Source organism: Rhodamnia argentea, chromosome 11, assembly GCF_020921035.1.
Source record: "Rhodamnia argentea isolate NSW1041297 chromosome 11, ASM2092103v1, whole genome shotgun sequence".
NCBI classification, from domain to species: domain Eukaryota; kingdom Viridiplantae; phylum Streptophyta; class Magnoliopsida; order Myrtales; family Myrtaceae; genus Rhodamnia; species Rhodamnia argentea.
This window is the reverse complement of record NC_063160.1, coordinates 11956857-12028945: the sequence shown is the minus strand read 5'-3', so window position 1 is coordinate 12028945 and position 72089 is coordinate 11956857. Positions and strand designations below refer to the sequence as shown.

At 39.0% G+C, this 72089-nt stretch overlaps 3 protein-coding genes across 8 annotated transcripts in view; 2 read left to right on the top strand and 1 right to left on the bottom strand.

Annotated features, from left to right (window-relative positions):
• Nucleotides 1-17966: 17966 nt before the first annotated feature.
• Nucleotides 17967-25673, top strand: LOC115756281 (BEL1-like homeodomain protein 4). 2 transcript variants are annotated; one of them, XM_030695983.2, is made up of 5 exons: nt 17967-18186; nt 18451-20056; nt 21124-21509; nt 22637-22697; nt 24788-25673. In XM_030695983.2, the coding sequence occupies exons 2-5, from the start codon at nt 18635-18637 to the stop codon at nt 25379-25381; spliced, it is 2463 nt and encodes an 820-aa protein (XP_030551843.1). In that variant the 5' UTR covers nt 17967-18186; nt 18451-18634; the 3' UTR covers nt 25382-25673. The 2 variants fall into 2 exon arrangements, with proteins under 2 accessions (XP_030551843.1, XP_030551846.1); XM_030695986.2 differs by having other exon boundaries at nt 17967-18198.
• Nucleotides 25674-33032: 7359 nt separating this feature from the next.
• On the bottom strand, nt 33033-39473 carry LOC115756283 (BTB/POZ domain-containing protein At3g50780). Of its 2 annotated transcripts, XM_030695990.2 has the most exons (4): nt 38749-39473; nt 38439-38478; nt 37498-38364; nt 33033-34539 (listed from the first exon to the last, which is right to left on the bottom strand). In XM_030695990.2, the coding sequence occupies exons 3-4, from the start codon at nt 38128-38130 to the stop codon at nt 33592-33594; spliced, it is 1581 nt and encodes a 526-aa protein (XP_030551850.1). In that variant the 5' UTR covers nt 38131-38364; nt 38439-38478; nt 38749-39473; the 3' UTR covers nt 33033-33591. The 2 variants fall into 2 exon arrangements, with proteins under 2 accessions (XP_030551850.1, XP_030551849.1); XM_030695989.2 differs by lacking the exon at nt 38439-38478.
• A 31403-nt stretch (nt 39474-70876) lies between these two features.
• The window catches only part of LOC115756297, a 5921-nt gene continuing 4708 nt past the window's right edge, over nt 70877-72089 (top strand). The window contains exons 1-3 of one of the 4 annotated variants that reach the window (XM_048271980.1): nt 70877-71236; nt 71422-71499; nt 72012-72084. In XM_048271980.1, coding sequence (XP_048127937.1) covers nt 71426-71499; nt 72012-72084 — 147 coding nt within the window. In that variant the 5' untranslated portion in view covers nt 70877-71236; nt 71422-71425. Of the gene's footprint in view, nt 71292-71421; nt 71500-72011; nt 72085-72089 lie in introns of all 4 variants that reach the window. The other 3 variants (XM_030696003.2, XM_030696006.2, XM_030696004.2) reach the window with 3 other exon arrangements.

Here is a 72089-nt window from a genome sequence, read left to right as displayed (position 1 = left end):
ACTCTCGGAAAATTGGAGGACCACCTTTTGCGGATGGGCGACCCGGCTAGATTTTTGCTTCTTTGCGTCGAAAACTTGGTTTCTTCCCATCCTGTCAGATGAATACTACGTACCCATTTGAATTCTTTTTTTTTTTTTCAAATCGATCCCGATTTCAAAGAACCTTTTTTTTTTTTTAAAGAAAAGGCATAATACTCACAAAGCATAATTGAACCGAATAAATTGAAAGTCATAAGGAGTGCAAACTCGAAAAAGTCCTTTCTTTTTAATCTCTTTTCGAATTGCAGCCTCTTTCAATTATTTCATGGTCGCTATCTACGAAGAGCGGGCCACAGCTGAAAGTTGTCCCCAATAACTAAAGAATCACAACCACACTCACTCGTCTTTAAATTCCAATTCCTTCTCCCTTTCCTTTCTCAATTTATTTCTCCTCCTTTATTTATTTATTTATTTTGTGTGTTTGGACAGTGGGAAAGGTGAAATTGGGAAAGGAAAAGCAGGGCAATAAAAAGAAAAAGTAGGGAGGTGTAATTATGTTCGGTAAAGGAGTGGAGACATACCATGAGAATGTTTTTGGTCCTCTCTCGGTTAATATGCCAATCGGTCTGAACCCCACAGAAAGTGACCCCATTTGAGAAGGACATGCTCCCTCTTGTATGCCTTCCCAAGTCCCAAGAACCTTGTACAACAACCACCCTCCAATTCGTGTCTTCTTTTTTTAACACTAGTCTTAGCCAAAAAGTGCTGGGGAAAAACATCTTTCACTTTCATGTTAAAGCCAAATTGAATAGTTTGATCGTATGCCCGTTTGAGGTTTAATCGACATGATGCAGATGCATTAGTTTTGACATCACCCATAATGTTTTGATGGGGCAAAGAGAATGGAAAAGCAGCATCTCCGTAGTTTGCTCAAGATTGAATTGTGGGTTCACTCATTCTTCAAGGTGCGTTTTTCCAGGAATAACTCGGTGCTCTGGAAAACTACCAAAAACAAAGTTCTGAACCTATTGTATTGGATCCAATTCAATCCTAAACATTTTGCATTTGTATTAACTGAGTTTTTTGTTTTTTTTTGGTCGGTGTGCTAATTGAGTTCATATGGCAAATTTTGGCTAAAAATCACTATGTGGATACAAGCCGTCATATATGACGCGGTCAACGCCGACGTGGATATTATAAGTAATTTAAAAACAAAATTCTTTTCCTTTTTGATTTTTTTTTTTTGGGCTGCCTCGCCCAAAGCCGGCAAGGCCACAAAGGCCCTAGGCAAGGTGGCCCTCGACCAGATTTGGCGAGGGCCAATGACCCTCACCTACCATAATGAAATAAGAAAAAAAGAAAAAAAATTAAAATTTCAATTTTTCAAATAAAATTATTAAATATCCACGTCGGTTTCGGTCATATTGAGTAGGATGACCGGCGTACACATGAGCTTTTTTTGGCCAAAATTGATGAGTTGGCCCAATTCAAAGGTTTACGACTACATTGGCACAAATACAACAAGTTTATGACTTTTTTTTATACTTTTCCTCTTGGTACTTTATGGGTCTTTAAATATTATTCTAGGTAAGCATTGCTTCTAATCCAAGTCCTGTGGATTATTTTATCTGCTCCCTTGTTTGTCACTACAAAAATGTGAGACAAAAATGTTGAAGAATTCTTTACCATATATGCTGACAAGGAGAGAGAGAGAGAACCAAGCATGTCCTCATCACCAATATCTTAATCAAAACCAATATAAAGTAACATCTGTATCAATTGTTTTTACTCATCACTCATGCCACAGTAGAAGGTGACCACAGAAGATGAGATATAATAATGTTTAATATGTTTGAAATGAACTTAGTATTAGAGTAAACTTTTCCTGACCCACTGAGGAAAATGACCGATAAATCTTGATCTGGTCCCACTGGCCAGCATTTTCCTATGTTGTTTCCTTGTGTCTGCAGAAACTGCACCTTGTTTCTTTCTTAAAAATGAACCCACACCTCTGGATGACTGGTGCATGACATGAATGGCACCTTTGAATTGGACAGCCTTTTTTTTGTTTCCACGCTTAAGAATAATAATAATATATAAACCTATGATTGAATGGCATATGTCTTTGTATAGTGGGTTTAATCTTGTTGGACCAATGGATGAAGAAACTGATTCTTAAATGCAACCCAAAGGTTTGGTGGGTCAGAAGATTCAGGAGAGCCTTGGATTTTAAGTAAATAAAATATAAAGAGTCCTGTTTTTTGGCATCATAGACTGTATCCAGATATACCCTTTAGGGGAAAATGGTTGGTTAGGGCTTTGACATCATTAGGTGAGGTTACCCATTTTTCAAACAAGCAATTTGGGTATAATTACATTCTTTTAATCCAACATTTAATGGCAACTTTAGATTATATACAGTTGGTCGAATGATGTATTGCTTATATTTTACTGCCCGATCGGCAAAATTTGTGTTGCTTGAAGTTGAGAAATTATCCAAGATATCCCTAGATATATGTAGTACTCCTTATTCGCGCAAGCATCAATGAAATTGCCTATTTGGGTCAATCTATGCGGCATTCTATACGTGATTCAACTGGTTTTTTTTTTTTTTATATCTAGAAAAGTTGAATTGTACTCCATTGATAGGTTTAATCCAAAAAGAAAATAACAACCTATTTTTATAATTAGTGAGATATTATTCTGGTTAGAAAAACGAATGACATCATAGCCAACCTTTTTTGTTTCTGGTGATTACACTTTGTTTTTTTTTTTTTTTTTGCTAGAATTGGTGATTATACTTTTCTCTATGTATGAAGGCTGGTATACGAAAAATGCTCCTTACAGTTGAGAAGTCTTGATAATCCTTGTACGCTGAAACTTCAACGAGTGTCTAAACGTTTAAATAAAGAAATAGTCTTCTTTCGGATGCGCGGTCTCCGTCATGTTACGTTCAATTAGGATAGTGAAAATTAAAATGCTTGTTTTATTGAGTACGGGACACTCGTTAACAAAAATAAAATAAAGAATCATATGTTCTGAGTAAATCGAAATCTTCAACTTTATAACTAATCTTAAGAGGGAAAACAACCCAAAAATATATGGATAAGAAAACCCTAATTGCCTATGTTCTAGCAAAACCTCTTACGTAATTTTTTTATTAGATTACTAGAGAAAGATATTTCTCATGTAGTGCACTAAACTTTCTTCTTTTTCGCCATGGATGTACTAAATCCAAAAAAGTATTCTAATTGTTCAATGAACTGTTGATGTGGTGGTGACCAAGCACTTAGAGATTTTGCTAAATCACTCACACTTCATAGTGGAGGAAAAAATAATCCGGATTATTATTGTATGCACCGTCAGTGTAATTCTTTTTTAACCTAATCCTTCTTGATTTCAATTGCGAGCAAGCCGCTTTGATCAGAGCAGAAGGCACATACTTATCCAAAGCGTTGTGGGTTAAAACTCCTCGTGCTTTTTGGACATAGAGTTTCCATCAGAGTGTCTTTTCAATCTGTGATATTCTGGTGACATACTACGAGAGATTATAGGGAAAATTACAAAAAATCAATTGTACCAATTCAATCCTGAACTCTTTTTTGCTAATTTAATCTTAAACATTTTGCAATTATGTAAATTCAGTCCATCTAGCGAATTTTGACCGGTCGGCCCTGACGCTGACACCGGTTAGCCGATGGCATAATATTTTAATAGCTGCTGACACCTATAAGATAATAAATTAAAATTTTAAAGAAAAAGAAAACTAAAAAAAATTATCAAAATATTATGTTGTCGGTCGGCCAAAATTCTTTAGATGAACTGAACAATTGCAAAAGATTTAGGACTAAATCGGTAAATAAAAAGTGTAAGCCTAAATTGGCACAACTACAATAGATCTAGGACTTTTTTGATAATTTTTCCGAGATTGAGTAAACAAAATTCGTAATTTATTAGGCATACCATAGGGCTGGGAAATACTGTAGCAATTGAGCCATTATACGTTTTGAGATTGGAGAGGGAGCCGGCACTCGAACCGAATCACATTAAATCTCTGTTGTCCTTATCGTTGACTATTGATTTTTCTAGTTATTTGTCGTCTTTTCACGTAATTAAATTGCAAGATTCAACATTTTTCGTGTTATCTCACTATAGTAAGATTAAGATTGGCCTTTGCAATCCAAGAAAGTACGGCGCAGCATTTTCAATCTCCAACGCGGTTATAGTCGTACTCGCATATGCGAAGATCTTTGGAATAGAATAGCATATCAGAAAGAAGAAGCAAACGGTGCAATATTTAATACACATGTGACGTATAAAATAAGGGAATCAAACTTGTCCACGAGCATAAAGAACTCACAAGATCATCCTCTTCTCTTCTTTTTTTTTTTTTTTTTTCCGTTACACAATAAGGGATATCTAAATCTTATTGCCCGACTAATCTCCACGGATGCATGTAAACAGCCTCGTTAAAGTGCGTCGAGTAAGGCTTCACTTGCAAGATGACAAGCACATGCCAAGATTGTTCCATATAGAAAACGTTGTGATTCGGGCCGTAATTACACGCGTTTAAATTAGAGCGTTTAATCACATAATTAGCAAATTTGGCAAGGATTGCTTTAAGATCACTTGGAAAGGAAACTTGAGAGAGACTAAAAATAAAAGGAAGCCGCTAGATAGTCTTGTCGGTTATTTTTTACTACACGTTCTCCCAATCAATTAGTAGGGGTGAGCGGTTTGAAGTTCTTTACATATTCCACCTAGAACTTGGAACTTATCCGTCGGAACGTATTTCTCATTTTGAAACCGAGAACCTACTTGTTATACCCTAGAACTTGGAACCTACCTTGTCACGGGTTCTAGAGTTGATTTCAAAGATACTCGGGAATCGCCAATTTCTTTTATTTTATTTTCTTTTTTCATTTTTCGTTAAGCAAAATTAGAGTGAACGCTACAATTGCTAAGGAGAAGTAGAGGTGAGCGGTTTCGGGTTACGTACATGTTACATTTTGAACCCGAAACCAATCTGCTGGAATAGGTTCATCATTTTTTGGAATCTGAAACCTAAAAATTTGTTTGACACCAAATTATACACTCATCATTGAACGCCATAAAACATTATAGGATCATGCAAAGACATATATTAAGAAAAGCATAAAAAATTATTTCATGATCCAAAGTCCAATTTCTTGGTTCCAGTTTTTAGGTAATAGAACTTGGAACCTATCGGTTGGAATAGGTTCCTCAATTTTTGGAACTTGAAACCTACCCTACATACCTGGAAACCTGGAACCAGGCCGATTTCCACAGGTTCCGGTTCCAAGTTCCCGGTTCTACTCTAGAATCATACTCATCTCTATCAATGAGTGCTTTATACAAAAACGTGATGATGTGTAAATTTACGATCGAGATTATACTTGCCTTGATAGTACTATCAGGGAAGCATTTTTCAAAACAAAATATGTCTCAAAGCAAGAAGAGAAAAAAAAAAAAAAGGAGGGGGAGGCATTCGGAAAAGGAAAGGAAAGAATTACACACACACACACACACACACACATATATATATATATATATATATTATCTATTTAAATAAAATTCAAAAGGAGTCAAAAGTGAAATGAGGGACCATCCACATTCATGGGTGCTCTCGCGTACATGCGACCATGAAGGCACTATTAGTATTAGTGATAGATGTGCTGGTCAAATTCGCTTTTTTCTCAATGCTTGTACAGTTGTGCCTTTGCATCATTTTCCTTTTCCAATCCCACAATCCTTCGAAATTGGCGTTGACGCTTCCTCGTACCACAAGAATTGTCTCCACAACAATTTTAACTTTCTCCCTCCCTTTTCCTCTTCTCTTTTTCTTCATTTCTATTTTTTTTTTTTCCATCCACTCACCTTATTTTCTCCTGAGATTTTTAGACTTTTCAATTTGACAAATCTAGTCATAAACTTTTTGGTAATTTACTAATATAGTCCATCCGATCAATTTTGATCAAATAATACTGATGTGGACGTCGACGTCCCCTGTGGCAAGGCCAATACTAACGTGAATTTTTATTTTTGGAATTTTTCATTAATTTTTTCTTTCATTTTCAATTTCTTTTCTCCTTTAAATTTTTATTTTGGTATTGTTAATTGTTCAAGCTTGGCGGCACCCTGTTGACCCTTAACAACAAATAAATAAATAAATTTCATGTTAGCGTCAACCTGCATCCATATCATCAATTTCCCACAAAAATTGGCCGGATGGACTATAGTTACAAATTTTCAAAAGGTTTTAAGACTAACTCGGCCAAATTGAAAGGTCTAGAACTGAATTGATATATGTATAACGGGTTTAAGACTTTTTTGGTAATTTTCTCGATGTTCGAGGATTCTCAATTTTTTCTATCCTTTTGACCTTTCATAAAATTACCTAACCTTTCCAAATTTCATCGTGTCTCTTGTGTTCCACTCGCTTGTCATCCCCGCCATACTCCGACATTGTCACTCATCTCCCTTTGTGTGCTCGCGCTGGTGCGTGCATCTGTGCTTGTGTGTGGAGAAATCTAGTGGGGTCATGGCATAAACCGGTCGTGTCTTGGAGGTTGTCCAATTATGACCACTACTAATTGCCAAAGGGCAAACTGATAGAGGAAGGGAGGGGCAAGCACCCAAAATGGAAAATTACCAAAATAATTCTAAATTTATTGTAATTGTGTCAATTTAGTCCTTTTTTTTTTCCGTTTCAATCCTAAACCTTTTGTAATTGTGTCAATTCGGTTCATTCGACTAATTTTGGCTAGTCAATGTTGACATGGACCTCGGCTAGCACCGGTCGCCCGATGACATAATATTGTAATATTTTTTTTTTGAATATTTTATTTTTCTTTTTTCCCTCTCCGTCCTCCAATTGGTCGCCAAATCGCCGACCTTAGGCAAAGCTTGCCCCCGCCGGCACTAGCTAGGGCGAGCCTCACCGTCATTGGGCCGGCTTCGCTATCGGATCTAGCGAGGTCGGCCGTCGCTTATAACTTAGAATATCACAATTATCCATTTTATGGTACTACCGAATTGGAAGAACAAATCAAACAAAACATTTTCACAAAGGAAACCGCTAATCCGACAAGATTGTCGGTTATTTCTGACCACATGATCTCTCAATCAATAAATGTTTTATGTAAAACACGCGATTATAATGTATGGATCTATGGTTGAGATTGCACCGTCCTTGACAAGATTGTCATAAAAGCATTTTCCATTCACTAATTTGGAATTTTGCACTTACGATAGGGCGGGGCCGGTGGTGCACATTGGAGATGCTTAACAGAAGGAGTGTGTCCTAAAATCAAATGCGAGATTAGCAAGTCGGTAGTTGTTGGTTATTCGAAGCTTTGAAAACAGTTAAATGGAAGCCCCTTGCTTGAGCAGGATTATAACGAATGTGATGTGCAATTTTTCCATCTTAGTCAAACATTCATGCGCACATACGATGTTATCTATTGTAACCATACCGTAAAGTGCTAGAAAAATCCAATTCAAAAATTGAAATTGCTAGATGAAAGCGTAGTTCAATAATTGAACATTTTGACGAATTGTCAACTGTTTTAAAAGTTTAAGTTGATAGGTGGACAGAGACCGCGTGAATATAAAGAGCATATAAGACCCGTTGTCAAGCAATGTGGGACAATATTTCAACACCCTCTTACATGCAAGTCAAATTATGAGCAAGACGCGAATTTTTTTACCATAGCATGTAGAACTTGACGTGCATACGTGAAAGAGATAGTACTAACTCTAATATTGAGATAAGAAATAAGTGGAGGAGAGAAATTAAAATTTCTCTATATTTCAATATTGTTCAATGGAGAGTAAATGAGCCTAATTATAGGATTTATTAGATGATTATCTAAGATAATATATCAATCATGGATATGCACTATTAAAGAGAGACATATGAGCAATCCTTAATAATACGGAGAATTAATAGAAATATTCTAATTATCTTTGCCAGAAGAAAATACCCTAGAGAATAATTTCTATCATTCTCTCTTTGCCTTTCCAAATAAATATGAAATGATGCATTTATCGAATAGTTTCAATTATATATTTCCACGTATATATTTCCACGCTCTAGACTGAGATCAAAGTTTAGTACGGAGGAGTGGTTCGATTGCGTTTAGGGTTTTGGCCCGTGAAAATGATTACATTCAAAGCCATGCAAAGCGAGCCAAAAGCACGAAGAGGGACGACGAGAGGAGTAATTTCGAAAAGTTTGATCACACGTGCATAGCCGACTTTGGCACGTGAGTGGGGGAGAGATAAGGGTGAAGATTTATAATGACTAATAATTATTGTTGTTAGTGAGTGAAGGTGGTCCATCCATGGGATTGAGGGCGTGTGAGCTTAGAGAAGGTGGGATTCACGTGCGAATCCCGACGAAAGAGCAGACGATTTCTTCTTTTTTATTTTTTTCGTTTTTGGGGGGGAAAAGAAGGTTGGCCTGTCAATTATCAAAGCCGGTTTGTGGTTGGAAAGCGAGATTTTAACTTCCCTTTTGTGGAGAGTATTGGTGAGGGGGCAAAAGGGTCCAAATTGTTTATTCAGCAAATTTGAAAGATTATAATGTGTGTGTGAGAATTTCACCAATTCACCTTCCAATTCAAGCAAACGAGGAAGATCAATGGCCACATAGACACGGTCTTTGGTTCGGACCCGTGAAATGCTCCGCCCATCTCGGGAATCAGATAAGACGCAAGCTTATGCCCCAGTGTCTCGATGATAAGCTAGCCATGTGTGCTTTTCATGTGCCAACATTGTTTGTTGCTGCTAGCATTACACACCGAAACAAACCTCAAAACTTTTGTCACGTCAATTAATCCGTTATGCCAATAGATGTAGTGATCACGTGTATGCTGCGATCGATGAGCGTGTCGGCAAAACTCGTCGGAGCCATCGACCAATTTAGTCATGTCTAGCTCGAGATTAAGATCTAATGAATGTCATATCGCTTTCTAATTGATCTTGGAAACAAATTACACATGAAACCTCCAAACTTTGTCCATTCAAGCGCAACATTTTGTCCATGGTTTGCCAGATTCAGTTTCACAGTTCAACAATTTGACTTCTTCTCCAACCTTCAACGATAGTACCTACTTTATTGGTAACAGCCAACAATGGTCAAATTCTCGTTTTAAGCATAGCAAACTTTAAAATAAAATAAAAACCAATGGCCGGCAGTTATTGAGTAGTCAACTTATTGATTAGGCCTAGTGTTTCCCTTCACAATGAAGGAAATTACTCGTAAGTTGGCATCGTAGGTTGTTTACTAGGAAACTTTTCCCGTAGTCCCCAAAAAGCTGACTTTGCAAAGATTTTGGCCTGTGCACATCACCGATGATGATGCGAGTTTCAGTAATCGGCCGTTGATTATGCTATAATGTTACGACAAATCCATTCTCATGGAAGGAGGGAGTTGCTACAGCCAAGTTAATCTATTTTTTAGATTTGCACTGGATTGTGATGCTTTGTAGTTGGTTTTGTCTTGATGCCATGTGCCTTTCTTTTAAGTGAAATGAAAATTTTCTTCTGATCACAAAAAAAAGGGGCGGAAAGAGAGCCATGTGCATCTATTCAGTCTAATACGAGGATGCTCATGTCAACCCCCATCAAATTCGAGAATTATCACGTCACGTCTCATTTATACTAAGTCCGGTATGAAAATAAGAATAATAAAAATAAAAACCTGAAAATCGTCAAGTCAGACCAAAGTTCATGGAGATGAAAAATAATTGTTTCGATCAAAGTCGAACACGAGACTATCGTCAGTGCACTAGGGTTTTCGAGTAATTTCGTAGCAAGCCATTATTTACTACGTTATGTCTATTTCGATGAATAGAAGAAGAGTAGTGCTATGACGAGCCTCTAGTTCAAGAAATGTGTCAGCCCCTAGCTAGAAGAGGTTCATATTATTCACATGTCATTTTACGTAACTATGGAAAATTATCTGCCCACGACTTTTAACCTAAGTCAACGGTACCACATCAATTATCCCTCTCTACTGTCTATTATTGATTGATTTCCTCACCGCTACATTATGTCTTCGTCAACTTTCCTGAAATGGAAATGTGAATTAGCGGAGAAACCCGCGCCGTCGAGGCGAGAAGATAAATAATTAGTTCGGCAATATCTTAAATGGGAAGATAACCAAAAAAAAAATCCTAAACTTATTGCAATTGTGTCAATTTAGTCCAAAACATTTTTTTTTTACCAATTGAGTCCTAAACATTTTGCAATTTTATCAATTCAGTCTACTCTATCGGCCCTCGCCGACCACAATAGTAGTAGGCAAAAAAAAAAAGAAAAATATATAAAATATTATTGAGAATTGTCCATGTTAGCATTGGCCAAGAAAGTAGACCGAATTGATACAATTGCAAAAGATTCGGGACTCAAGCGGCCAAAAAAAAAAGTTTATGATTGAATTTGCACAATTATAATAGGTTTAGGACTGTTTGATAAGTATCCCCATCTTAAATTCACAACCCCCGTCACAGCTCATCAATTAATTGATAAACGGATGTCAGACAAATTTAGTAGAGAAAGTTGGTTCTAATTAGTAATTATTGGGTGAAATCACAAAAATTTTGCTATAAAAATCATGGCAATGGTTTTGTGGACATGGAACCGAGTTGTACGTTGATTCCGCTTTATAATAAAAACATAATGTGGTAAGTTTCAAAACTTAATCAAGAAATACAAACCCATATATATACATCCTATCCTTTTATTTTCCATGATGAATATCTGCCTCCACTCTTAATAGCCATTTATGTAAGGGAAGGTAGTGGTTCTAGTTATGTATTATATAGGGGTGAGCATGGGTTCAGGGTAGAACCGGAAACCGGAGAACCGAATCAGCGGTTCCAGTACAGTTCCCGGTTCCGATAAACTAGGATCCGGTTCTCGGTTCCACATTTTTAGGAACCGCAGGTTTCGGTTCTCGGTTCTTGATGGAATAGAACCGGAACCGGATCTGGAACCGGAACCTGAATGTCTAAAGTTCTAAACCATAGTTTCAACTTTCTAGTTTTTATTTTCGTATGTTGTCGTCTCTTCGTTCACTTTTTCCTCTCAACTCAATACACTTGGTTTTCGGATCTCAAACTCTCGCTTCCTTGGCTATTATCGTCTCCCAAGTCTCCTCTGTTTCTTAATTCCTTGCCGACTATCACTGCAGCCGACCATGTGAAGGCACAAGTGACGAGCTCTTTTGCAATAGTTTTGCTAAAGGACAGTTCAATAAAAAGAAAAAAGAACAAACCATCTCGATTTACTTCTGGAAATCGAAATGTGAGCTCAAGGAATCGGTATAAATCTGCGACCACGACCGATTTCAAGCCCTTGGGGAAGGAGAAAACTTGCTATCCCTCTCCTTAATTTCTCGAGGCATCGAAGATTTAACCTTCGAAGGTACTCTAGAAAGTAACAAAAATGATATTTGATGTAATCTAATTATATTAATTTGTTGTTTCGTTTAATTTCAGGTCGTTAAATTTCGAGTCTCGTGCGATCAGAAGGGAGGCTCGAGATAAGTTGTATGCATATGGTTTTTTAATTGGCAATTTGTATTTGTTTCATCACATCATGATTTGTGATTAGGATGATTGGCTTATTGTGAGAATGATGGAATTCGTGTTTATGGGTTAAAAAGATGTCAAGGTCGAGTTTGTCTCGAAGGAAATTGGCGGGTTTGCGGGTACCCTGGAACCGGACCATAGAACCTATGATAGGGTAGGTTACGGGTTCCAGAGTATGCGGGATATGTTCTAGGTTCCGAAAATTAAGGAACTCGTACTAGCGGGTAGGCTCCATGTTCCAGGTGGAACCTACCCGGAACTTGGAACCGCTAACCCTTAGTATTTTATGAATTTTTTCTTAGGTCAAATAAGATTTTTGTAAGATCTTCATATGAATTAACAACACAATCATTTGCTTCATGAGGTTAAGAGAATGATCGGTTTAGTGACTTTGCATCGTGAAAAAAAATAAATTGTATTTAAGCATTTATCATAGTGGCCCCCTAAGACCGTTCTGCCTATTTGCGGCGACTGTCATCGTGATGATCATATTTGTCACAACGATCAACTAAGATCATTGAGACACGAGATCTACACTTTGATCTTGATTAGATCTGGCTCTCGGCCTGCAACGAGTGACCACCACGGCGAAGGTGTGGTTGATTGGAGGATACCCCACTTATGGTGGTCTATTTTGTCGTTTGCGATATGCGACCACCAAATTTAGAGAGGAGAGAAAGGGAGAGGAGAAAGGGTAATCTCACGCAGCCATTGTGGCGACGGTCACCTAAGAGGTGCGGTCACGGCGATGAGGCTGCCAGAGCGGTGCGACCACCGCGCAGTGGTCTCCAGCGGCCCATCGATAGCAGTTATGTTGGGTCCTAAGGCAAAACATCTTGATTTTTCCTTCTATAATTTGCTTTTACCATCGAGATTTTATCCGGACCTATCTCAATCTGAGTATGACTTCAAACTCCGAATAAGATAATCCCTATCTAATCCGACCTTTCATCGGGCGGAACAAACACGCCTTCACACCAGTTTTGTAGCGACATTACAGAGATCGGTAAAGGTAACACGCACATATAGAAATAAAATATATGGCTGGGTTGACACGATAGAAGCCCCAATTCAAGCTAGTCAATATCTTCAATTGTACTCGCCTTCTCTCAAATGCTTAACTCAATTAATTATAATATACAATTGCACCACATGATAACATATTTTCTCGATGCGGGATTTTTTTCGTTTAACATCCTCATACGTGCACCTCAATATTTACAAGCTAGTGTGACCTGTTGTTATAGTGAATCTTGTGATCTACTAGAAAACAAAAGGAACGGGTAAAAAGACGTGAAAATTTGCGTAGAACAGATGTTGCAATGTACGTAAGACGGCAAAAATTTTAACTACAGAAATTGTTATGGACGATATTTCTCGATATGTGACCTCAAACACCAGCACTTGATTGGTTATCACTAATGGCATACGATAAAAACAGGCTATAAAGCATCATATAGAACAACCAAACAAATCTAGCCCGTAACGCAAGTGTTCTCGGTCTAAATTAACCTTCTCTAGCCAAAACTTTGATATACCACACGATTCCTCCTTAATAAGTACCGAACATTTGGCTATCTAAATTGACATGACCAGTCGAACCGCGTCACGGAAATTCGAAGCCACATGCGACCAATTGAGCAATGTCTTATCTAATTCGGCTCAAGTAGCACCATGCTCAAGGAAAATTGTATCGCACACAAATTCATGAATGTTATAATTTACATAATCCGTGAATCACGTAGTCATATTCCTCGATCGGCTAATATCCATGGAGCCCCTCACATGTGGAGAGTACATGTCACAACTCAAATCCACAGAGGAGAAGCGATTGCACGATGGGTTTTGCCGGTCCACAATTGCCCCTCTCACGGCCGCATCAAATCAAACATTAGGGTCACATGGCATGTATCTGCCTGCTTCGCTACCTTATGCTCTTGTCTATGGCCTATTTTGAGAAAACATGACGCGTGCTTCTAATTCGTACGACATAAATAACGACAATATACGACAAATATATATATATATATATATAGAGAGAGAGAGAGAGAGAGAGAGAGAGAGAGAGAGAGAGAGAGATGTGTACCAAGAAGTCTTAAACCTACTATGTTGATGACAATTCGGTTATAAACCTTTCAATTGGACTAATTTAGTCCGTCCAGTCAATTTTAGTAGAGAATCGCTGACTTTAACCCTCGTCGACCCATGTGCAAGGGCCAGCAAGCCCTCATCGGCCTTTGGTGAGGGCCGGCAAGCCCTCGTTGGCTGCCGGCGAGGGCCTACGAGGGTCAACATCGCCGATTTCCTATTAAAATTGGTTGGATGGACTCAATTGGCACAAATGCAAAAGGTTTATGACTAAGTTCATTTAATTGAAAGATTTGAAACTAAATTGACACCAATTCAATAGGTTTAGGACTTTTTTGTTACTATATATATTCATGGTATCATTATGATTATACAAATCAAAAATGGATTTTTTTACATTTCTGATTGGCTGTTTGTGTTTCTAATAAGTTGTTTAATAGTTGGCATGTTGAATCGTATGTATAAAGTGAGCTAGTTTAGATCAATCCTAACCGGCTTCTGGAGAAGAGAAGGGAAATATGCTCAATATCATATGATTGAATAGTTGACTCAGCTATGACCACAAAAAAAAAAAAAATAGTTGACTCAGCTCCTTGTTGTTTGAAGAAACCTTTTTATTCTTAATTAATTCTTTCTAATTCACCATATGTGTGTGTATGTTTGTGTGTGAATATGACAATTCGCACAAGCCAATTTGCCAACATTTCAAATGCACATCTTTGCATGGTGATACATTGTCACTAATGCTCGCATTGGTGTCGGACATATCTATTGCACACGTTGCCTGCATCCTTGGCGGCACCACACATGCTCGGAAGGAATATCGCTAGAGACATTTTCTCTGCAAAAGAAGCGGCTGAAAACCAAAATGAAGCTATGCCGCCACAGATAAGAGGCCGTGACTGCCGTCACTTGCATGCACGAATGTGGTGACTGAGCTTAGGAAACCTTTTGATCCGAGGTCGACTAAAGCGAGTGACCTCCAATCTGAACTCGATTAGAGAGAGTGAGAGAGACGAGGGAGAAGGGCTATAGAGAGAGGGGTGGCCTTGGTGGTGGTGGTGGTGGTGGTAGCAGTGGCTGAAGCATGATGGAGGCGAGTGATTAGGGGTAGTGTTGGTAGTTAGCCAGCTGTGGAGTTTATGTACAAAGGATATTTGAGAGGAGGAAGAAGAAAAACAGGGGCAAAAATAAAGAGGAAAAAGAAAAGAAAGAGAAAAAAGAAAAAGTGAACATCTTAACCATGAGTATTGAAATTATTATGAGCTTATGTCAATGAGAATTCTGTCTAAAGGGGATAAAATTTGCACTTATATTGACATTGAATCAGAAACAGAAGAATGGGGATGAAAATTGTTGAAAATTTTGAGACTAAGTGGGTGGATCTTATAGAAAATAGAAATGATAGGCTTTGAATTCGAATTGGGTTGGATTGGGTTAGTTAAACAAATTTACAAATTAAACAAAATAACATGTCTCGAAAAAGGGTTGTTGCGTGGAATAATTAATGCATCGTAGTTGACTTACATTATTAGCTTTATATATATAAAAATCAACTAAAACTTTTACGTGCAGGCAGATCCAACTAAATATATTAATAAGCTCATAGCTTGTGCGGTGTCAAGGGTCGACACTTTTGTGCTTGGCATGGCCTGTGACATTTCAAACCCTACTTTCAATAGGAGAAAACCTTTTGAAGTGTTACTCAAGTAAAATGACTCACTTACAAAGACAACCATCCGAGTTCTCCTTTTAGAGACTTTGCCATATCTTATCGGGTCAAGCTGTCGCACGTCACACGAGTGATTCTGCCATGTTTTTGCACTAACTCATCCATGTTTCACATCACCTCAAACCTAGTTCACTGTAAGAGAATGGTAGCAAAAGAATCGGTTCTGGTCTCATATCACGTCTCTGTTGTTAGAGTATCCAAATATTAAATCACGCGGCTGACAGCTTCTTCTCTTTCTTTATCCCTACTACCGTACTGACCGCTTCCATTGAGATCCCAAAATTCACACGACAAAGTCCGAGGATGAAAGTGCCCCGGTCATTAACGTAAGACTTTAATCTTGTACTTATCACTTTTAGCACGCAGTATGAACAACTGACTTCTTTTGCCCATTCTTCGTCCATGTTTTTTTTAAAGCAAAGGCACTTTTCGGTGCTACAATAAGAAAAACAAGAGGGAATAAACAACACAGAAAGATACAAAAGCATCTCCATTACAGAAATATTTGTGCTGCTTCTTTACAACTAGGTAAAATAAAGAATCAGTGGATACCCTTTTTCCACGAGACACAAGAACGCCCACTAGCTAAATGTAAAAGTTGCTTGCCATTGTCAAGGCACGCCATCTTTTTCCACATCCCTATGATTGGTTGATCAACCTAGGATTACTACATAAAGTAGCCATGCTAATTTCTTTCTTAGCAATCGAATTTGTAAATTCTTTCTCCTCTCGGCTCGAGACCATTGTCGAGAGGGTTGTGACCCAATTGATGCATGGTCATAACGTGGTCCGCTACGATACGTGTCTTAGGTTTGTCGAATAATCTTACGATGCGACGTTGGTCATGCATGGAGAACTTGGTAGAGAGTGGGCGGTTTTTTCGTTAATCTCCATGTCCTTTAACCGCAACATATGATGCACGATCGGCGACTTTGAGTACTCTGGCATCATCTAGCTAAATCTTGAATCTTCGGAATTTGAATGTTGATGGAAAGGCGAATGAGGGGTCCGATACCATATGGATCCTCGACACATTGCCATTAAGTTAAACCGATAAAATGCTTTTAAGTTTGTGGATCGAGACGTGATTTAATGTTGAAGAACTTTCATTGCTTGATACGCGTCACTCGCACATCGATAGATAAAGGAAAGAAAAAGGGAATTAATGGTTGGAGAAAAAAAGAGAAATGAGTGAAGGAGACGCTTATTATCTATCTAACTTTACAAATCAAAAGCAAGTGAAAAAGAGAAACACCAACATGCCTATCCCTTGACGTACCAACACCTTCGCCAAAGCGGTTAAGTGTGGCTTTCAAACCGCGTCTCACCTTCCCACCACAACACCACAAAACCTAACTTTGGCCTAAAAAGAGCCACAACCTACGGCACGTGCCGGTCCACACCCCTCACGTGTGGGTTCATTTTTTTTTTTTTTTTTCCCTCTCTTTTCCCTTGAATGATAAGCCGATGTTCTTGGCTTTCCCTAAGCGCCATCTACGACCCCTACCGTATTTTGCCATCTTCTCGTTAGCCATGGAAGTAGAGGCGCCTAGTCGATATGACCTAAATAGCCCCACCAACTTTGGTTATCTTTTAAATAAGATAATTATTTATTTTTGGGCAGGGACATTAGGGAATTTGAAGTGCGTATGGTGGCAGCTTTGGATCACTTGAGATGGACTCTCTACTGACCTTGTCTTTATTATATGTCATTCATCATATTTCCATAGTTTTTTCCGTAGGTTTCCAAAGGATGGAGAAATGCTTTTTTCGAGAATAGACACTTACTTTGAAAAAGGGGACGATCTCGTCATTTTCACGATAGAGGAATAACGAAAACCGGGCGCTTTCCCAAGCCGTAATCGTCGCCGACGATGAGAAGGAACACTACAGGGGCTTGTCTCGTGGATGGTATGAAGCACGGAGCCAATTGCAGCGCATCAATTTCGTTTGAAAACTCGAGTTTCAGTAAGATATGATGTACACTTCAAACAAATAACTGGCTCCATGCGATGAATGAAAGTCCGGCGAGTATTTTCCTCGATAATACAAGTGAAGAGGTCCGGTGTACATACTTGTTTCTCCTTGAAAAGTTCCCATGGGACTAAACTACCCAAAACCTATCGTTTTCTATGCAAAGGTTGTATTTGGTCATCCCAATAACCCAAGTCTTTCTCCTCTACGCTTGTGTTGAGTTTTCTTTTTTGTTTTCTACTACTTGGGTGTAATTTATTCGATCTAGATATCATTGTCACGATGAAGTACAAACAATATATCCATAGAAAAAAACCGTAAAATCATCATATAGGTGCATTGAAAAGGAGGGTGATGAAGGAAAGAAGAACAGCGACCTCTTCTCTGCTCTCTCTCTCCCTCTCTCTCTGGGTTGGGCTTGGTTCATATTGAGAGAGATATCAGTCCCCCACCAAAATAAAATAAACAAACAAACATATTTCCCTTCATATTAAATATTGTTCTCTACCCTCCTCTTTGCACAGCGCAATTTGTCCCAAGGAAATAAAAAGGAAAAGGAGAGGCAAGAGAGAGAGACAGAGAGAGAACACTCACTGCAAAGAGCAGCAAAGAGAGATAGAAAAGGAGAGAAAGAGAAAGATGGAGACGACAGAGGGACAAACGCAGAGGGAGAGAGATAGAGCGGGAGAGAAAAAGAGATAGTGGAGGAATTGAAGAAGCTTTCAATACCACAGAAGGGAAAACGATGTCTGAGAGATTTTACATCCTTTCATGCTCTGCAGCTCTTGAGAGGTATATACTCAGGTATACACACGTACATACACACCCACATATATATATGAGATTGAGGCGCAGTTTGAGAAAAAATGATGAAAGTGAAGTGAAAGAAGCAAGAGATTCCAAGATTTTTTGCCTCTTCACCCTCTTTCCTCTCTCGACTGAACAAGTTCTTTGTCTTCCCTTTTGTTCAGTCCTGCAAGTTCTTTGGGTTTTCTAATGGAATTCAGATTGATTGAATCATGGGTTCTTCTTGGTTTTGATTCTTGAGCTCTGTAGGTGCGTGTACGGTGTGATCCAAGGTTGAATTGGGGCAACAGATCAAGAACTGTCATCAAGGTATAGAAGAATTGTGAGAAGAGTGAAATAGAGATCACTTGGGTGTGGCTGGCTAAGTTGTTAAAAAGAAGGCAAAGATAGAGAGCGAGAGAGAGAGAGAGAGAGAGAGAGAGATGATACTGATATGGGCATAGCAACACCACCGCTCCTACCGATCTCCTCCCACACCAAGGCTCACCACCATCACTCAATCGCAATCTCCAACCCCGCCAAGTCTATGTCCCAAGACTATCACCACCCCAGCATCTTCGCCTTCCCGAATAACGGCTTCGAGCGACCCGATGTTGCCGCTGCCTCCGCTGCCACAGACCAAGAGCAGCAGCACCATGTAGCCCAGCAGATCTGCCGCGACAAGCTTCGAGTGCAAGGCTTCAACCCGCCTCCTCCACCACAACTGGTTGGCATGGAGGAGGAACCAGGTGGGCTGCCTGCGTACGAGACTGCCGGGATGCTATCCGAGATGTTCAATTTCCCTCCCGGCGGCGCAGCAGCAGCCGAATTGCTGGAGCAGCCGATGGCGTCAGGCTATCGGGGGGCCCGGCCATCGCTGCCGACCGGTGAGTGGTACGGCTCGAAAAACCCAGGCGTATATAGCCGAGGAGAGAGCAATATGTCACAGCAACATCACCATGCTCACCATCATCATCAGCAACAGCAGCAGAATCAGATTTCGAACATGAATGCGGAATCAGCAGCAGCCATGCAGCTTTTCCTCATGAACCCGCAAGCGAGGTCGCCATCGCCTCCCACTCCTCATCACCACCATCATCATCCACCACCAACCTCCTCTTCAACCCTCCAGATGCTCCTCCCAAACCCATCTCCCCCGCCTTCCCTCCAAGGGTTCCATGTGTCCGGCTCAGGCAGTGCCACCCCCAATTACGGGGCTGGCATGATCCCCCCGGCTCAATTCACTTGGGTCCCTGATGGCAGCAGCGCAACCGCAGCCCAGCTCAACAACCCTAGCGAGATCTCTGGGGCGGCGGTCGTGGAGGGCCAAGGCCTATCGCTGTCGCTATCGTCATCACTGCAGCACTTGGAGGCTGCCAAGGCCGAGGAGCTGCGGATTGGAGACAGTGGCTTGCTGTTCTTCAATCAAACCGGAGGAGGCGGGTCAGCTAATTCTTCAGCTTCAGCTTCTGCTGTCGCTGCCTCTGTTCAGTACCAAAATCAATTCAAGAACTTGGGAGTGCATAACTTGCAAAGCCACCACCACCAAGTCCATGTCGGCTATGGGTCATCTCCGTCTTCTTCGTCCCTCGGGGTTGTCAACGTGCTGAGGAATTCGAGGTACCTCAAGGCCGCTCAGGAGCTGCTGGAGGAGTTTTGCAGTGTGGGAAGAGGCCAGTTCAAGAAGGGCAAGTTTGGGAGGAACACAAGCTCATCAAACCCTAGCTCAAACCCAAGCAATAACAACACTGGTAGCGCCGGTGCCGTAGGTGGAGGCGCTTCTTCGTCGTCATCGAAAGACATCCCTCCTTTATCGGCTGCTGATAGAATGGAGCACCAGAGGAGGAAGGTCAAACTTCTATCGATGCTTGACGAGGCATGTCAATTAAACTCTCTCTCTCTCTCTGGTTCTCTCTCCTGTTCTTCTCTCTTAGAGTCATGCATGAGCATCAGCATTACACAACAATTGCGAATTATGATTTGTTTAAGTCGAATTATTGTTAATCTCCCGCGACAAACAGAAAACACCGACCTTTTGACATTAAGTGAATTTTTTAAGGCGCCAAACAGGGAGAAAGCCGGCTAATTCCGATATTATAGAGTTTGATTTCTCATGGTCTTCTTTGCTTCTACCGTATCTTCGTTCTTGCTTCAGATTGATCATTTTTGAGTTCACACACATGGATGGTGGTTGAAGAAAACCCTCTCAGACAGTGCTTGCTGCTGCTTTTTTTTTTTTTTTCATATAATTAGAGCCAAGATTACATGGAAAATCAAGTGAAAAGCCACCAATAATTGTTATGAGTCATCCTTCTTCTTATTATTACGCAATAAGGTGGTTAAGATAGTGCTCCTGCAGCAACCAGCAAGAGATCTACTGCGCACCTATCATTGGCCAAAAATAAAAAATAAAAAAAAGCATTCACAGACACTCGATTTATTTATACCATGGTTGAATTGACTTGCGGAGGTTCTCTTTCAAATTGATTTCTCTGTCTTTCTACGTTAAATTCTCCTTCTGTACGATGCATGTAAGCATCAAACAATCCTGTCGCTTGTGTCTGTACACTGGGAAGGGAAAGACACAGAAGAAAACGAGAGAGAAACGAGTGGAAAATATTGAGAGTTATAACATTGTTTTCTCTTTTGATAATAATGATGATGGTAATAATGATAATCTGAAAGAGTTGACGAACATTCTCTTCATTATATTTCGTTCCCCGATCATATGAACTACCAAATCACATCAATGCCCTTTCGCTCCATCGTGACCTGATTTTTTTTTATATATATATTTTTTCTTCTGTTTTTCTATGAATTAGTAAAGCGAGTGCATGTGCATTCTTGTTTAGATCTCTGTCCAATTCAGTTCATAAATCATGGAACGCGAACATTGTGACCAAAGCAAAAGAAGAATGAATTACATAGTTCCTTTTTTTGCAGGTGGAGAGAAGATACAACCACTACTGCGAGCAGATGCAGATGGTGGTGAACATGTTCGACCTCGTGATGGGCTACGGGGCCGCAGTCCCCTACACCGCCCTGGCGCAGAAGGCCATGTCGCGGCACTTCCGGTGCCTGAGGGACGCGATCGCCGCCCAGCTGAAGCACAGCTGCGATCTGCTGGGTGAGAAGGATGGCGCAGGCGGCTCCGGCATAACCAAGGGCGAGACACCGCGGCTCAAGCTGCTCGACCAGAGTCTGAGGCAGCAGAGGGCATTTCACCAGATGGGGATGATGGAGCAAGAGGCCTGGCGGCCGCAACGGGGCCTGCCGGAGCGGTCTGTCAACATACTGCGCGCCTGGCTCTTCGAGCATTTCTTGCATCCGTAAGTTCCCCCTCCGTCTTCTTCGCGCATAATTTTACCTAAGTTGCGGGATGGAACGTCTTCGCCATAACACTAGTCTTCAATGTTAGTGCATTAATAACTCTGGGGTTTATGCATGCATGCAACTTACTAATCGACATTATTCCTAATATACCCTCTCCAATGATGATTAACATGCATGTTATGTACAAGTTGAATAAAGAGCCTTTGTTTTTGTGTGGAATGGGAACCGAGTCAATGCTTTGGTTGCCCATGACTTTATTACAGGGAGGCATTGATGATGCTTTAATTGGTGAATAGGACTATGAAAAGTGAAAATTATATCTCTCTTTTTTTTTCTTTAACTACTTTGGCTTTTTTTGTTGTTTGTTTGTTTGTTTGTTTTTAGGGTTTTCTTAAATAAGAAAAGAAATGCAGTGTCCTTGGACGTTGTCTCGTCGGACAAAAAGCTGCCTAAATACTTCACCATTTGCGCTCTCTCTCTAAACCTGTGGGCCCTCCCATGGCTGACCACCATAAAGATCAGTTATATCGAAAGAAGATCCTTTATTTTTGAAGCATAATCTTCTCTGACCCGCCCGATCTTTGTCTCGAAACACTGTCCTATCCCTTCTCTCTTCTTCTTCTTCTTCTTCTTCAACTCTCTGTTTTCTCAACAATAAGCTCACGAAACCGATGTACTTATCAACGTAACACCGAGTTATACATTTAACATCTACAAAGAACTCGAATGTGCCGTTAACTATATCGATCTCGGGCATGGACAAACAAAGGAGGAGATTAATCAACAATAATGCTAGGGATAATGCATGGGTGATGTATGAATGTGAAGAGACAGAGATAGATAGACAGATTCAGTAAGTTGCAGGCGTGTCCTTCTCTTCTTTACCTCTGCCAAGTGCAGCAGCTGATCTTTTAGACTTTTAGATTCTCACGCCCCATGCAGAGAAAGCACAGAGAAAGAGAGAGAGTAGGGTTGTGCTATGTAAGGATCTGTGAAAGTAAATGAGCGAGAAAGAAAGAAAGAAAGAGGAGAAAAAGATTCGTCCTTTTTATCATTTTTGTTATACAGTTTTCGGGTGATGAGAAGAGCCCTCTCTGATGTCATTTTCTGGTCTCTTTCTCAGGTACCCAAGTGACGCTGATAAGCATCTGTTGGCTCGACAGACTGGTCTCTCCAGAAACCAGGTTCGTCCTTTCTTCTTATGACATCATGTCTCTCATGGCGCTTAAATGCAAAGTTAAACCTTTTATGTGTCCCTTTTGATCACCCGACCCCGCGCTAAACAAAGAATCGTGTTCTTATCATATGTGTCTGATGCTTTAAAATCTCTTACTACGATGTGAGGAATGAGATGCCCCATTCAAAACTAACTAGATCGCCGTGCGTTTCATTGCACTCCGACATAAATTCAGCTTTTCACAAAAGAAAATTTAAGCGTTTGTTGTATACAATTACACGTATATGAATTTATTATTTTTTCTTGTCAATGAGATATAGTCTGAACTTGCATGGATTTGGGTCTTTATCAGTGTGATGCCATTGAAAAAGAAGAAGTGAAGTTATTATAAATTTCCTCTTTTTTCTTCTTTCATGTTGGTTGAGTTTTTGGGTCTCCTTGGATTCTATAGTTTTTACCTACACCGGGACATAAATTCTGTGACCACTTGAAAGAACTCGACATAATGAGAGGCGCAGGCAAGTACACAACAGCTAGAGATGACAACCTTTGCAGCTTTGTTTTCCATACAGACAACTCTCTCTCTCTCTCTCTCTCTCTCTCTCTCTCTCTTACTTACACCTCGTGTGGCATTATCCTCACCCACACGCACGACCAACTCTCTTGAAAACATAGAAGAGAAATATGAGAAGAGACTTTAAAAACCAAATTAGAGCTGTCCATTAAGAAGTCAACCTTTAATTTCTTAGTATAGCAGGGAATTTTTCCATGCACGTTTAAACCTTGACTAATGGAAAATGTTCGGTTTAGGTACATTTAATATCAACTTTTGAGCTTGATAGAAATTTTGGCTTACTATTCCGTGTCCATCGCCAGTGTATAAATATAACACACAGAGCAAAACCCTAAATACATCAAGACTGATTCACAAAGATGGGTTGCTAAATGATGTGATTGTTTCGAATGGGTACTGAATGTGATTTACTTGCTTAAATGTTTCCTTTTAGTTCGTCACAACGTTGTAAGTTAATTTCGCAAACTTAATCTTATTGCTTGCACTATAAATATAGGAACAGCTGTTACGTAATTATTGCTCTTAGTGTGGTAAAACATCCAATCGAAGTTAGAGAATCTGTTGCTATCCCATGCATACCTTAGAAGCTATTCTCCCTCTACTGACTTTTTTTTCTACGTCAAATAGCTATAGTATGACTGAGCCTATTAGAATTTTAGGGTTTTCTACCTTCAATCTTGAGCTTTCCAAAACAAGGCGCGATTGCGTAAAATTCACGAACTTTAGGGTTTTCTCAATTGTGTCTTGAACACTAAATGTTATCATGTTAAAAAGTTAAAAAAAAAAAATGAAGATCGCGAATAGAGAAAGACAAATGGTATCAAAGTTGCGTTTAAGATGAGGAAGTAAACACTCTTGGTAAGAATAAATAACTTCATATTAGAGAAGTATATATATTCAAATCACAATGGTACAGCTAGTGATGGTTTATGCCAATAATGAAAAGTATAAATAATGCGGAATTAGTGGTACAGCTATGGTGTCATTATCGTCGTTATTATAATGTTGCTGCCACAATGGTGCTACTTAGGAGTTTGGTGTTACTAACTACCCACCTCTAATCTCGTGGGCATGACTTCAGCTTAGGGAAGGCAAAAAATAATTCAACAAGTTAATAACTACAAGAACCACCAACCTCTTGCTATAAACGTGTGACAATGACTAATAAGCCTTGTGCTATAAAGAAACCGTATCCTAGCTAGCCCAAATTAATATGAGTCATCACAAACCCGAACAATTATCATCGTCATCAATGACTTGTTAATTATCATCCTTATCAACGTCTTGTTTAGAGTAATTGTTAAACACACTAAACGAAGAAATCATTTCGATTTTTCGATACTTTGATTACATATAGCACAAGAACGGAAACTTTTCTTTAGATTTGGTTACTCAAGTTAAATGGATACCTTTCTATTACCTGCATATTCCTTGAAACCCTCGATTTTGTGAAGTTTAAGAATGTTCTAACGTATTTGGGGTTGTGAATCTTTGCGAAAAATTAAAAAAAAAAAATCTGGCAGGTCTCGAACTGGTTCATTAATGCCAGGGTCCGGTTGTGGAAACCCATGGTGGAGGAGATGTACCAGCAAGAGGCCAAAGATGAAGATGAGGACGATGATGATCACCAAGCAGAGCGATCGGAGAGCTCTAGGAACAACAACCTCAGCGCTAGCGGCCATGCACAAACACCAACGCCTTCCTCCATCGCACCACCGCCCATTAATAACAACACCAACAACAGCAGCAGCAGCAACAACGCATCAGCAGCGCCAATGAGAAGATCCGAAATCAATGCCCCTGAAAGCGACCCTTCACTTACACCCACCATCAATATACACGCCTTCCCGGAGACCCAGGCCACCACCACCACCCTCCTCCAGGCCACCACCGCCATGATCTCCTCCGCCGTCCAGGCGGCAGGGCCGGCACACATGATGGATGACCCGTGCCGCCGCCCCCCCGGCGGCATCGGTGCAGACATCGGGTCCGCGCTCATCCGGTTCGGGACCGCCGCGGCGGCCTCAGGCGACGTGTCCCTCACCCTAGGGCTCCGCCACGCCGGGAACGCGCCAGAGAAGAGCTCTTTCTCAGTCACCGATTTGGGCGGCTACTGATTAGTAATTAAATTTTCTTATTCTCCCCTATCATCTTAGCTACCTTCTTGAAAAACAATTTTAGAAAAAGAAAACCTTCTGTTCTCCTTCCATTATCATTAATTTAGCTTAAAAAAAAAAAGACAAGATACATCAACCTCTCCAAGAAAAACGTCTGTACATTGTCTTACTAGCTAGTAGGTAGTTCTTGAATTTCAGCGAACTTCCTATATTGTAACACTGTATAGTAGCTAGAGCATCATTATTTGTCTTTGGGACTATGACTTCTCTGTGCTCTTTGTGAGCTCTCCAACTCCTAGCTCTCTTTTTTTTCTTCTTTTTCTTTTTGGGGAGTTAAATCTTAGGTGCAAGAAAGTGGGTGTAAGAAAGACACTTGATAGCTCCTATAATTGGTAAAAAATGGGTGATTGCTATCTGTTGGTCTGATAATGACTGGAAAAAGGAAAACCCTGTAGACATCTAGGGCTGCATTATTGTCATTTTTTTTTACACTTGCTGTGCAGAACGTGACCTTTTACTGTGCAAGTGGGAAAAAGCTATCTCTCTCCCAAAGTCCACATCAACTGCTATCGAATCTAGGGTTTGATAAACCTTGGACGGATGGTGAAATTGATGCGGGGTAGCTCGTGGGATGGATCTGTCGCATGCTATTGCTATAGCTGTCCATGACTTGGTACCATATTATAGACATGACCACAGCTATGAGCCCCATCATTCATGGTACTGCGAAGGTTTTTCCCATTCTTAAGACTGCAATAATGACAAACTGCGAGTTTAAAGTCATCGGCTCGAAAGCATGACCTTCCTAACGAGGAGGGTATGATGAAAGATATTTAATTAGAAAAAAAAAATTGAAAAAAAGTGTGAAGAATTTTAAGACATGCACATAACAGTCAAAACTTACAGAAAGTTCTGACAATGGATTCGGTCGCACGATTTTTTGGTGAAATTAGCTTTCTCCTCGCCCCCTCAATTGACTTTAAGAGCCAAGTCACTTAATTACTTAGAATTTTACTAGCATAATAAAATATTATGAGCCATAAATTCTCAAAAAAGATCACACAATAATTTTTAGCTAATTGTTATGTATTTTTCGTGACCCAAAATAGACTATTAGTATAATATTGAAACATGGGCATGGGCACTTCCTACTTCAACGACCTTCATAAGAAAGACTTCAACTCTTGAAATAATTTTTTTTTATCCACATTTACGAATGCTATGTATTATGTGGTGTGAATGTATTTGTATCATTTTCTTCCAATTACTAAATGATTTAAGTATTTCGTAACGAAGTGATTTGTACTCAATTCTTCAAATGTCAATTCCTCGCACACATGCAATGCGTGCGCACATTTGCTAGTGCTTTAATTGTTGCAACATACTCTTTACAAAAGATGAATAAGAAAGCCACAACTATGGGCAAAGTTCTGAGGAATACATGCAAGAAGTCTTAGGATACTAAGGGTAGTCATTGAAAGCTCTCTTTAACCTATTGAAAGCAACTGAAAACTAGATAAGCACCAAAGATGAACGCACTCTACTTCTCTTAGAAGTGATCTAAACCCTTGAAGTCCTAAGTTTCCTAATCCCAAACGTTCATTCACCTCGTTATATCAACACTAAAGCTTGATTTTCTTGCCTCCTTCCGGTTAATGTTGTGTTGAGATTTCGGTTGCAGGTCAAGTCATCCTTTCCCCATTGCACGCGTGAACAACATTCGATGCTCAAATTTTTGTTTTTTGTTATTAGTGCAATCAAGTGATATCTTGAATCAACTTTCATCTAGAAAATATGGTTTCTACAAAGCCAGCTACGTGATTTTCTTGTACATTTCGTACTCAATTAGCCAAAGGTAGTAGCTTGATATAGATTAGGCTTCACTTTTTATAGAGCGATACCGTTTGTCTCAAGAAGCATGAAGAAGAATTTACTTATCTGGTCTACTTTGCTGCATAATGAAGTATCCTTATGTAGAAAATTTTACCGACAGTAAACCCAATAATAAGTCTATAAACCGATCGACGTCCTTTTGTGAAAGGTCAAATAACAATTCGGAACGTCTTTGCATCGTTTCAGTAGGAGAAACATTCGGTCATTACGAGAATGATCGGAAAAGGGAATTGAGAAAGAAATATGAGATCTTGCCACATGAAGAAGATCATCTGCTCAGTGACTGGTGGCACCAACATGCCAGGTCACAACCAAAAACACTGGGCAAGTACTTCGGTCCCTGTCTATCTCATCATATAAAGGCACAAATAAGGCAATGTTAGGATCGTGTTGAGCTTTCAGATGCAACAAACGCAATCGATAGCTCCTTAAAAATCCCAAAATGAAAGTTTCCCTAAGCAACAGGTGCTCTTTACCTAAAGAACACCACAACCAACAGAAAGCACATTGCCTTAAATTCTTCATTCACAAAGGTTGTTGTCCTGCAACTTTCAGGCTCAGTTACTTTCGAGATCGAGGGGGAGGGGTGTCAAGATTGTCTTTGGAAGAATTATTTTCTAAGCTCAAAAGTCAGACAATAATGATGGGTGAACGTGAGTAAACCTCAGAGAGGGTGGACAGAACAAGGCCTCTGCGTGAAGCCCCAGTCTTTCCTTTTCAAATGAGCAGGTGTTTCGCTGTCATTTTCAGCTGCGGCTGCAGCTGCAACGTTTAGCATCATTCACCGAGCTCGATCTGAAGCTGATGCTTCCCTCTCTTTCCCCTTTTTTTGTCTCTTCTTTTGTTTACTCCAGGAGCTGATGCCTTGAAGAAAGCAAGAAATAAGGTGTGACAGCAACCCCGGGGGCAAGGAATGTGTTATTAAGCGGGTGAAGACTATTTCGATTTGCGGTAAACTGGATTACGGGATGATTCGAGTGTCCCGAAGATACTTATTAAGCATACCTAATTGATGATAGTAAGTGTTTCGTTTATCAAAAGGTGACTTTTTTTCCTGACTACATCTCTTTATGGAGAAGTGCATGGTTCCCTAGAGTAGTGATCCCTTAACTAGCCTTGAATTTCTTACTTTTTAGGGTTAATATCACAAAAAAAAAAAAAAAAACCCAAGTTATGCCCACTGTGATAAATATACTCCGAATTTTTTTTTTTTTTCACTAAAATTTCTAAACTTGCCTATTATGACACATACCCCACAAACTGAAATAGAGGGCATATATGCTCCACATGAATAAGTTTGGGTTTCTTCACAACACAAAAAAAAAAGTTGAGGGCATTTGTGTCCTAGTGCCATATTTCAAGGTTTTTTTTGTCATACAAAAAAAAAAGTTTGCGGTACTTGTGTCACACGGAGCATAATTTTGGGTTTTTGGCGGTATTTGCCCTACTTTTTTATTTTACGGTTTTTTTGATTCATTTACAGCTATCAAGGGATTAATGGCATGGACCAATGAAGAGGGAGAAAAGAAAAATTAGGTGAAACCTCTAGGGATTGACATGCTCAGAGGAGCATCGTCTGATGTTCCTAGGTTTTAGAGCTCTCTACCTCTGAGTCGAAAATAAATTTGGGTTGCTGAGATGAGATCAATAATACTAATAATGTTATTAACAGTTAATTAGTGTGATATAAGGACACTAGTAGGTATTTTTCAACAACAAAATCTTTGGAAAGCTAGAGTCCTCGTACACTGATAAACCAAATCCTAGTTAAAATGAGTGATTTTCGAGAATATTTGACCAAAACACTTTCTTTTCACAAAAGTAATGGCCGAAACAAAGCACGCCGTCATCGCATTGGCAATCTTCTAACGTGTTTCCCGACCCTACGACCATAAGAGTCAGGTTCGCACCATGCCGATCGAAAATTTTTAGCCCACTCCGGTGATTACTCTGAAAAGGATTCGAACAACTGATCTGGAACACGACCACAGTAACTTCATCAATTGTACACACATCTAGGGGCAGCAGTTCGCAGAAGGGGGAACCCTACTAACAATTTGGATCAGATTTGAATGATGGATTCTGGACCAGAAGACATTAAATGTGCCCTAAAATCTGTAACCATCTCATCACTGCCATTCAAAAATCAATGCGTGTGACATAAATGTGGCACTTGTGGGGGGTGGGTGGCTGTTCTCTGAGCTCCTTTGGCTCTAAGATTCATAGATAGATCGATCCATAGATAGAATCATACAGCAGCAGATGGGCTCCAAAAATTTCCCAAGAATGATTCATTTGTCTTGCCTGAAGACCCAAAATCAAATTCCCGAAAAAAATTCAATGTTGTGCAGAAACTGAGCCAAAAATCGACATAGTGGTCGTAAATATCAAAATCAGGACATCTGAGAAAAAACCCAATTTTTTTTTTTGAAAAACAGAGGAGGGTCGAGCCAGGATCAGGCTGCTGAGGAACAAACAATTTGAGTGGACCATATTGCTCTCTCTGTGTTTTTCTTGATCTTGCTGCTAGAGAAAGGTACCCATCGGATCCAAATCCAAGGACTGTCCACCAACCAGATACTGGAGTCCAGGGCCCCCCCTGATTAGGAAATTTAATTGTGTGTGAAATTTTTTGGTTTTTTTTCGGGGCTAAGGGCCCCACTCTTTTGGCTTATTTGAGTTTCTCACCCCCTCCCCATTTCTTATAATTCAATTTTGTTCCTATCATGACATTGTAGAGCTGTTGGGGAAGACATTAATGATAAATGATAAGAATAGCCATAATAAGTAACTTTCTGTGAATGGTGGCAGGCTACAGGTGGGGTTGGGCCATGTGAGGGAGAATGGCTACATCATAGGAAGGGCCTGGTCAACACATAAAGATTAGTAATTAATAGTCAAAAATCCAATAGGCAGTAGTAGATGAAATTTTTCCATGAGATGGTCAATTTCCCCATCAGCAATGTGATTTCGTCAGCTAGTGATTGTTTAGCTGATTCCTTGGCATGCTCTCTCTTCTTTTTTTTTTTTTTTTCACTTTACTAGGTTAATGTCCTTATTGATGGTATGTGTTATTTACCTTCTGCAATTAAGAAAAGAAGTTCAAAATGAAATTTTTTTTTTACTCCCCCTCGTATATTTAGTTCGTGACCTGGATTGGACTGGCTGAAAACACCAAAACAGGTTTATTTCTCTACTACAATTTATACGGCTAATAAGGACGAGACCGATGCTTTAGAACTGTTCTGACTATAACGGTAAAATGTCGCAGTCGCGCCCTTCAAATGTAGAGCTGTAAGTTTGATTCTCGTCGGGGAATTATGCGCCGACATGTGTGCAAAACAAAAGAGTTAATCACGCCTTGCATTAGGAATACTAACATTTCGAATGTACCAAGGGTTCCATGAACGGTCACGCCTCTTGCCCTTTAATTGATCCAAGAGAAAAAGTAGGAGACGCGCCTTAAAAGCTTTGCTTCGAAGAGAGAGAGAGAGAGAGAGAGTCGGTTTATGCAAATGTTTAGTGTTGCAAAACTAGTGTTTGGTGTTCTTTTCATCGCTTCACCGTCGATTTAGTCATGTTATCAAAGTTAGATGGCATATCCTTTTCTTCGGATGCCAATTCTGAGAAACAGTGACAATGCGTCGTAACAAGATGTGTGCTTACGTGCTACATCAATGTCCGAAAAAGTGTGCAACTCTAATGGTTGTGATGGAGATTAGTGTGTGATCCTCCTAGTATTTTAAGAAAATGACTTCACTGTCCTTTGCATCTTCTTAACTTGTCTTCCTTTGCTGTGTTTGAGAAGGTGTCAAATCAATTTAAAATAAGGGTGTGTTTGTTTCACGGAAAATTTAAAATTTAAAATAATATTTTTCAAAAAATGATTAGTTATATCATTCAGAAAAATAAGTTAAAGTGACATGTTTTCATTGCCGACAACAATTTATGTCTAATTATTTTCATGATTGGTCATAAAATATTTTTCATTCATTCATTCTTGTAAGGGATACAAACAATATGTTTTTTTTTTTTGGAAATATTTTTCAAATCTTGAGTCGCAACCTGAAAAAAAAAAAAAAAAGCAAATAAAATAGGTTGACTTTGCTTTCTAGTACTTGGCACCAAACTATTGAACTCTACATCATCAACAGTCTCCATCTGACATCGGATTCTTATGATTCCAATCGAATAATGCGTCTAAGGCAAACAAACATAATGAAATGCTACGAGCAATCCTAGTCTGAATGTATTCAAAGAGGCCACATCTCAACATATTTTTGTTGGTTTTCGATTTGGCCTAGTCCGTTTTGGAGCTATCCTGGTCGGAAGTTCGACATTCATTTGCTTGCGCATATTCAAAACCTTCCAAAATGAACATGTGTTCACATGCATAGTCGTTTTAAATTTTTTCCGCAATTTTTATTATTATTGAGGAATTGTTTCCTGCTTTAGAAGAAAAGTATAGAGTCAATTAAGGAAAAATTCAGGATAAATCCCGCTATAAATGTGAATAAATAGAGAATTAATTGACTTTTTAAACTAAGTTTTGAATAATGAACGAGCTCGCTAAGTCTAAATTAAAAGTAGGCTAGTCTAGGCGGCCCAATGAAATGGTCCAATCTCCCTTTTCAGGCCTCATGATGTTAGGGACCGGGCTTTAAGTCCATCCGGGCCCAGTCAACTAATTGCATTCCATTTTCTTGCTTGCCAAAAAAAAAAAAAAACACTCTAAGATATAAATGCATACAATAAAACAAGGGTGGTGAAGTATAGTTCTAGTCTTCCACGTTTTAGCATTTGTCTAAATCGAGTCATCTAACTTTCTCGATTCATGCAACCAAATTGTTCGATCAATCGCTCTCACTGAACCGTCGTGTTAATCAATGACATGGCATTGTCGGTGCGACATGTTAAGGTGGATGTAAATTAGTGCCGTTTTAGCAAAAAGCAAATTGGGAAGAATAAGAAAAGAGAAATCCTATTTTGATAATGTTGGTAACAAGATGCAAGGGAAGCGCACAAAGCAAGAACATTTGAAGACTTGATTTGATAAAATAAAACCTAGAGGACTAAATCGCACAAATCAAGAACGCTTTAAGACTTGAATGGACAATAAAACTAGAGGACCAAATCACACAAATTGATGGCAATAGAGGACTTGATTGCATAATATATGAAAGTTCAAGAACCAAATCGCATGTACACAGAAACGTTGGACGAAAAATGTCCTTAACCCTTTAACATAGGCAACTATCTTGGCCTACCCTCGCTCTCAAAACCTCCTGCTCTGATAATCGTCCAGTTTTGCTTACCGCGATCGAATGGGATTATCGAAGTGATCTGAAAGGTCAATCAACCCAACATTTCATCCAAAAGAATGACAAAGTATAGTCTTTAATGATGGACTTGGATTGGAAGCATGCTAAAAGAAAACCATGTCAAATAGACAAGTTGAACTTACCATCTCGCGTCAGATTCTAACTTTTCTATGCATTCATATTTCAGCTCGTGCCACATAAACTTGCCCGTCCACTATTGTGAGTCTAGAGACAAGCCGGGTCACTGGAATCTACTGTTCATGTTACGTGTCCCTAATACATTCTATGAGAATAACCAGAGACGTGTGACAAGAACCTGGACAAATCCATTCTCTTTTACCTCTCCAATGAAGCTCAAAACTGGATTCCAAATCCATTCAAATTGACTCTTTCAGGGAAACCGAGAACCACTCGTGGGTTTGGAGTTTTAGCATGTCTAAAGCAACAGTGGGAGAGAGATGTCATCACAATCAAGGAACTGCCCAGAATACAATACAATCTTGATGAACGAGTTTCGTCGCAAGCTCGCTTTGAGAATGCAAAATGATAGAAATTAGCTAGAAACAAAGCGTTGCCAGGACAGGGAAGCAAATTAAGAAATGGCAATCAATGCAATCTTGAATAGTTAAGAAATTGAGTTCCGATACCCCCGGAGCGCCACCCCACTGTAGTCAGACCGAGCACGTACTTGTTAGATGATCAAACAATTGCATCAAGAAGCAACTTTCAAGCACGCTCCTCGGAAAGCTTCTATATACAAAGCAATTCACCGCATTTTCGGTCTAGAGCATCAGTGAATGTCCAGATGACTCAATGTATGGTCTTTGCTTCATTACGGACATCTAAGTTCTTCAAGAGGTCGGGCCTGGCACATCCAAGATTTCTTCTCTTTTCTCTACTCTTGCAATTTCCAGGTTGCATGAAGATTGCTTACTGAAATCCACTCAATTAAATCCTAAACAGAGCCTTGCTAGCAAAGACTTTTCTTTTACTTCCTTATTTCGGAGCTATCAAGCTATCTATGTGGAGAGAATTCCCCTGTGATTCCACATACGGCCTAACGAACGTACGTCGCCACCAGACCTCAAATGCCCTCTGAAGATTCGGGCAGTTATCGCCAGCCTTCAAGAAGCTGCCCAACCATGAAAGCAGAATGCTCTGCTGGTCCTCCAACGGTAGGGTCAATATTGTCCTACCGATCCCTTCTTCCACAACCTTACGATCGAAGGACCTACACCCGTGTTGCAACCAGCTGTAATCGTTGATCAATGGCTGCAACCAGGTCTTCAACAACATCTGGCGTGTCTCCTTGGACGGCAACAACTGCCCTCTTCCAATCCCAACAAAGAGCCGTGCTGTGATGCAACTCACGTGGTAGCGTGACATTACAGGAAGTTTCCCGTGAAAGATCGCCAGTTCTTGTTGGCAGGCCCACATGATGGCGAAGTCATCCGCCGCTTGTCTGTCAGCTAAAATCTCCAGCAGCCAAGTGAGGTTATCAGACTCCAAGGCTATCTGCTTCACCAATGTTTCTTTGCCAGCGATAGTGCTATCATCTGATTCCGGTTCAGTGGCTTGCTTAAAACAAGAGACTAACGCATTCAAACAGCTCCTGCACGAGTTATAGATGGCATCATTACAACTGGGAAGACTACCGTTGTTCTCCCTGAGGAGCTTCAGCACGATGGATTTCATCTCGCGTCGACCTCTTTCCTCATTACTCTTGAGAACCATGTCCATTATTTGAGAGAGTGTGTCTTTCGATGGAGCGGAGGCATTAGAAGAGACTCTCTTCAGTATGGGAGTGACACCAATGCCTTCACCCTGGAGGCGCAAGATGGACGAGACTACTTTCTCTTCTTCATCTTCGCCAACCCAAGGAACAGCTTCCAAATATTGCATGCATGAGTGTATGCATTGGTTGAAGCCGAGTGCTTCTGCGACCTGTGAAAGGCATTCAATATGTGTCAAGTTGTTGACATTACAGAAGCCCAGTTCGACATTCACTGAAAAGTTGGTCAATGATTTAAAAGAAAACAAACGCAAGGCAAGTGATTTTGAAGTAACTTACCCAAAAAAAAAAAAAAAATACCACGATGACAATGCATCTTCAAGTGATTTGAGAGGATTTATTCAACAATCAGACTTCTTCGAATATCAAATACGCATGAGAACATGCAACCACAAAACATATAAACCCAGATACAATAGCCTTATCAGCTCATGGTGGGTTCAGTTAGGGAAAATTAACTTTCAACTGAACTAGGAGGGTTCCCGCTCAAAGTAGCCTCATATCTAATTGATATCACAAATTAACAAATTATGTTACAGGCTAATTATATGCTTTTTAAGGCTGACATACAAGGAAAAAAGAAAATTTAACAGCCTGATTGTCAGAATTCATTATTTCCAGGATGGGCACTTGCTGCACCGTGTGTATTTCATTTTCAATACTTCCCTAAAGAGACTTGTTAACTCATTAGACAAAACCAAACCTAGCCGTTTAAGCCGTTGGCCCTTTGCAATTTGATAAACCATTTACTCCATGTTTCTTCGCAAAGGTCCAGCAAGAACTATTATGTCTTCTATCCAACTAGCTTAAACCACGAATCTCGTCTATTGAGGGTATTCAATTTTGTAGAGTAAAATTAAGTTAGATACTCAATTTGATAAATAATAGATGTTTCAAATTTAAGCAGCAGAATTACAGGTCTGCTATAATCACTCAAGTCAATCAAAAAGCTCTTTTGCATGGACCACATGTAGCTCAAACTTGCTGCACGTATCCCTTGAATAGTTCTCAAAGCAGAGCCTTGAGGTTGAGACTAGTACCAATTACCATCATCACCAACCACTCAAATCAATGAAGCTAGATATTCAGATCTACCTTCACCATCAGCAACCACAAAACTAATAGCTCCTATACCTTGTAAGTGGCAATGAGGAGCTCTAATAATAGTAGCAAACAAGCTAGACACTATCATCTTGAGCCACCCCTAGGAAGAGACGCTAGAAACACAGCTTATAGATCCACAATAATGGTGCATGAGTCTATTAACTGTTTAACTAGATGTCCCATCAATTTTAACCCAATAAACGATTAAGCAAGGGCTAGACCACTATGTGCTAATCCTGTCACACACGACTCATCCAATTAATTTTACAACTTGATGTCCCACCGTGTGGTCGTAAGTGGCAAGGCATTTGCTCAATTACACATATATCATCATAACCAAGCAATTCACCTCAGAGCATCCAAAGCATAATTTAAAAAAAAAAAATAAAGAACTTGCAGGATCTCTTGAGATCAATCATCCAAATCCTAAAGCTTCCACAGCCCCATTTATGTCCATTCAGCTATGTACCCATGCTACGTTTCAGTAAATATTCAGCTGCTGACATGATAATTCAAGTGCTCTTAGGTTACAAGAAATCTACGAACTCAAGTATATTGACTCAGTAAAAGTACAACTACTTTCTGTGACGAATACCTAGTGATCCATTGATATTTGCTAGATTAGGGAAGTGTTGTCTACAGGGACAAGTGTTGGCATCATTACTGCAACAGTGCTATAGGAGTTGGTGTTGATCAATTACAATCTCTAAAAAGAAATCCAGAAACCCCTCTGTTGCAAAATTCTAAAGAAATGTACAGAGTAATCAACCAGTATTATCAGATAATCACAATAAAGAGCTGACTGTCAAAAAGGACAACAGATGAACAATGAAGTCATATTTGGGGCATGTTCACATTATTCAAACAAGAGGTGGCTCCAGAAGCTCTCTGCAGTCTAAATACTCTAGATTAAATTAATGATTGAAGTACATAAATTACATCATTAAATCATGTAACCAATAGAAGAAGGTCAACATATGGAAATGCAATGCATAAGCAAATGGAAACCTAACCGCTTCAGACAGGTTAATTTTCTGGTTAGCAGCTCCAAGAACCCGTGAGTTGATAAGTGAACAACAAAGCGCGCTTAAATACCCTACAAGCTTTATGAAGAGGTGCTCTTGAGTCTTTCCCTAATCAAAATTCCACAGGAGGGCCCCCGTGGCCTCTCTACAATTTGATTGATTGCAGATGCGCGGATGAAGGTCTTTATCATTGTTTTGTCTATTGTCTCATGGTCAAAAGAATTATATTATCCAACGATCGCCTTTTCCTCTTATGTCTTTGAAAGTTTGTAACTCTTCTAGCCTATATACTGAGAAACTTCAGTATTAAGAGCCTGGCTGAAAGGTAAACAAGTTAACAGCCTAGAAAGACCCAACCCAAATCTCAAGAGATATGGTAAAAGCTTGCCAACTAGGGGACCACCTTCTATCAATCAGATACTTCCAGACTCTGCCATTGCAATATGATCTGAATTTGTCCTAGCGTGGTCTAGTCGAATATCTAAGACATAAGACAACTAAATCAGGAAGCCTCACAGCCACCCTGGTACATGCCTCTCTTTCTTTCAACTCTTCTGCTGTACCTTCCAGTGCATCCAACCTAAGCAAATGGTCCTTACATGAAGTGTCATCAAAATTTACATAGTAATACCTGTTTATGCTTGGTATTCAAATTTGGCACAGCATCCACTGTCCAAGGAAACATGCAATGTCTCTGAATAACAGCTATGGGTTGCTGTAATATGAGAACGGCAAGCTCTTCTCTTTTTAAGAATCGCATGAAACAGGGAACAGTAAATGGAAACCCTCTCTATAAGCTAAAACAGATGGTAGCTTCTTCCAGAACGTATGAAAGAAAGTAAGTTTCTCCAGAAAATTACCAGAGAGAAACCATGAATCCTTGTTAAGCAAGAGTCAACTTCATCAAAATACTATTATGCATTGTTGAGCAATCGCTGTATAGAAAGGTAGAAAACAATGGAAGACTTGATTATGAATTACCTTAAGTATGCGTAGAACTCGGGGAACACTTTGCTTGATCATCCTCTGCTTCATATCTTTGCAATACATTAGTCCGACAGTTTCAACATATATCTCAGCATCCTCGCAATCATCAATTTGTAAACAGGGCAAGGCATCCTCTTCTTCCAGAAGCTTCTTGGCGAAGAAACTGCTATTCTCAACTAGAACATTCCGGTGGACACTTAACTTCACACAAAATCCCTGCTTCCCTAGCAAAATCACCTTCATATCACTAGTCCCAGGTTCACCAAACTCAATTGACACCTTCCTGGGCAAATGATCTGTTTTCGGTCTCGAAGTTCTCTCGGGAGCTACAGCTGCACTAACAGCAGGAGTGTCAGCCGCTGCACTTTGGTTCTCAGAAACCACTCCTGACCTCAATGGGGTCGATGTCGGCCTTTTCTCAGTCACTGGGATTTGTCTTTTTTGGAAATTAGACTTGTGTGGAGGTGAGGATGGTCTTGGCTTGTTTACAGAGTTTTGAACTTTGATGCTCTTCTGAAACACTGCAGGAGAGGGACAGCACCAAAAACCCTCTGGAGTAACAGCAATTGGAACGCTTTTGATCTTTGTCTGGCCTTGTTCCACCCTTGCAAGTCGAATTTCAGCCATATTTTCCAAAATTTACAGTAAGAGCATATGATGGTGATTCTATGGCTGAGCAGGCCACCAACCCCAACTGACAAAAACACTTAGTTTTCCAAGTTGCTACAGAAAGAAGACAATTTTCTACAGATATAGACACTGATGAGAGCACTTCAGAGACTATCAATTTCTTGGATTCTCAGATAACACAAAAGACTCTTTCTCCTCCTTAGCAAATCTTTGTCCTACTGCTAATAATGCCTGCAAAAAGAAACGGAAAAGGGATCAAGATTGAGTCCTGGAAGCGCATTCTACCTCAGAGAAAATGTTACCACTTTTCATTTCGAGAAAACAAGCCCAAAATATAACTAATCCCTGCAATCATAAAATTCGAACTACAGATAAGAAATTCTGTTCAATGTAGCCGAAGGAGGCTATAACGCACAGTGTCAATCATGTATCAGCAGAAATTTCGTCAAGCGCGAACTTTTCACATGGACGTAGCCAGATATCAAGACACCAAAGAAACAGCTCAAGAAGATGTTACGCCTAGCCCAGAATCAAGAAAACAAGAACAAATTGAACGGGTCTCGTCACAGTCCTGAAAAGATAAGAATCTTGAAATAACAAGCTGAAGAGACTGACCTGGAACTGAAATTGGGGGCATTCTGAGAAATCCCAGTGAACCCATCTCTTATCTTAATCAATTTCTTCGAAGAAGTCCCAAAGGGTGCTAATGAAAATGATTGAACAATAGCTCCAGTGTCAAGCATCAAGGGAACCAAATGAACAGAGGCTTGCAGAGAGGAAATGATGAAGAGCAGATGTGCCCCCTTTAAATCTGTAAAGCTAAAGGAAACGATCAAAAAACACAACTCAAAAAGCAAAAGCAAGCGAGACTAAAATAAAGCGAAGGCGATGGCTCATGGGGTTTTGTTCTAAGTTCCTGCTTTTGCCAGCTCTTTATCTAAACCATTTGCTTTTCATGATTGTATTTAGCCTTCTGGGTCAGAGCAGAATATTTCCATGTTTTTCTTTTGCCTCGATATGATTCTCCTCCTCTCCTTCCTCGGCTGTAAAACGACTAAAGACTAGAGCACGCCTAACCACTTTCTACCATTTGTTCTCTCTCTCTCTCTCTCTCTCTCTCTTTCCATGCTTCTGTTGCTTTTTGTGGGAGACGATGCTGGATTTTTCTGGGGGGAAGAGAGACATCAAATGATCAAACAGATCGCTGTCGATGGGTGTCTTCATCCATGTCGGAAACGCCCTCGGAGAAATGCCAAAAGAGGAGTGGAAGGTGGGGATGATGTCATGGGTGCTTTGAGAAAAGGGACTCGTGAGAATTATCAAAACAATCCAAGACAGATGTCTCTGGAAGCAAGTGTTGTGTTGGAAGAAGAATCCTGAACTCGTCGGGGCTGCTTATTGATTTGAAAGTCGGAGGCACGTCACTCATACTGATCCAAAATGTCGTACCCCTTTTTTCACTAGTTGGAAGAGATCCTTGTGGTCTAGTTCTGATGGTAATTTTGATATGGAATGGTTAATGGTAGTTGTGTTATCCATAAGATAAAGGTGTCACTTCTATCTCTTTCGAAGATCAATCGCTTTTCTCGTAGCATGAGAAAATGTTCAGCCAATGATCCTCTCACATTTGTGACTTATCTTATCCATGACCTGTTGTAGTCTCGGTAATTAGTGCCTATCATTGTGTATGTGCATTCTTATGCTCATTTTGATTGAAATGTACCTGTAGCTTTCTGAAATGCATAGAGTGTATTGGTAATTTTCGTGACTTGGTATATTACCGTCATATCGTGTCGTAAAAAGCATTAGTAAGCAATGCTACGCGCTGGTCCAAACCTTTTGCTTCACAAATGCCTAACATAAATGTGTAAAGCACATCACAAGCCAAGCGGGTGGCATATGGTTGGGGGGGCAAGCCCCTTGTCTCTTCCGACGTAAAACCTTGGATAAAGTCACAGTTGCCCTTCGTGTGGTCGGCTCCTAAATGATCGGATCCTAATAGTAACTCAGAATCTACTTGGTTGGGACTAGTTGCGGATTTTTGGAACGACCCTTAAAAAATCAACCAAGAGTCGAACCGGCTGATTTCAGGGTAGACCCGTGAACGCGGTCCTGAGCTTCTCCCATTTGTAAGATATATTTATCTTATTTTTAGCAAAATGGGTACATAAGCTTTTCTTAGTAGAGTGGTCGAGGCACTTCAATTTATCTTGGGCCACCTAGGAGCAAATATCCTCCTTTACGAGTTCTAAATACATTTCTCTGAATGAGATGAAGACTCTTATTGTCCTGGGAAACGAACCAAACTTGATTGGTTCCTAGTGCTTTTATCCTTGAACCTATTCGGTTCACTTGAGAAAAGATTTTCCTGAGTATAGCCAGGACGATATTGGTCTCTATCAAGGTAGAACTTGAAACTTGCAACAAGACCGGTGGGGAACCCGTCCGGTTTCAAGATTTGCGGGATAAGTTTTGTTCGGATACACATGTGAGCAGTGTTAAAGAAGTCTCACATCGGATAAGATATGTGGTGTGGAGCAGTAAATATAAGTTGAGTCTAACAAATATGTTGATGAGCTCGGTCTTGAACTCCCTCTTGCGATCTCCCCGGGTGAAGGTATCTTGGCGGCCCACTCCTAAAATATATCAGTGTTTAGTGAATATCTCATGAAATTAATCTGGTGGCCAACGCGGTATGTTGATGGAGATTCAAGTTGAGATATATGTTAGTGCAGAAGGATACCCGAATTAAGGGGGAGCGAACTCACAAATAATGGGGAGATTGTTAAAATGCACATATAAGTTGTATTAGAGAAGTCCCAAATCCCAATATGTATCGGATAATGAAATTAATCTGGTGATCAACGCGGTATGGGCGTTGATGGAGATTCAAGTTGAGATATATGTTGGTGCAAAAAGATACATGAATTAAGGGGAAGCGAGCTCACACATAAGGGATAGATTATTAGGATACACATATGAGTTATGTTAAAGAAGTCTCACATCGGATAATTGTTTGGGGCCTCTATACCAATGTTGGGTGGTCTTGAGCATCTCTCAACTTTTAAGCTAGCTTTTGGGATGAGAAAAGGCCAAGACCATCCAACATTGGTATTAGAGTCTAGGTTACCAATAAGTCTAGACCCAACAATTACACGGGGAGAGATAAGGGTTGTTGCACCTCCGACCTAGGGCCCGATGTGTGAGGAGAAGATTATTAGGGTTATCTCACATCAATTGTGGAAGGGGCTAGTGGTCAATTTATAAGTGTGAGAAAAAGTCTCATCGTTTGAACTAGCTTTTGGGATGAGAGAGGCCTAAGACCACCCAACAGGTTTCAAGTTTCAAAAATTGAAGAACATGTTCCAACGGGTTGGTTTTAATTTCCAAATAGGTGTAACATGGAACATATAACAAGTTTTTGTATTTATCTTGGTATATATCTTCGCACAATCATATGGTATTCCATGTTGTCCGACGATAAGTTTTTAGTTCCGGCAATATTTGTGACTTACATTTTTACCTACATGATTTGTGGATAGTGGATTATAACAGCAAATGACCGTAATTAAAGGTGACGATTCACTATAATCGTTCACTTAAGAATACAAATGGAATCCGGGTAGACCTAGAAACCGTGATAGGGTAGGTTCCAAGTTCCATGATATGCGGGATAAGTTTCAAGTTCTAGGGATATGTAGGGCGGGTTCCAAATTAAAAAAAAAAATTGAGGAATTTGGCACAATGGATAAATTCTAGGTTCCATGAGGAACATTTACGGAACGTGGAACCGATCATCCCTACTACCAATTTGTTGCTAATGCTTTTGCCCTTGGCAATACTATAGTACATTATAACAAATTCCAAATTACACATTGTGAGCGTAAAATAAAGTTTACACAAGCAACCTTATCCACTCTTGGTTTGAGGATGATAGCTACTCATATCACAGATCATTGATGATATCTCAAATCAACGATGTATGAGGCCGGGTCTACCCAAATCAAAAGGCCACTACAGTACCAATTGGCTCAATTCCACGAAGCCATTTCATAAAAGTTTTTTGATATCTTCTTCTTATAAGTCAAAGTGATTTCGATTCTTGAACAAGCCGAAAGCTTGATTTATTGGAGCACACGCAAGACAATTCAGCAGACTATTGACTTAGAGCTTATGAATGGGTTGTCCAAGAAGGAACACATGAAGAGGGCAAAAAAGAAGGCTATGCTTGGACCCATCTCATTAGATTCCAACCTTGTCTTATGGGGATAGGAGAAGGTTAGTCATCTAACACCCCCGTTGCCTCTTGGAATAATCTTCTTTTCCCTTTAGTCAAAACCCTCGAATGCTACAATACATAGTTTAGTGCAACGTAGAATCTAATCCAAATCGGAATAATCAAACCTTTGTTGGGCCCATCACATATTAAAAAAAAAAAAAGTACGCCAAAGAAACTAAGAGAAGCTGCATCATTTGAATTCCCTTGAAAGAGACACCAAGCATCTTTTTTTCTCCACTAAAGAAAAGAAAGGGCAAAAGTGCCAAAGCTTCACTGTTGAGAACGACTAGGATCCAAAGGTGCCGTCACAATTATATAACATGATGTAGAACATTTGTTGCAGATTGAGATTATGAAATTAGCATCAACCAAAAATTATTCTCTTTTGTTTCTTTTTTGTCCGTTTTCCGCCTAAATTGATTATCCCTTTATTTAAAAAAAAAAAGTACCATAGATGAGTTGGTTGTGTTGTTTCATCTTCCTACATACATCCTAGCATACTTAGATTCAGGTTTGAGAGAAATTAGGGGAGCATCATCATGCGTCGTTTAGACATGGCTCATCTTCCATCTCCAAGTAATATTTCATTGGTATACACCCATTATGACCATAGAAGCACGGGATAATCCGATGTGCTCCTCATGTTAATTGTTCGATACGAAATCTAAGTTACTTGATTTCTTTTATATAAGGGTCGTACGAAATTGAGCATATTCAAATTTGAAAAAGGAAAAAAAGACTTTACTTTCTAGACTAACAACAGCACAGAACAAGAAAAAGTGAAAGTTCGTAAAGTTTTCTCGATCGGGTAGTTGTTAAGTTCCCCGGATAGCCGTTAATTCAAATTCATATTTGTTGATTTAAGATCAGAACTTAATGTTGATGACACTCAGACATGTGCGATCCAACTTGAGATGCTTGTTGTTTGAGCAATCATTAAGCTGAAAACAGAATGATTCATCAGTGGAGGAAAACGGGAGTGGGAGAGGGGGCACGTTTTCATCATCAACCAAAGAAAAGGCGCCCCACTACCAACGCCACCATCAAATCGCTCCCCCGTGAAACGCTCATGCGGTGGTTCGCAAAATTCGTGTGCAATTTCTACGCCACTCGATTCATTTCCAAGTTCCAAGATGCCCCTGGGCCCTAGCACTCAAAGCCAAAGTGTGGCTGCTGACTGTGGAAGCAAATCTAGTTGTAATCATGTTCCCCACTTGCACCTCCACTCCTAGCATGGAAAATGTCTTGCATGGGACCCGGTTTCATCGACCCCAAAATGATAGTAGCTATCGCTTGTTCAAAAAATTCTAAACTTAATGGGTTTATCCTAAGGGTGTCAAAATAGAACTGCATACCCAAACTTTAAAACACAATCCAATCACAAAATTTTGGGTTGGGTCTCGTTCGATTTGGGTAATAAGTACATGAATTCAGGTATGCTACAGTTTGGGCCCTCCCCCCAACTCCCCTGTTTTTTTTTTTTTCCTTTGAAATCTCCCAATTTGAAAAGCACAAGCACAAGCCCTAACCCTAACCTCCATCAATTGCACCCTCTCTCTCTCTCTCTCTCTCTCTCTCTCTCTCTCTCTCTCCAACATTAATGGTATGTTCACCTCAATCAATCACCCCCAAGACCATCGTGAGAACTCTCTCTTCCTCCTCTGTGATCGACACCCCAAGCCCTCCTCTTTGAACCAGGTCAAGTCGAACTTCATGATCTCCATCGATGACAGCTCCAACTTGGCACTAAACGGCAATGATTCAATCCTTTGGCATCGAGTGGTGTTCAACAATCCGGTAGGATTAAATTTGACACTACACGCCGATCTAAATAGACTTTTCATGTAGTTCTCAAGAATCGCATGTTTGATTTGAGCTCAATGATACCCGGTGTTCTCGAGCTTGACTTTGATTCTCATATAAGGCATGATCTATTTGGACTCAATTGAACTTAACTCTGAGTATTGAAATGATGTTATAATCTAAATATGGAAGTTCCATCATCTTTGTAATGCCAACATGACCTCCATATTTGAACCCCCTAGATCTCCCAAATCGATTAATTATGGAAATTTGACTTCGATATGCACTTCGGAGAATATGGCGTGAGCAAATAAATTTTCGCAATTACTTTGCATGAGCAACTTTTCGAAACCAAGGAGGTCTCTAGAGCATTCTGCTAGAACCCAGCCTATTTGGTGTATAGGAATGAAGTAATGGGAACAAGATAAAAGAGGAATCAAAATGAATTATCACGAATCAAAATAATAATTAATTCAAAAATTGCTATGCACAATAAAGCTTTTTTTTTTTTTGTCGAGCACAATAAAGATTGGACTTCATGTTTTTTTTTTAATTGAATTTTCTGTTTCAAATTGCTATACCTAATGGGAAATTAGATAGGCATGCTTACCATATTATATTTTTTCCATGCAAAAGTGACAAAACGCAAGGTTCAGTTAATAACCACATATCTACTTGCCTTTGCTATGTACTCATTCCCATCGTTTCACGGGCTCTCGTACACGGTATATGGGAAGTCGGATATAAGGCGACTCATGTTTGATGTTTTCAATAAGCAATGATCTATGACAGGGATGCGCTCCGTCTTCGCTAGATTGCAAGGATAGAGGATGTGAAGCCGAAAATAAAAAAAAGATTGAAACCCGAATAGGCCCGACCCAAAGACTTGGGTATTGGGTCGAGCACATTTTCATTTAGGTTTGGATCAAGTATCACAACCGATCCGACCCTTTGACACCCCTATATTGGCTAATTCGGTCATAAAATTTTGCCAACAAGTCTTAACATTTTCACGTTTTGTCAATTAAGTCTATCCAACCAATTTTAGCTGGAAATGGTTGATGTCGACGCCGCCATCATATGTGATCCGGTCGGCACCGTAGTGAATATTTTTTTTAAATTTTTAAAAATTTTGATTTTTTATTATTGTTTATACTTTTTTTCTTTTTTCTTTTTCGTTTTAAAAAAATCAATTTTTTAAATTATAAACAAATTTCCACTCTAGCCATCCTACGCGGCACTATCGGCGTCAACGTCGGCGATTTTCGGTTAAAATTGGCTGAGTACACACAATTTGCAAAATTTGAACAGGCTTAGAACTCAATTTGCAAAATTGAAAGATTGATGACTAAATAGGCCAAAGTGCAATAGATTTAGGAATTTTCAAACAATTTTTCCTTGAATCCCACTTATAGGGCTCAAGCGATCAACGCCTATGATGGACTCAAGCTATGTGGACCCGGATCCAAATTTGCTAATTTATTGCAGGACCTTATTCTAGTCTCTGTTGCTTTAGCCGATTTAAAGATCGCCTTGAAGTCATTTTACTTTCCTTGAGGATAACCAATGGTGTGTGTCTGCATATATAGAGAGAGGTTCTTGTGGAAGTGCACGGCAAATTCCCATGCACGCAGTCATGCAAAAAAAAAAAAAAAAATTGTTCGAACGCAGTCATGCAAAAAAAAAAAATTTTGGGTCGATTGAAAAGTTCATTTTGATGAAATTAAATTATAGAGAGTTACTATAGCGTCCACCGGGGGTGGAGTGAAGATTCCGCCGCCGGTGAAATAAATTTTCCAATTCAAACTAATTGATTAAGTAGCCAACAGGATGTATCTTATTGTGGTCAATGCTCATCGACATACATGGTATTTTCATGTTAATATAACCACTTGGATAAGAAGTTCGTTTTAATCTCTACATAGGACAAGGGATTTTGTTGATACATTTTTCTTATAAAGATGATTTCTATATATAGAAGCTTCTCATAAAATATTAGAGAAAGATCTTATTTATAATTTGCTCTTGAAAAAGTTTAGCATTATTTTCAGGAAGAATTATCAAAAAATTCGTAAAACTTTTGCATTTGTACCAATTCAGTCCATCCGGTCAATTTTGGCTGGCCGGCGCCGATATGGTACTACCAGTGCCGACGCTAATTTTTTTAAATACTTTTTTTGATTTGTTCTAATTTTTTTTTTATTTTCTTTTCCTTCTGAATGTTGGGCCGGTGGCCCTTGGATGGTCTTGGCAAGAGCCACGTCGCCCTTGCCTAGTACCGATAAGAGTCTTTTGGCGACCCTTGCCGACCCTAAATCCACAAAAAAAAGGAAGAAGAAAAAATAAATAAAAGAAAAGGAAAAAAATTATAAAAAAATTGAAAGAATATTAAAATATTACTAAAAAATTCAATATCATCTCCACTAAAATTAATCGGATGGACTGAATTGACACAAATATAAAAGATTTAGGAGTGAATTTGTACAATTGCAATAGGTTTAGGATTTTTTTTTGGTAATTTTCTCCCATTTTTAATGTTCGTCCTAATGCATATTCTTTTTACATAGATCATCTATGTAGAGGAAATTAGACAATCAGTCCTAAACCTATTGTACGAATGCCAATTTAGTCATATAAATGACTGGATGACCACGTCGGCGATATTCGGCGAAAATTCACCAAAAGGACTACATTGAATCCTCGCGCTTGTTTAGGATTATATAAACAAAATTAAAAAAATTAAGACTGAATTGACATATGTTTAATAAATTTAGGGTTAATTGAGTAGTTTGATCTCATTTATATATAATATGTTTTTAGATGGACCTGATTAAAATCCTTAAACTGCTTCATCCGAACTCTGAAACGTAAATTTCGGGGGTATTCTCTAGGATGAAGGGAAGAAAAATATTTTCTCTCAATTTAGGGGGTGATGGTATGAAAGATTGACTCCACGTCATCTTCGGATGGTTATCACGGGGTAGAGTCATATAGTAGCGTCTCGTACCCGAGGTGAATCATTGGAGCTTCGACTCTTGTGTCGTCGGCATGTGCTTAGCACAATGTATAATGGTCCCATGACCTTTCCCCTTATCACCTTGTTTATAATTTTCTTTAACTATTTTACTTTCTTTTTTGCCAACCTTTATTTTTAACGGTGGGCGTATTGAAATAGCAGACATAGCAACCTCCATACATAAACACACATAATTTTATATATGCATCAATATATCTTACATCATCATATAACCTTCAATTTATTATTGTATAAATAAAATACGAAAGAGGTTAACTACTTACTCTTACACTCTATCTCTCTCGGCTACTATCACCCACATCTCAAGACTCCACATCGACAACGTCACTCTGGTACATATGTATATGGGTGGACTGGTCGAACAGAGGAGCTCATGATGGTTTCATCAATTTCCTGAAAAATAAAGAAATGAGCAAGCAGCCCAGAAAATGAAATTACTAGGCCTAAAGTAGGAATGTCGACTTTGTACTCAACAAAGCTATCATGTGATCTATTGTAAATATGAACATGAATCTTCATTTTGAATCATCAAATGCGTGGAGTCTGTCGCGACCCTCCTCCGGAAATAATATTGACGAGCGGAGGTTAACGAGCCGATCCCTCTTCACAATTTTTTATATGAGACCCCGGTTGTCGGCGGGGTGTCTTTTAGGATAGCGGGTCTCTCCCAAGACCCATTACTCGAATCGCGATGTCGGGTAAAATTTATAAAATATCGAAATTGACCTTATGTGGTCGAGTGGCATGTGCGAGGTGTACATGCAATTTGGAGTCGCCACCGATCGATTTATTGGAAGGTACGATCGGAAAACCTTACCGAGCGGTCGGGAGAAACCGTTCGGTTCCGCGAAAAACCAGAGATTTTTGGGTCCGGGGACTTGGTTACGCCGAAATTTTAATCGACGCCCTTTCGGTTACCGATGTTGAGTGATTTTCTAACCTACGAGTTCATGCAGATGCGATATCGGGTGAGGTAGGTTCTAACAGTTCTAGGTATACATGCGGATGGGAATTTTCTATCCTAATCAATCACAATCAAAAAATTTAATGTGCAATCAAAATCATTCAAGCAATCAAATCAATCAATCAAAGTTTGGTATGTCTAAAAAATAGCCCTATCGGCCCACACAAAAATCAAAATTGGGTTTCGGGGATGATTTGGGAAAATTTGGGGGCGGAAAGCCCGGAAGGGTAGAATGGTCATTTTTGGGGTTCAGGACCCGAAAATCACAAAATCGGGGTCGGGCCAGTTGAATGTGGCCATTTCCCATTTTTTGTGATTTTATGGAAATTTTCTAATTTTTTCTAATTTTTTGAATTTTTTATTTATTTTCTAAAAAAATGTTAGGAATTTTCCGGATCGACACAAATCGACCCTCGAAGTCTCAAAAATTTCGATCCAGACTTTATGAGTCCCGAATCGATCTAGGAATTTTTAGAAAATTTTTGAGAAAATCCGGGAATTTTTGTGAATTTTCTAAGTATTTTTGCAATTTTTTTGGATTTTTCGAAAATTTTTATTTATTTTTTATTATTAATAAACCGGACCGGGTCAACCCGGTCCGATCGCCCGTGACTCACTCTAGGCTAAATGGTGCCGCATTCCTATTTTCCTTTTATTTTTGATTTTCTAAAGCTTATTTTCTAATATTCGGAATATACGAAAATAGAACGGACGGCCGAGATCAATCTCGGATTTGATCTCAGCCGTCGACACGCCTCTAAGCAAAAACGACGCCGCACAAGCCTAATCCCTAAAACGACGCCACTTCCTGTATTAAAAAGGGACGGTCACGATTAGAACTAAAATCTAATCCGAACCGTCGACTCATCTAGACCAAAACGGCGCCGCACGAATTAAATGCATGGACGGCCACGATCAATCCTAAACTTAATGCGGGCCGTCAAACCTACCTAAAGACAAAACGACGCCGCATCTGTTATTATTCTGAACGGCTGCGATCACTCCTAGACTCGATCCTAGCCGTTCATTCCTAATTTGCTCAAAACGACGACACATCCCCTAGAGTGAACGATGCCGTTTCCATTATTCCTATTTTCTAACTAATTAATAAAATTCTGAAAATACAAAAATACTGATCCAACGGTCCGGAATCAAATCTAACTATTTACGGTGACCGTTGGATCAGATCTGACTCGGCTTATTCGCGCCAACGACTAAGCCGAGTCAGAGACACCGTGGACCAATCGCATGACGCCACGTCAGACACGCCGACCACGTTGATCGCCACCTCGGCTCGGTCGTCTTCAACCTCGCGACAGCTCAATGGACGGTCAGAAAGCTTCCGGCGAGATCCAACGGTGAGATCTCGCTGGATCGGTGTAAAACCACCGCCAATCAACTCTAAATTCCTCTCAGATCAACATATTCGAAACTCAGACAATTCTATCCACTGAATCACTAAGAATCAAGCTCGCACAGGTCTAAACTACGAACGATCAATCAAGCAATATTGGACATAATAACTAAATTCCTTCACACAGAAGCTAGAAGATGAGTTGAGGAAACTTACCTCGAGTCCCGATCGGACTCGCGATGGCTAGAAAGGTCCGGCCGGTGTTCGGCCAGACCGAGCTGCGATGGAGGTTCGACTCGGGGTTTTCACACAAAATTAATGCACAAACAAGATGCGATCGTGGTCGGGAAAGGATGAGAAGCAAAAGGCACACAAAAATTCCAAAGATTGAACGTGAGGACATTAGATGCCATTGATGCGCGATAGCGGTGTTTGGAGCTCAACTTACCGATTTAGGAGTTCGCAGACCGGGCGAGCCGGGTGCGATCAACTTCTGGCACCCGTGTGAAGCTCCCGGGAGTGATCTTGAGCTTCGATTGTACCTGGATTCGCCTCACGAAGATCGCACGGTCGAGCTCGAACCTTCGATCGCGCGGGCGAGAAGGTGAGTTCTCTCTTGCTCTCTCTCTCTCTCTCTAACTTCCTGAGCGTCTCGCGAGCCAAAATGAACCTCTCTTTGCCTCTGGAATCTTCTTGGCCTTTTATACCCGGTTTCAAATTTGAGCGCGCACGGGAGCTCGAGTTGGCCGAAGCTCTCACGTGCCAATCGCACGTCAAATGGCTCACCGGACGGTGACAGAATCGATTGTGATTCCGTCACGGTCCGTTAAGTCTTAAATCGCATGCAAACGAGCGCGAATTTGACACTATTTTGAGAGTGTTGACTTTCGGACGCCGGGAGCCTTTGACCGGCGATTCCGATCGTCTCCGGCGGCCATTGGCCGTGCCGCCGGTGACCATCAACGCTCCTCACCCCGCAAAACAAAACCCCCATGTTAATTAGATCAATTATGGTCGAATTGCCCTTCAATTTGATCAATGAAACTCGTCGTTCAAAACTGCAAATCGCGCGGGTAAGAGGTTGAAGATGAAGTACTGCTCGGGACCGGTTCGATCGGTCCGACCGGCGATCAGACCGGTCTGAACCGGTTCGGATAGTGAATTTTGTGCAATTTTCAAAATTAATCAAAATTTACTGGAAATTTTTGCAATTAAATCTCAAAATTGGATTTAGGGGCCTGAATTCTATCTAGAAATGTGTTTTTGCCCAAAAATTCATATCAATTTCAACAAAAACCCCAAATTTTCTAAATTGGCAAATTGGGGAAAAGTTCAATTGAGTGCCCTAATGATTAAATTGGACCAAATCAACCCTACCAATCGATTCAGAATGTATGAAAACCTAGGGGGACGGTCCAATTTTACCATGATAGTCCCTCAATTAAAAGTAATTTCAAAAATTGGCAAATTGAGGGACTAAATTGCAAGATTTTTTGGAAATTTTGTGCAATTCGTGCAATCCGCGCAATTGAAGGTGCAATTGATCAAATTGAAGTCCAAAGGGACTGCAATTGAATGTCTAGACCCTAAATGTGCAAAAATTGCAAATAAAAAGACTCAATTGGTATTTTTTATGAAAATTCTACTCTAGGTGTTGTGAAGGAACTCCTAAAATTGAACTCAATTTTTTATTTTTCTTGAAGTCAATATGAAAATGGAATTAAAATAAAAATATGGAACATTTTTGTGTATTTTTGTGACCTCGAAAAGTATTTTTTATGAATTTTCAAGTATTTTCCTATTTTTCGAAAATATTAAAAAAATGTGGAAAATATGAAAAATTATTTTTTGTTCCAAATTGGTTCCTTATGCTTGGCCAAGGCTTCCAATGTTGATTTTTTTAATTTTTTGATTTTTTGTGGATTTTTAGTGAATTTTGGAAAATAAAACTAAAGGAAAATTGATTAAAAATCGAGTGTCAACAGAGTCCACCACCTAACTTTTGTTCAAATGCCATGAACACATCAATCCATGCAAGTCGCATCAAACGGCCATCCTGGCTCTCCAATTTTCGTATCTATTCGGGCCCTAAACATTTGCCTATCCGGGCTATAGTTAGTAAGTCCTATCCCAGGAACGCTCACTTGTAGGTTCAACGTCATCAAAAGGTAAACGTCTTCCATAATCACCTTCATGGAAACGACGGATCAATATACCCATAATACGAACCCTTGAAACTTTAAGGGAACATTTGCCTATTGGGGCTATAATTACCTATCCAGGCCATACATCGTTCCTCGGATGATCCGCACAAACACAATCTTACAGGCGCATGCATTAAATTATTTTAATGCAAGAAAATATGACAATAATACTTGTATCGCACACAAGATGCACACAATTCATGTCAATCTAATGCAATACCACGTTTAAATAACAAACGGACATTACTGCCTTAGATCTAGTAATCCCATTTATCTATTACCCGAACTACGATGTCCTATGCCGTGCAACTAGAAGATAAGACGACATGAGGTGGCACCGGGTAGTGGCGGCGATACGCGGTGATTCAATGGGGTGTGAGAGAGAGAGAGAGAGAGAGAGAGAGAGAGAGAGAGTAGGCATGTGAGAGATAGAATAAAAAAGGAGGTGTGAGATGAGAAGGGGTAAAGAAAATGATAAGGGGTCATTGGCTATTTATAGCCTCCTTTGGCTTCTTTCCCAAGCCACTAGCCTTGAAAATCATGCTTTGATTTATAAATATCTTTCTTGAAAATCGCACTCTCAAAATATCTTTTCTCGAAAATCATGCAAAGATTTAGAAATGTCTTTCTTGAAAATCGTGCAAATATCTTTCTCGAAAATCGTGAAGAGTTTTCAAGTATCTTAAAGAACAAGTTAAGAGAAATTCTTCTGTTTATTTATTTTTATTGCGGGAAAATACAGGACATCACAACTCTTCCCCTTAAAAAATTTCGTCCTCAAAATTTGAACGTACCTAGGTTATCGGGGTAGGTGTGGGTACTTGTTCTTCATTATATCCTCGCTCTCCTAAGTAGCCTCTTCCATACTATGCCGTTGCCATAGAACTTTGACTAAAGGAATTGTTTTATGCTTTAGTACTCGTTCCCTTCGATCCAAAATTTGTACTAGTTCCTCGACGTATGACATACTTTCATCTATGTCAATTGTCTCGAAATCCAATATATGAGTTGGATTAGGCTCGTACTTTCTTAGCAAAGACACATGGAATACATTGTGCATTTTGGAAAGTTTAAGTGGTAAGGCCAACCGATAAGTTAGGTTTCCTATTTTTTCTAGGATTTGAAAGGGCATTATGAATCTCGGGTTTAATTTACCTCTCCGGCCAAAGTGTGATACACCTCCGATAGGGGAAATCTTGAGGAGTACATGTCGCCCACTTTGAATTCTAAAGGTTTCCTTCTTCTGTCGGCGTAACTTTTCTATCAACATTGAGCCGTCTTAAGTTGATCTCGTATTACTTCTACGGCATCAGTTATTATTTGGACTAGTTCGGGTCCCGTCAATTGCCTCTCGCTAACTTCATTCCAACGAATGGGAGTTCGGCGGGCTCTTTCATATAACGCTTCAAAAGGTGTCATTCCAATACTCTGCTGGTAACTGTTGTTGTAGACGAATTCCGTGAGATGCAAGTGTTTATCCCAATTACCATTGAAATCAAAAGTGAATGCTCGCAACATATCTTCCAAGATTTGGATGGTCCTTTCTGATCGACCATCGATTTGTGGGTGATATGACGTACTGTAATGCGGCTTCGTTCCTATAAACAAAGATTAGCTAAATATGTTGCCCTTGATCATGCTTCGTTTACTACTAGTGAAAATTTTAATTTGAAATATTTGATAAATACTATGTTGGTTCTGCAAGCACCAACTATTCCAAAAAGTACTTTTAAACGCAAACTTTTGCATCTTTGTACAAAACAAAAAAAATCGTTAGCAAAATTTTTTGTGGAATTCAATGGACGTGTGCATTTAGATAGCGATATTTGGAGTGATCTTTGGCAAATTCATTCTTATATGGGTGTCACGTATCATTGGATAGGAGACGACCGGACCATTAAAAAAAAACTTATTGCATTTCGAGTTTTTGATGAAAAACATTCGACTCATAATATTTATAAAATAATTAGGCAAGTTTTAGAAGAATATAATTTGATAAATAAAGTATTTTCAATTGGTTTTGATAATGTCACCGTAAATACCGCTTCCATTCCCGAATTAGAAAATATTTACAAACCATCTTTTGGTGGATAATTTTTTCACATTAGATGTGTTTGTCTTGTTTTAAATTTATGTGTACAAGATAGTTTACGAACTCTTGACACTTCTCTCGCCCCAATAAAGGGTGCAATTAAATTTTTATGGAGTCGTGCCCATTTTATGAAAGCATGGGGAAAATTTTGTAAACAACATAGAAGAAGGACAAAAAGGTTTCCAAAAGATATTCCGACTCGTTGGAATTCTATCTATAAGTTGTTTCGTCAAACTTTTAATTACAAAGATTTATTATGTATGTTTATTTCGCAAAATATTCCCGAAATTACTTTACTTCCACAACATTGGGACGTTTGCAAAAAAATTAGATTTTTTGAAATTTTTTTGAAAATTTTTAATGATGCTACTAATACTTTATCTGGTATTTATTATCCTACTACACATTTATTTTCAATAGAGTGTGTTAATATTGGTAGCGTTTTTAGTGACTATAAAAAAGATACTGAATTAAATTGGACTATTTTAGTAATGCGAGAAAAATGGTTGCATTATTATTTCAAAATTCCTTTTATCTATTTAGTTGGTATTATTTTTTATTCACTTATTAAATTAGACGGTTTACTAGATTATTTGAATGTGTATTATCATGATTATTTACATTTGAAAGATTCAATAAATATTTCAAATATACAATGAAATGTTAAAAAATCTATAGTAGTATTATATGAGAAATTTTGTACTAGATATGGTTTAACCGATTGTGGATCTTTACAATCACTATCTCACGAAGCGAAGCTGGTAGTTCACTTAGTAGAGGGTACAATATGCTCAAGAGTAGACAAAAAAAAAAAAAAAAAGGGGCAACAGTAGTATTTCCGAATTAGAAAAATATTTAACCACTCAATTTGAGTTTCATGATGCAGAACATAGTATAGATTTTCAAATTCTAGAATGGTGGAAGAGTCACTCAATCAATTACCCGGTTCTCGCTCTCATCGCTCGCGAGATATCAAGAACCCCTTCTTCAACGGTTGCAGTTGAACAAGCATTTAACGCTGGAAGATTAGTTTTGAACTCTTGCCGTTCAAGATTACGCTCGAGTCCGTGGAAGCTCAAGCTTGTGTCGACGATTGGACGAAGGCTAGATTTCGACACCAAGAGCTAGATCGAGAACACGAATTTTTTAGTGAGGATTGTGGAGATACCACTGCCACGGGTACCACAATGGGTAACGACGATTGACGATGAGGTAAGTTGGGGTTATCAAAGGTAAAAGAACTACATGGGCTTTGATTCTTCTATCTCCAAGAAGATATGTAAGCGCTTAATGATAATTCATTAAGTTCAAGCCCATTCCTCTTCTCTCTTTTTTTCCCCACATTTTATTACAATGTACAATTTGATTATAATTTATTATTTATTATGTTTATTTTATTATTTATTATTTATTATTTTAAAAATTAAAATTAAAAAAAGGAACCGGAATCGGTCCGAAACCAGCCCGGAACCGTTGGTTCCATCTTTTTATGGAACCGGAACCGGCCATGTCTAGCCTTTGCTCTTTGATCAATTATTTGTGAAATTGCGCATGCGTAGATATGACGACTCTTTGAAATTATAGAGAAATCTTTGGCAATTGCAGTGTTCTTTAAGGTGTTTGACAAAAGGAGTAAGATTTACATGACATGGTGAGAAACAGGGGAAAAAAAAAATCCTCCCACATAAAAGCAAATGTCATTGTCACCAATGTATGGAACATTTTAGCTCACACCAATATGATGGATAAATTATTACATTTCCTTTTAAGTGAAAAGAGCTAATTATGCGAATTCAAAACTGGTTATTACGGAAATTAAAGATAAAGAAAAGAAGAAGAAGAAGAAGGAGAAGAAAAGATTTCTTTTTAAAGGACGTGAATCGGTCGAATTCTTTTTTGTGGATTCTGGACCTCCGGCGGTGGACGGTATGCTAACTCGTACCTAACTTTAACAGACTTGAAAAGCTAGTGCTGTAATTTCAAATTAAGATAACCCGGTAGAGCTACTAGCCCAACAAAATTATAATTTATTTTTTAATTTCACAAGTGGAATTAAGAACGGTGGTGCCTCAAGAACTTGTCATTTTCAGCAAGCAATTTCATCCGGAGCATATTCCACATTGCTTCTGTATTTTTTTTTTTCGGATGTGCTTGTCATATAGTAAAACTAAAGATTCACGGAAAAATTATTAAAAAAATCCTAAACGTCTTACAATTTTATCGATTCAGTCCTAAACCCTTTTTTTTTATATATTTTTTCAATTTAGTCTTACTGGCCGAAGCGCTCATGTGGACAATTGTCCAACCTCTTAAAAATTGTCCACGTGAGCGCCGACGTTGCCACGTAGGATTACTAATGTCCATGCCAGAGATTTTTGGCCAACAAGACTGAATCGACAAAATATGAAAAGGTTGAGGAATAAACTGGTAAACTTAAAAAGTTTAGGATTGAATTGACAAAAAGGTAAAAAGTACAGGACTTTTTGATAATTTTTCCAAAGAGCCACAAAATCCTCGAGTTTGATAGGTTATTTCTTTGAGCAAAATTACGTTAAAAACAAAAAGAATCCAAAGATCAAATGTTTGAGTTGGTTGAGCATGGAAAGTAAGAAGGACAATGAAATAGCCCGAAGCATTGAGACAAGAGGGGTTCGTGCCTGGCAAAAATACCACCTTTGTTAAATTAGGGTGAAAGTCTAGACCAAAATAAAAAAAGAAAAATTAGGGTAAAAGTTCAAATAAGCGTTTCAAATTCAGGGTGTAAACGGAATGTCACAAAACAACAAGGGGGCAAAAGTGTGACGAAGGTGAATTAGCAAACATTAGGAAAATTACTCAATCAATTAAGAATCTCTTTGCATAGTTGTAACATAGTCCTTTCAATCAAATTTTCTTGAAAATCGCAGATATAACAGTCCATTCATTATCGGTCGTTCTATGTGGCACACTGCCAACGTCAGCTATTGTCAATGAAAATTGGGAGGAAGAATTGCATTGAAATTTCACGCCAAGTTTCAAGATTAAATTGATAAAATTGAAAAAGTTATAGTGGAATTGTTAGCTGTATAATAGGTTTAGAACTGATTGTACAATTTTCCTAGCAAATATCACAGAAGTAGTGTGCGGTTAGCCCTAAACTCATCCGAGCCCAACCTATTTGTTCTGAACTATTCGAGCCCACAAATGATTCTTCAAAATCTATTTGGTCAAGATTTGGACTAATTTCAGTTTCATCTTCGACCACCCATTTTCTGGTAATTACATTGGGCCTGGGCCTCTGTCTCTCCCTTTTCAAGATAGCACATACTTTTTGGGCCAAATCAAGATAACACATCTAATTTCTCACGTTTACTTATCTACGAAAATATTGTTACAACCCTCATTAAGGGACCATGCTTGATTAATGTGAGGTAGTGAAATTATTCATGATCAAGGGGACAATAATGTGGAATTATCTGGGGTTGCATCCAACCTATATTTTCTATTCACGAACACTGGGGCACTCGACCATGCTAAGATCTTGGCCACAATCGATGAACACGGTCGCGACTTCAGTTGCAATTAATGGACTCTATCATGACATGGGTCACGCGACTTGGTAACAATAAGGGCATGCTAGAAACATGACCAGGGCCACCATCGATGCACTTGGTCACGACCTTGACCATGACTACTTGGCCACAACCAGATATGCTAAAATGGGTCATAAAGTCATTTCTTAATCCATTTTAACCCATGTATGATGGATTAAGTTGTTATATGGATTAGTTATATTTCAATAAATGAGTGATAACTAGGTTGAAATATAATATATGTGTTAAATAGATTATAAATGGGTTTACAACTTACTTAAACCCAACATACCTCTATCAATCTCTTATTCTCTCACCCCCCCCCCAATCGATCTCGTGCTTTGCACTTTCATCTCAACTTGGGCATGAATTTTTCAAGATTTGGTTAAATACGAAAATATTTTAAGAATATGGATCGAGTCGGGTATGTGTCCAAAGATTTGCATTGCATGTAAATGAGTCAAAACAGTATTCAATTTGGTCTTAAATTTTTGTGTGCTTCATAAGAAACAGATCGCATTCAATCGTCTTTATTTTTTATTTTTTTGGCCCTACGGTATTCAATCATTGACAAAGCCCATTCCACGAAACGAAAATCTTATATATATATATATATATATATATATATATATATATATATATATATATATATATATATATATATATATATATATATATATCTGTTTATAGTCCTCCAAATACTTTTAGGTGGGTCGTCTAATCTAACTCGCCTAGCTCAGGACCCCATATGATCTCAATCAATGAGGCAACAACTTACCAACTTTCAATTGTGAAAACGATCTTTTCCACATCCCAAAAATTTTCAAAAAATAAAATAAAAAGAAGAGGAACAATTAAAGTATTAGAAATATATGTATTAGGTACTCCTGTCCCCAACAATTTTCATCCAATTGCAAGCCAGCCCCGTGCCCTAACTTGTTGGATTGCATACATCCCCTTTCTTTTTCTGTCTTGAAAGGAAAGCCTGTGCCCAGGAGTATAGTCTTGGATCAAGAAGGATTTAGTGACATTCTCCGTTCTAGTTCAAGTTGGTCAAATCCTCTTGGCGGGGAAGAGTCCACTAGTGCAATTGACTTGCAAGCATTGCATCCTACTATGGTTCGATGGTCGAGTGAAATAGACTATCAAACCTCTCCTTTCCGAATTTCGAACCATAGCGAATCATCGGCATCAATTGCACTTTTTCGTCTATTCCTTTTCTTTTCCTTTTTTTGGTCCTTTTTTGCAAAAATAAAAAATGATTTATGCCTGAAAAGTTTAGTATTTATTATCTACTCCAGCTTTCTGGTAGTGGTTTATCTTACAAGCTTACCAACACATGCCAACTAAAAGTGGGAGTTGGAGATAATAGCTTGCTTTCGTCTCTATTTATAAAAAAAAAAAGTTAGTAGAGAATATTTGCATTTTTTAATATATTTGCATATACTCTCAAATTCTTTTTGGAACCTTTTGCTTTTCAATTTTCGCTTTCGGGTCCTTTAAGAAAAGCTTAATTGAAATAAAAGGACTAAAAGAGGATCTGATTGAAAAGAGTTGAAAGTTGAAAGCTAACAAAGAATATTTGCTCTGACTCGCGTTGTTTTAGCACTTTGTGAAAAGAACCACGCACTCGACCATATATATATATATAGATATAAACCCCACCATGCACTAATTAGCAAAGGGGGAAAGAGAAAACATGCATAAATCTTTTTTGCTTGCACTTGGAAAGGCAAAGTGAGTTGACAATGAATCTTGCTCATTAATTGTTTCTCTTAAAACGTCCAATTGAACTCTGTCGTGCAAATTTACTCCAAAAGGAAAATTATCTAATGAGTCGTAAACTTATTGTATGGATATCAATTCAGTCCTTAATATTTCAATTTTGCTAATTTAGTTCTAAATCTTTGCGTGAAATTCCAATCTAGTTCTTTTGGCCAATTTTCGCTGGAAATCGCCGACGTAGAACGATTAAGGATGACTAGACTGCCATGTCTGCGATTTTCGGCAAAATTAGATCGAAAGGACTACTACATTGGAATTTCTTATAATGCTTTAGGAATAAATTGGTCAAAATAAAATGTCTATGACTGAATTGACATCTGTGCAATAAGCTTAGAATTGATTGGGGATAATTTCACATAAGAAAAAAGCCATCGAAAGTCCTAAAATATGCCCATTATGGCACATTTATCCTAATTTATTTTTGTGACACAAAAAATCTCAAACTTTTACTTATGTGATATATTTATCCCAAGCTTGTATGAGTATGACACATTTATCCCGAATTTTTTCTTGTGTTACCAAAAATCCCAAACTTGTATCCGTGTAACTATAAGATTGGAGATTTTGGTGTTACAAAAAAAGTATGGGGGTAAATATGTCACATTGGACAAAATTTAGGATTTTTAATGGTGTTTTTCTTCACATACTATGGCTAGATCGATGCGCGCGAATTCAATCCTATCTATTCCTAGCTATGACTTTTAAAGATAGAATTGATAAAACCGCTCTCCAAAGTCAAAAAAAGAGGGCCTCAAAAAGGGGAGATTAACGAATGATAGGGATGCCCATCATTGCTCGAGTGATATTCCCTCGAAGCAAAAGTTGGTTGAGCCGTATAAATTGCTTTAAAGGCGTACCATCTTTCTTTCCTGGCTCTAATCACTTGAAAGAGAAAAGAGCTCCACCCAAATGTCAATGCCATGGCCCCCATCGCCCTTGACGGTCATTGCTCCCAAAAAATTGATTGGAGCCGGACCTCCTTACATGTGCTCATGCAACCCACTTTTGTCATCCTATTTCTTGATGTTAGAATGTTTGGATTGTTAGGACATGATGGGGTTAGTTGTTATATCTCGAATTAGAAGTAGCAATGGCCAACGGACTGTGCCATCCCCTCTGCTCTTGCTGTCCGTACCCGGGCACTGGCTCAGGTTGCGTGGGGGCTCGAGAATCTTTTTATTTCTACACATTAGGTCGAAAAAAAAAAAAAAAAACAGAGCTCAAAGACTCGGCCATGGGTCGGTGACCGTAGAATGCCGGCCGACTATCTAACCAAGTGATAAAGAAAGTAGAAGATTTCCTATATGTCAAAGTCTTTTTCATTTCACTCGTGTTTTCACGTTCATTCATATCTCGTAAACTCTCGAAAATTCCAACTTTCTAACTCATTCCCACTTTGTATATGCAGTTCCGTCATTGTATCGACTTTTCAATCGGACCCGAGATACATAACAAGAGGATGATATATACGAAATGTCCTTAAATTTTCTAAAAGTAATTGTCGCCTCAGCAATTACTATGTCCAAATTGACACTGGAGATGCGCAAGCTGGTGGAAACTCGAAAGGAGCATGATACCTAGCAACAGGAGGATGGTCGTCGGCGTGGAGGTCACGGAATCAAGGTTCCAGGTGCGCCGCACGAGGAAATATATATATGTCATTGACCGCCAAATTGGCATGTATTACCTACCAAGATCATGTTTTAATTCTGAAGGTAATACATATTGATTATATCATTGTACATAAATGAATCAAAAACCTTTACTATCTAAAAGAATTTCGCTAAGGCGAAGAATTACCTTATGGATTGGATGAATTCACTTTGCTGGAGAATTGCCAAAAAGTTTCTAATCCCATTATATAGATGTCAATTTAGCACTAAATTTTTCAATTTGGCCAATTAAATCTTAAACATTTTGACGATTTACCAATGGAGTTTTTATGGCCAATTTTTGCTGACAATTGCTAACGTCAACACAGACAATTTATAAATTTCTTTAAACTTTTCCTTTTTCTTCTCATGTTAGCATCGATCGTGCCCATAGGATTGTCGATGTCCATGTCAGTAATTTTAATCAAAATTAGCCATAAGGACAACGTTGGCAATTTATCAAAATATTTAGGACTTAATTGACCAAATTAAAAAGTAAATGACTAAACTGAAATTCGTACAATAACTTTATGATTTTTTGTTAAATTTTCCGTGCACTTTGCATCATTCTGCACAATGAAATCACGTGAGCACCACCGGTTATCAAATGGAAACCACCAACGTTTTATCAATTTAGTCGGACTCATGGTGCGCGCATCAAGTTCTAACGACTTAGAGCGTACCCCGGTTTATTTTTAATTGCGCAACTCGAAATGAAATGGTATCAATTAAATCATACGTGTTATTAGCAATTTAATGACCCTAATTTTGAAATCTTTGCAGTCCAACGTTGGAGTAGATGTTGTTTGGACATCGTACTATTTCTTTTTTCATATGGGTTATATCGTCCTCGGAATTTTCAAATTGAAGAATGATGTTTCAATCTTTTGAGGATAATTGAAATAGGCGTCACGATCTCGTGGTTCCTTCATCGTTACGTCGTTCATTTGGTTCTATAAAATATATGTTGAGGACAAAAGTCATAAAGTTGAATTTTGGTGCATATATAATAACTTAATAAGGTTGGCGTTTCGCCTAGAAACATCGACAGACAAAAACCTCGTGATTAAGAGTCGAGCGATGTCGATGAAGTCGTGAAAATTAGTATAACGACAGAAGTCGTGAAAATTATATCAGAAATTGAATAAGAAAGATGACATTATCACCAAAACCTATTATTGAACTTAAGCTTGGCAGATCATTCTTTCCGCAATTCCGTTTAAATCATTTTCTTCAATTTGTTTTGGTCTCCCTTAAAATACTCAAATATTAAAAAACGCTTTCATTTTTTATGGGGCGAGAGAAAAATGTCTGTGAGTTCAAATTCTTTCATGATTCTACTTGTCTCCCATGTTATATATTCCACGCTTTAATCTTATGCCAAAATTTAGGCTGAGCATGCGGAGGTGTGTAAAAGTACGTAAATATCGAACCACGCATTCATTTATCCGCTTAAGTTTTTAGAAAAATCGATAAACGATCTCACAAAATCTTATAGTTGCAACATTTTCTTCGGCCTAATTGCCTAAAAAGCCCCAAACTTTTGGTCCAATCTCAATTTCATTCTAAACCTTTTTTAGTCGAAAAAGAAATCACTAGCTTTTACTCTAATCCTAATTCTGTCCTCGCTAACCCTACATCCATAAATCACCTTAGTCATCAGATATGGCATTTCCATGTCAGCAACAAATCCACCTCAGCAAGCAGATGTGGAAAAACACTCCAAGAAGTTTCTTCAATTCCTATAGTATCAATCGCTCTCTGTTGTCGAATTTGCTCTTAACGCTACGAAGCCGGAGCTGGCGAGCTTCTCCACCCTCCGCGCGTCAGCCCCTCTCCATTCGCTACCATGTACGAGGCTCCCGGTAGACATTCATTTCAGTTGAAAGAATTAAATCGTGAACATGAGAAATTTATTCGTGAGTTAGCTAAATAGTGGACTCCAAAGCTCTCGATCTCTTCTTAACTCGAACTCTCGCATAAGCTCGCGCTCGACCACTCGAAAAAATCATTTTGGCTCACAGTTGGTCGCCTGGGGAAAACAGAATCAATTAGGGCTCGTTTCTTCAATTAGGACTCAACAACGAAAGGAAGAAGGATCGACGCGCGGAGGATGGAAAAGCTCACTGGCTTTCTAGTGTCGAGAACAAATATGATATAGAGGGAGCAGCCGAGATCAAAGGAATTAATAAAATTGTTCTCTCTGTCCTAGCCTCAATTGCTCACATGGAAATGCTACGTTGAGCAGCTAAGGACGGTTTTCGGAGGGGTTAACGAGGTAGATTTGAAATTAGAGTGAAAGTTATTTAATTTTTTTAGATAAAAAAATAAGTTCCAAAGCAGAATGGAGATTGAAACTGAGGTTGGATTGTCTTAGGGAATTAGGCCCATTTGTTTTAAATAAATTGAAATCCGAAACTACACAATTCTAACTATTAGGAAAAATTCCAAATAAATGCATGATGTACCCCCATTTTCCGAAATAAGAGTCCGAAATGGATCTTGTCACAAATAAGGGCATGAAGTAGCAATGGTTGTTTCAAATAAGGACTCGACATCGCCGGCTAGCTAAATATTAGGCCGGCTAAGGGTTTTTTGTTCAAAGAAAATTTTAACTTAATTTTTTTGTTAAATTAGATTAAAAATTTAAAAAAAATAAAGGATTGAAAAAAAAAATACTGGCATGCCCCATCACCGGTGAGGCGGCAAGCGCCACAAGCGGAGGGCCGGGCTTCTCCTTCTCTCTCTTTTTATAAGGTACAACCTTTTTTTTCTTTTATGAAAAATGAAAAAAGAAAGAAAAAAGTAAAAGAATAAAAAATATAAATGATGAAAATGCCCTTGACCAGCTGGTGAAGTCAAACCCCCTTTTTTGAGATTGACATAGCCACTTTATCTCCTTATTTGAAGCAAGATCCACCTCATACCGTTTTTTGAAATTTTCCCTACCTATTATTACTCAAGCTTATTGTTATCATTTATTTGTGAGGAACTTGTCTTTTATTTCTAATGGAGCTTAGGTTTCATTCTGTGTGAATCTATGAAACAATTAAATCTATACCATAAAGGTGAATAGGTTCTTGATGAAATTACCTTTTTTACCGCCCTTAATGAGCTATAATTTTGTGAATTTAAGTTTGTGAAATTACAAGAGAGAGAGAGAGAAGAAAAGGTTCTAAAAAATTGGTTTAGCTGTGATTGCAAGTAAAACTTGATTGTGTGTTATTTTTTTATTATCCAAACCCGGAACTGAACCGAATGGTATTGGCCACCCTTACTTCTAAATCAAGCAATCATAGATAAATCCACCAATAACAATAACCTTCCTATATCTTTTATCTCCACTATCTATTAAAACAATGGCGACATTTGCTTTTCAACAAAATCCTTCTCATTTTGAAATCCAACAGCATCTCCATTTTGGAGTTCGTTATCGACGAATTTTCCCCCTCATTCAACTATCTAATAATAGACATTGATTTGAAGATTTCCACTAAATTGAACTGAATCGAAATTCTGAGTTCAGTTTGATTTGGGGAGGTGATTTTGAAAATTCGGTTCATAAACTGAAGCAGACTGATATCTTGTAGCCCGGTTAGGTTTGATTTGTTTCCGAAATCGGGGTGCATTTGTTTGGACGAAAACTCCATGAAAAAGGGAAGCGATTTTTCGAAAATCTTTTTTCGGGGGAACATTTGTTTTTCTTCGTTTCGTGATTTGTTACCGAAAATATTTTTTATTATTTGGTTCTCATTTGAGAAAATGATTTCAATGTCATGACTTTATATGAGACAAAAAAAAAATTGATTATTTAACTAATTTTTACATTATATTGTATTATATTATTTTTCTTTTTTAATTTTGTCTTTTTCTTCTTCCTTCGCCGCTTCTTGGGTCTCGGTGATGGCCCGTGATTAGTCACACGAGGTCGAGCTTGCTAGGCGGCCGACGAGGTCGAGGCTCGCCAACCTCGTGCGAGCTTGAGTTCGCCGGATATGGCGAGGCTCAAGCTCACCGAGCAGCCGACGAGCTCAAGTACGCTAGGTGGTTGACGAGGCTTGACCTCGCATGGCCGGTGATCGGCTGCCACCGAGGCCCGACGTTAGGCGATTGAAGAAGAAAAGGAGAAAAAAAAAGAAAACATCAAAAAAATATTACAAAATTAAAAATTTTAAAAAATCATAGTTGCACGGTTTTCGAAAAGTGTTTTCACATCTTTAGATTTAGGAATTCATTTTTCTAATTTTATGCATGAATGTTTCATTGATCGAAAAGTGTTTTCCGTTAACTTGGTTATTTTCTTCTGAATTAGTACGTGGTGCTTGAACTTGCATCATGTATCGCATTCGTACGTGCATCAGAGATGGAAATTGCTAGGTTGCCTAGGATTTAGAATAGTGGAATATCTAGGAACTTGGAGTACACAGATTGGGGATCCTAACTTGAGAAATGGATCCTTACAATGAACTTGGACTTTTAAGGAGGTGTGCTACAACAACTATATAATGAACTTGAGAAATGGATCCTTGTAGGTTACCCTAAATGTAGACAAGATTTCGAAAATTTAGTTCTACGGTTTTAGGAGATACCAAAGCCCGCCTCAATTGGCCTTGATCCGAGGCCAACGGAATCCCAAATCTCCATTCCGATTGAGAGATCTGATGCTCGATCCAAAGCTACCTCTGGATGATCCTTAGGGTTCATCACCATTGTCGTCTCCGTCGCAAGATCGTCATTCGTCAAAAAGGCTAGTGGCGGCGAGCATGTCGCTTCCCAAGGCATGGTGGTGGGAGACAGACAATAAGAACACAGTGGATTAAGGAAGAGCGTTTCTTTTCTTTTTTGGATATGTCCGTTGACAGTCTTAAAACATGTCACGAAAGTGTAATTAAATCTTAAAATTTTTAAAAAAAATGCTATGAAGTCCCAAAACTAGTCAAAAAGTGTAATTGAGTCCTAAAATTTTTAAAAAAAGTGCAGTCAAGTTTTAAAACTTGTCAAATTAATGAAATCAAGTTCTTCAATTAATTACAATTTCTAAAAAATATAGGACTCAATTGCACTTACGTGCTCACCCAATTTTGAAAAATTTGCGATCCCCAAATAAAAAAGTTTTAGGACTTGATTGCCGAATTTACGATCCAACCAAGATTTCTACATGTCCACCCATATGCTAAGCGAAAGTAAATAATACTTAGATTTATAACCTAATTATTGTTAATGGATACAGAAAATTGCAAATCTCACACGATATATCTCAAGAAAACGTAGAAAACCTCCATCCTAAAAAAAAAAAAAAAATCAAACATAATGAGATTTTCTTCTTCTTTTTTTAAGGTAACGGTCGGATGTAAATGGTCACCGGCGGAAGTTTCAGCTATTTATATTTAGTTTCATCTTCATTTTGGGATAATTCGTCTTGATTTCTTTTGATGCATTGAGGGGACTGGGGTGGCCCTATTAGGACAAAGCCCCATCCATTTCCATTTGGACACTATGAGAGGGAAGGAGAGAGAGATGTGTGTGCTTTGCTTTTGCTGGTTATGATTGGCATTGACTCACTTGTCCAAATGTCTTTGGAAAGTTCGCTTTTTTCCTGTTTCTTTGTCGTGGGATTCCACGCTCCTCTCTCTCTTTCTCTCTCTCTCTCTCTCTCTCTCTCTCTCTCTCTCTCTCTCTCACGCACAGACAGCTTTGAAAAAAAAAATCGTGGAAGAAAAGAAAGGTTGGAACAACACATAAAAGAATCGTATGTGCTAGTGGATCTTTGGCTCTATTCAATCGAGGCTCTCGCTCAATCTCAATCCCACTGCATAAATATGCAAGAATGGACCTCCGGCCAAATGAAGAGAAACCCCAAAAGTACATTGGCTTAGGTTTTTCTCTTTTCGGCCATTAAAAAACCCCGACATGATGGAGCGCGTGGCCGATGTAGCGGCGGGCGTCATTGCTACGCCGGGTTTGTTTGCCTGGTGTTGTCCCCGAGAGTTGCCATGTCGAATTTTTAACGGCCCTTATCGATGAAAGTAGGGCGGAAGGTAACTTACCTTCCCTGTCCTTGTGAAAAAGAAGCAAAGTACTATGTTACACATGTTAGGACAGCGTAACATCTTCACATGAGCAGCCAAAAGATGTTGATTGACTAATCTTGTTTAGTTTAGTAAGTGTGGTTAAGAATTACAACAAACTATAGGTAGGCGTTCTAAGCTATTATTTTTATTTATGTTTATAAATATATATGTATATATGTGTGTGTGTGACATGGAACTCTGTGCATTAGAATCTCAGTGACATAAGATTCTGATTCTTAAGTGATTAAAAATCATATAAAAGCAAATTAATCATCTTCGTGGGGCCACAAGTATGTCTCCATGTGATGGCGATACAGAAATCGAAGGAAAACAAAAAGAAATCTTGAATAACAAAGTCAATTTCACTTTAGACCTATGTCGCAGAGGCAAACATTCATATTTAGTATTTACACCCTGGACTACAACTTAGACTAGTCTTGCCATTTAGGACATAAGACGATTTCATGAATTCTCTATTCATTGCAGCACAAACTAAGAGCATACAAAAATCACGCAACCACAAGGTGCAATTATGTTCTAATCAGATCGACTCTTGATAGATATGAACTAACTTATTGGCAAGGGTAGATCAACAACAACAATAGCCGAGCAGTGGCGACCATCGCTTAAGGTTCATAGGAGGAGATGAGCAGTGCCCGGTTCTGTCCAGATCTGAATTTTCTTTCGAGGGGGCACGGGGTGGGGAGAGGAGAGAGAAGGGCGGCAGGGATGACGAAGGCAACCATCAAGGGTTGGTTTCCGCCTCCTGTGGCCGCAATAGTCGGCTCCCTTGTGGCGGTTGGCTCGATGGTCATGATCTTCTTCTTGTATCACGCGGTGGTTGTGGTCTTCTGTTTGGTCTGGGGAGTGAGGGCGGGAGAGGCAGAGCCCATGTCACGAGGGCAAGAGAGAGTGTCAACCCATATCATCAACAAGTTGATCTCCTCGAAAGGACCAAGGGTAGATGTTTTTAAAGCGCGCAGGATCATTTTGGATAAAAAAAAAGTAGATGAAGGATTTCGAATTTCGGGCTATTATCCTTCACTAATACTTCTAAATTCGGATTCATAAGGTTTTAATTTCATTCATTTCTGAGTGAGCAATTTTCTTTCTCTTTTCCGGCCGAAAGAAACAGCCTCTTACCTCCCTAAAAGAAAACATGATTTTGATCTACCGCTAAATTAGTTGGCCTAGCGATAAAAAGGATCACCTTATCATCCATGACATCACGTGTTCGATTCATATCGCAAGATAACCATTGAAATGCTTATATTGCGTTACTTAGTTACGCATACCTCGTTTAGCATCTTGGTGGGCTATGACGAAAGGCTAGCTAATCTCAAACCTTTGAATCACAATCAATATGGAGCAGCTACAACTTAATCCGAATATTCCGTAGCGGGTATGAGACCTTTTTGATAATATCTAGAGAGGATTGCTAGAATTGATCGTTCGTCCCGACCATTTTGGATTATTAAAAAAAATGGAAATAAAAAAGGTACAACACAATGTGACCTGCCAATCGGCTTCCATATTTGGCTCCAATCTCATCCAAAAGGCTCCCATTAAACTAACATTATGACAAGAAAGTTCCCCTTAAGCAAAACCAGCTCTCTCTATCTCTCTCCACGTCTTCTTTTAGAGACGTACTTACACGCTCTCCATCTAGAGTGAGCCCAAATGCACATCATCCTTAGATCGAATGGAGCCCATGTGGATCTCATCTCATCCAACGGTGCATGTGAACTCGGCTCCAATGCGCTTGAAGCTGATAAGAATTTTTTTACTTCTCTTGCCTCTACTTGCAATAGAAAAAGGATCCTTTTTTTTGTTTATTAATTTCTCAGTAGGTCAGAGTCACGACAAGAAAAGGAGACTCCGGCCAGCTTCAATCACCGTTATTATTATTATACTATCCAAACTTTTTCATGTGTATCGATCTTGGCAAAGGTCAAGCCCCAAAAAATTTCTTTTTAAATTTTTTTTTTCATGGATTCTGTGACAAACATGAGTCTCTAGGATGCTGGAGGACAACGTGGGTATCTCCAAATTTTCAATGGACAAAGAAAATCCTTCCCACGTCAAAAAAACTTCAATTCCCTTTGGAGCATCCTATGAATCTTTTCTCATCAAATCACACCTTTCGTCCCTTTTGAGGCAGAGCCCAACTTTTCATCTTCTGAATTGTTGTTTTTGCCCCTGTTTCCGTCCCTTTAAACCTCTTTCATCTTCAAATTTTCGGATGCCGACGCTCCACAAACGGAGGTTGAAAATACACACATCTTCTTTTGAGACATTCTCGGCATATTTTCAGCTCCTTATAGATAATACACTACAGCAAAAGGTCGATCGCAAAGGACAAACCACTTTTACACCACTTATACAGTGCATGCGCTTTAAGAAGCTGTGTTGTTCTTTGATCGTAATATTTCGATAACTCGAAGCTTGCATAACGTAGCAGTGACATTCGCGATTTGGGTTCATAATATTTCCCAATACACGACTCGATCTTCTTCGGTAAGACCACGGTACATCATCTAACTTGTCTTCATAATTTGAGAGCGAGCGCGACCCATTTTGGTATCTTTTCAATTGCGTCCGATCATGACACAAAAATTTTATATCAGCATAGAAAAAAAAAACAGACTAGGACAAAATGCAGTCCACATCACTTTGAAAGGTGGAGACTCAACAATTTCAACCAAGAAAAGGGGGAAAAAAGAGAGAGGCAATCTCCAAATAAAATAAAAAAATGGTGGACGGATCTCAAGCTTAGCAGTGTGAGACAAGATTGGGAGGGAGGGCCGGTCACCAACTCCCACTTGTTTTCCAACAACAAGAGCATGTGATTTGGAAATTGAGTCCTCACTAAGAAAATATTAACAATAGTACACGATACGATAAATTTACTTACGTATCCCACGTGTTAAATAATACGATGTACGCTCATTAAGTGCCGATTGTGATTCGTTCATTTAAACACGCGTCGGTATTTCGTTGCATCTTAATATACTAATTTTATAAAAATTAATAGCACGAAAAATTTCAAATCGGTATAGCAAATTTATCCCCAAACTATTTTTTTTACTACAAAAAATTTCAAAGTCCAAACCGATACATCCGTGAGAAATTTACTCCAAACTATTTTTTTTACCACAATAAACTCTAAACTAGTATACGTGTGACAAATTTATCCCAAACTATTTTTCTTACCCTTCGTGAGTTTTCGTTAAATTGGATTAATATCACGAAAAACCCCAAATCAATACATATGTGAATAACAGAGTGTAAAAATCTCAAAACCAAGATACGAATCAACTATCACGTGTCATCTAACTCAACAATTTGACGGTAAAATTTAACGAAAACTAACCGATGATAAATTTGTAGGAATTTTTTGTAGCTAAAAAATTAGTTTGAGGTAAATTTGTCACAGAAGTGCGAGTTTAGATTTTTGGTGATAAAAAAAATAATTTGGGGTAAGTTTGTCACAGATGAATCAATTTAAAATTTTTGGTGGTCAAAAAGATAGTTTTGAATAAATTTTTTTTATAGGTATATTAATTTAGGATTTTTCACGGTGTCAAATTTTTTTTTTGGTCAAAATGTTAATCCTTAATTTTACGAAGCAACTTCATTGCAGGTCTCCCTCGCTCTGACAGTCAAATGCTCGCTAGTATATGAATATTTTTTTATCTTCCTGTCTTTTTCCCACTCAGATCTCTGTTAAGTGTAATTTGTCAACGTTTGGACCCATTTGACGTTTCTTCCGGTCTACTAAACTTTCTATTTTAATTTTTTTTTATTTTTTGTCGACTGAACTTTCTTTCTTTTTCTTTCTTTTTTTTCTGCAGTTAAAAAGCCCCCCACGAGCTGGTTTTCTCCTTTTAATGCGAAAAGGAAAAGGAGAGGCCCTCCATTGCAAAAGCCAAGCAGAGAGTCATAGGCATTACTCCCATATATCATCACTATTCTCCCCCCCGCAAACTCAACAAGGCTCGGTGGTCAAAAGGAGAAAAGTTGACATCTTTTCTTTTCCTCAGCAGGATTTGCGGGTTTTCCATGTACATGAACAGTCGTCGGGGTTCTCTCAGCTCTGTTTAAGCTCTGGCTCTGTGCGGCTTCTCTTCTCTGGCTGGCAAATAAAAACTGTGCAATGATCGCTCTGTGGGTACCCAATCTTGGAACTCTCTGCATCTTGTTTTTGCGCTGATGCAAGAAGACAAGTGAGAGAGTCTTTGGAGCCTAATTCGAGCTTAGCGGCGTCCCATTTGTTAGTTCTTTGGATTTGTGCGTCTGGGCTCATCTTCGTCTCTGCTCTTTTCCTTCTGTGGCAGACGGTAGTGTGAGCTCCTTTTGTTGGTTGCTCTGTTTTTTTTTTTGGGTTGATATGCTTTGCTCAGGCACTGTGGAATAGTGGGTGCTCTGTCTTTTCGCTGAAGCAAAGTTTTGGTCTTTGTGGCTGTTTGATTCAGAGAGATGGGGTTTGAGAAGGTCGGAGAGATCAAGTTCTTGGGACTCACGGCGTCTTCGAGGCACAAGCGGTCGAAGAGGTAGGCGTCAACTGCCCTTTGTTACTTTGCAATCGTTGTTATAGCTTAATGGTCTGCAGTTAAAAATCTCTGTTCATGCTTTTATTGCTTGATGGTTCTCCTCAGCTAATAATGCTTCTGACTGAGGTGGGTTCATGTCAAAAATGAGAACTTTCAGACTTTCTTGACCGCACATGGTGTTACCACACGTTAATCTATATATGGGTTTCTTTCTTGTTCTTTAGTCCTTCCCTGATATTTATTCTTGCAAAAAAAATTTCTGGTTTAGTGAAATTTTTGAAGTTGGGCTTTGTTAGAATTTGATTATGTGACCTTACTTACCCAATTTTATTTTTTATTTTTTTTCTAGAATCTCCACGATGCTTCTTTAGGATAACTTTGGTGTAACAATGAGGAGGATTAGAGCTTGATCTCGAAAAAACAAAAACATATTACCACATCTTGCAATCCAAATTTTTCCTCTTTCAATCTATCAATGTTAACTCTTCTTGCTTGCGCCTCTGCAACTGCAGCTTTCCGGGCAAGATCAGAGCTCCAGAAGACGGTTCTGATGTTTCAGTTGAAGTTTCACAAGGCATGAAGCAGGTGAG

What these genes read in the sequence shown, in the direction of transcription:
- LOC115756281 (XM_030695983.2), top strand. Translation starts at nt 18,635, where the DNA reads ATGGGCATAGCAACACCACCGCTCCTACCGATCTCCTCCCACACCAAG. An exon ending in TTCGAGCATTTCTTGCATCC is followed by an intron (nt 21,510 to 22,636) that starts GTAAGTTCCCCC and finishes TCTCTTTCTCAG; the next exon opens with GTACCCAAGTGACGCTGATA. An exon ending in CTGGTCTCTCCAGAAACCAG is followed by an intron (nt 22,698 to 24,787) that starts GTTCGTCCTTTC and finishes AAAATCTGGCAG; the next exon opens with GTCTCGAACTGGTTCATTAA.
- LOC115756283 (XM_030695990.2), bottom strand. Translation starts at nt 38,130, where the DNA reads ATGGCTGAAATTCGACTTGCAAGGGTGGAACAAGGCCAGACAAAGATC. An exon ending in GAGTTCTACGCATACTTAAG is followed by an intron (nt 34,540 to 37,497) that starts GTAATTCATAAT and finishes TGCCTTTCACAG; the next exon opens with GTCGCAGAAGCACTCGGCTT.